Here is a 71,151-nt window from a genome sequence, read left to right as displayed (position 1 = left end):
TGAGTTACATATGAGGGTAGAAGTCAGTTACTAACAATTTGGGAGAGGCTAGAGAGACGGCACAGTGGTTAAGGCACTCGCTCCCTGTGGGAGTTTGAATGTATGGCTCCACAGACTCAGGTCTTATTAAAACTGAGTTTGCAACTTCAGCCCCTAGCTGGCGCATTTCTGCTACCAGGGGCATGTCACTGGGAATGGACCTGAATTCCAGCTCAAAGGTGTGCAGAGGAGACCTCTGAGTCCTGGCAGGGTCCTGCATGCTGTCAGTCCCTGCTTGCTGCTTTCTGGAGTTTGCAGGCTAGTGGTTCCTCTGTCTTCTTGGATTTATGAATGGGAGCCAGCTTCTTCTGCCATTGATGGAACTTCCCCTAGATTCTGAAGTCTTGAAATAAATCCCTCCCTCCTATAAAACTGTTTGCTTGGATGTTTTTCCAGCATCATGGAGCTGTCTACTACATTCCCCAAGCCTGATAAGGAGAGCTCAGGTCCCCAGCACCCACATAAAGCTGGGTGCAAGTAGCACATGCTTCCGTAATCCCAGTGTGCTGCCACAGTGGGATGCAAAGTCAGGAGAGGCCCTAAGCTCAACAGGCCAGCTGTCCTGGCCTTCCCCAGTGGCAAAGACGAGAGAGACCCTGTGTTTAACAAGATGGAAGGAGAGAACCAGCACCCCAACAGTGTTGTCTGACCTCCACATGCACACTGTGGCACGAATGCACTGCCCCCACACACATACATGCACATACATGCACACACCAAGAAATGCTGCAGGCTAAAATTAGGTGCCTTTTCCTTCATGAATAAATAGCATCACCTGGATTTAGTGAGTGAATTCAGTCAGGCATAGTTAGCATGCAACTAGCTGAAAGACTGAGGCAAGAGGATTGCTTGAGCCCAGAAGTTCAAGACCAACTGGACAGCTTTGCGAGATACTCTCCCCACCCCCCTCAAAAACAAAACAAACAACTGGGCATGTTGATACCCAGAACTTGGGAGGTAGAGGCAGGAGGATCTGGAGTTCAAGGCCATCCTCAGCCACATAGTGAGTTTAAGGCCTGGATTACATGAGGCTCTGTCTCTAAAAAACAAAACAAACAAACAAACAAAAAAAAACCCAACCAAACACAACCCAAATGTTCAGGACTATCAAATACAGCAGGGGTTGACAGCCTTTTTCTGTAAAGGACCAGGCAGACGGTATTTCAGGCTTGGTAGCACACATGGTCTCTGAAGCAACTCCTCAACTTCCCCACAGCTGTACAAACTCAGCCAGAGACAGCCTGCAAACAGATGACACGTGCTGCTTTCCAGGAAACTTTGTTTACAAAACAGCTGGACCCAACTTTGGCTTGCTGGCCATAGATTGCTAATTCTTGAACTACACACTCCATTTTCAGGCTTAAATGTTCGTTCCCATCCTTAAACACACTCAGTTTGGACTGCTCTAACAGAATGCCTATGGGCTTAACTGACAAGCATTCATGCATCGCAGTTCCTGCAGCTGAGAATCCAAGGCCAAGGTGCCAGATGCAGCGTACGGTAAGGGAAGAGTCGTCTCTTGGCCTGCCCACGGCCTTCCTGTTATGCCCTCACAGGGCAGAGAGCAGCAAGAGAAGGCAGGTCCCTGGTGTCCGGTCAAAACACTAACCCCGTGCACAGGGGCTCCACTCTCATGACCTAATAACTTCCAGAGGTCTCATCTCTCCATATCCTCACCCTGGAGGTAGGTCTCAACACGCAAATGGGGAAGGGAGCCCAGGCATTCAGTCCATAAGTCACACCACGGCTATATAAAGGAGATGTCCCTTAGAGGGTAATATGATAGTATAGTTACAATATTTACACAGAAATCAAGTTTATAGGTTAAACAGACAACTCCCTTGGGTTCTTCAGCTAGGCATGGGGCACATGCTTACAATCCTGGCATTTGTGAGGCTGAGGGAGGATTGTGAATTCAAGGCCAGCCTGGACTACATAGTAAGATCTCATTCCCAGACAAAAAAAAAAAAGAACTCAAACACCCGCCTTGGGCTGGGAGGCAGAGAATGGCTGTGCAGACAGACCTCCCTCTCATATTCCTTTAATCCCAACGGCCCCTCTCTCCTTGGTGCCCTTCGGTCCTCATCACTCCCTCTTTTAGCTCTGCAAGGTCCTGAGTGCAGCGGAGGTGTCTGTCATGCTGGTTTACTTTATAGTGGAAGAAACACAAGCTACACAGAACCATGAAGCACTGTGTGACAGAGAACACCCAAGATAATCAACTAGAAATGATCACTAGTTGGGAAACATAGAATGATATATATTTTCTTCTTTTACTACTCAGAGAGATTTTATGTCACTATCATTAATTCTCACTTAAAATGCAATGACCGGGCTGGAGAGATGGCTTAGCAGTTAAGCGCTTGCCTGTGAAGCCTAAGGACCCCGGTTCGAGGCTCGGTTCCCCAGGACCCACGTTAGCCAGATGCACAAGGGGGCGCACGCGTCTGGAGTTCGTTTGCAGAGGCTGGAAGCCCTGGCACGCCCATTCTCTCTCTCTCCCTCTATCTGTCTTTCTTTCTGTGTCTGTCACTCTCAAATAAATAAATAATTTTTTTTAAAGAAATGCAATGACCAATGTTTAAATTCATAATTTCTAAGAAAGTATTAAACTAAGCCTGTTATGAAGTTCACTCGTGCTGAAAGCTCCTAATGAGATTGCTCAGGAGGGCGGTCATGAGAGCAGCAGATGGGACCCCAGTATTCTTCATGGCTCCGTGTGTTTACAGAATCGAGGGCCACCCCCCAGCACAGAATTATGACAGGCTACGTGTACAGGGCAGGAACGGCTCTCATGGAAATGGCTCTTGCTAGTCTGCAGAGTCATCGCCAGGAATCTGAGGACTCTGCCTAAGAGGGCTGCCACTTTCTCAAACAGTTTCTGTCACCGAGGGAGAGAGGAGAAGGTGAGGGATCTTCCACAGGAAGTGAGTGCTCCAATCATCACCCCAGCCCTGGTCAGATGTGGTTTCAACACCTCCAGATCGCTCACCAGAGGCAGTGCATCCCTACAGTGTCTCCAGGGGAAACCACTGGGGAACCGCAGCCACCATGATCAGACTTAACACTTGGGATCCATCTTGTTTTCTCCACTTTATTCTCCACCTGTGCTGTAAGCGGGAGTTCATAGACCCAGGCAGGAAAAGAATCCCACAGCAGGAAAGGGTACCAAATGAGGCCATTGCCCTTTACTCGAACTTCTGGGCTGATAGGGCTGGAAGACCCACTGAGGCCGTAGCTAGCCCATACTGCCCCCCTCGGGGCCATGCAGCCTGGAGAATGGAGCACGGCTGACTTGCAGCCTCTGCTTGCTCCTTGGTCAGGTATTCTTGTCCAGTGAACACCCTATACCACCCCCCATGGAGGAACCAGCTCACCTGTATAGCAGTCTCAAAAATGAGGCATGCCCCGGTGCTGGGTAAACAGGAATCGCTGGGCTCTCTACCTATGATCTGGCCCCGACTATTAGCAGCAGCCACTTCAGCTCATAGCGCAGTGTGTCTTTTCTACCAGGTTTCTCATTTATTCGGGTGAAGTTAGCATAATGAAAACCAGGAGGAGCAGTCAGACTTGAGTTGGAGCCCTAGGTTGGCTACTGATTAGCATCAAGACCTTGGGCAAACTTTCTGCTCTCCAGAGCCTCCCTTTTGCCATGCAGACTGGGGGAAGGTACTACCCACCCATCAGGCTGTTGTGAAGCCCCTTTAATGAGCCAAGGTCTGAAAAGGGATGGCAGTCCAGGGAGCCTGTTAGGAAGTGTCAGGTGGGTAGAGCTTGGTGAAGGACAGTGGCATTTCCAAGTTCAAGTGGTCCTGCTAACCAGCGCGCTGTACAGAGCACACAGATGTTAATCAGTAATTTCTGTGAGCTAGTGGAGACTGACCTCACATAATGAGCTACAGATCCCAGTGCCCAGAGACTCTTAATATTTAACCTGAGCTTTAACTGAAGACCTGAGCTTATTCATCAGCCAGCTAATTGTAATGAGAAGTGGGAATTTTGCATCTTTTCAGCTCTCTAGGCCCATGGCGCTGCCTGTATGCAGAAGGGACTGTCCCACCAGGCAGTCTCCACCCTGAAGTACTTGATTTTGACTTGGAACATTTCGTGTTTGTTGCCAAGCTATAGCCAGTGGCATCGTCAGGTTCACATCTGTGACATTCATTACATATTAATGGCCAAATGTACGAAGGCTTATTCCCCCGCTACACTCCTTTTTTTTTTTTTTTTTTTTTTTTTTTTGCTTCTCCCTACCTAATTTCCTCAGGTGATCACTCCAGGAATGCCTGAAGTTTGGCTATTTCTGCAGGTTCTCCAAATCTCCTGCTCATGTGTGGGCCCTTGGTTCGGTGAGTCAGGGCAGGCTCCCCTTAGTGTAACAGGTCTGCCAGGAGAAGGGCCCTCAGCAAGGCAGCGACTGGGGAGGCCGTTCCAGACAGGCCTGCATCCGTCTTGTGCAGACAGCTGCTTCACTGCTCAGTCCACAGCAGAAGGGACAGCACGTCCTACTTCAAGGTCAAGCATAGGCACATGAACCCAGTAGCCTTGCTTTCTCCACCAATCCAAGCTTGCCCATCACCAAATGTGCCAACTGGTACAATGGAAGCATGTCTGTTTGGGGGAAAACCAATGGCTCTTGGATTGAACCAGAGGCCTGCTCCATGGAAGAGAGCCTAGTACTGAATACCTAGTCAAAAGCCTATAGTGGGGCTGGAGAGATGGCTTAGTGGTTAAGGTACTTGTCTTTGAATCCTAATAACTTAGGTTCGACTCCCAAGTACCCACGTAAGCCAGATACACAAGGTGGCGCATGTGTCTATAGTTCATTTGCAGTGGCTGTAGGCCCTGGCATGCCCATTCTCTTTACTTGCCCCCCACTCAAAAATAAGTAAATAATTTTTTTTGGTTTTGTCTTTGCAGATAGGATCTCACTCTAGCCAAGGCTGACCTGGAATTCCCTATGTAGTCTCAGGGTGGCCTTGAACTCACAGCGATCCTCCTACCTCTGCCTCCCCAGTGCCACCACGCCCAGCTACAAATAAATTTTTAAAAGCCAGCCAGGCATGGTGGCGCATGGCTTTATCCCAGCACTTGAGAAGCAAGGGTAGGAGGATCCCTGTGAGTTTGAGATCACCCTGAGAATACATAGTGAATTCCAGGTCAGCCTGACCTAGAAAAAGATCCTACCTGGAAAAATCAAAAACAAAAAGCCTATGGTATGGGAAGTCATAAGCCCTAGGGGAAAAACAACTACTTTCATCTGCCTAAATGCATATACTATGCCCATGGTAGGACCTCCCTCTAGCTCAGGTAAGCTGGTATTCACTATGCAGTCTCAGGCTGGCTTTGAATTCTCAGGTGATCCTCCTACCTCTGCCTCCCGAGTGCTGGGACTAAAAGCTCATGCCCAGCCATGGTCCATATGTTTATGCTACTCTCATCTGGGTGTGGCAGCACACACCTCTAATTATGATCATGGTATAGTGTTATATTGTCTATACTTACGGATGTTTCAATAAAAAGATTTTTGGGGGGCTGGTTTCAAGGTAGGGTCTCACTCTGGCTCAGGCTGACCTGGAACTCACTATGTAGTCTCAGGGTGGCTTCAAACTCACGGCAATCCTCCTACCTCTGCCTCCCAAGTGCTGGATTAAAGGCGTGCGCCACCACAACTGGCTAAAAAGTTTTTTTTAACAGCCTGTGGAGTTGGGCATGCTAGTGCACACCTTTAATCCTAGCACTTAAGAGGCAGAAGTAGAAGGATCACTGGAGTTTAAGGCCAGCCTGGGGCTACAGAATGAGTTCCAGGTCAACCTGGGCTAGAGTGAGACTCTGTATCAAAAAAGAGAAAGAAAGAAAGAGAGAGAGAGAGCGAAAGAAAGAAAGAAAGAAAGAAAGAAAGAAAGAAAGAAAGAAAGAAAGAAAGAAAGAAAGAAAGAAGAAAGAAAGAAAGAAAGAAAGAAAGAAAGAAAGAAAGAAAGAAAGAAAGAAAGAAAGAAAGAAAAAAGTTAGTGGTTAAGGTGCTTGCCTTCGAAGCATAAGGACTCAGGTTCAATTCCCCAAGACCCATGTAAGCCAGACGCACAAGGTGATTCATGTATCTGGAGTTCGTTTGCAGTGGCTAGAGACCCTGGAGCATCCATTCTCTCTCTCTCAAATAAATAACATAAAAAATAAAAGGAGAAAAAAAAAATAAAAGCTTGCTCATCAGCAAGCCCAGCTCATCCACCCGCCCTGCCCCACACCATGTCAAGCTCCCTCAGGGAACTATACCCCCGAGAGAAACCCAATAGGAGTCTCAAGTATACACTAGCTAGGTGACGCCACCTAAGCATGAGCGGGTGGGGTGAGGGTGACACCTTTGTCCCATCTGTTGCTCACTACTCTGGCCTCATCGCTCCAGCTCCCACCTCCACTGCAACCTTCAGTTCCACAGCTCCTGACATTCAGCAACACTCTACTATCAGTTCAAGTGCTATCGGGACTTCAGGACGTGACATCAGGATCATGTCACATTCCTTTTCAAACAACTTCTCCTTCACCCTCTTTTCTTTTGTCATTGCAGTTAAAAATATTTTTATTTATTTATTGACTTGAGAGAGAGAAAAGGAAAGAGGGAGGGAGGGAGGGAGGGAGGGAGGGAGGGAGGGAGGGAGGGAGGGAGGGACGAGGAGAGAGAGGGAGAGAGAGAGAGAGAGAGAGAGAGAGAGAGAGAGAGAGAGAGAAGGAGAGAGAGAGGGAGAGAACAGACACACCAGGGCCTTGTAGCCACTGCAAAGACACATGCACCACCATGTGCATCCGGCTTACATGGGTCCTGGGGAATCAAACCAGAGGCCTTAGACTTTGCAGGTAATACTTAAGTACTAAACCATCTCTCTACCCCCTGAATGTCATTTAAACTGGGTCTTAGGTAACAAAAGAAGTAAATGCTGCCCACACTCCCCCACACTTTTTTTTAAAATTATTTATTTATTTCTTTGAGAGCGACAGACACAGAGAGAAAGACAGATAGAGGGAGAGAGAGAGGATGGGCGCGCCAGGGCTTCCAGCCTCTGCAAGCGAACTCCAGACGCGTGCGCCCCCTTGTGCATCTGGCTAACGTGGGACCTGGGGAACCGAGCCTCGAACCGGGGTCCTTAGGCTTCACAGGCAAGTGCTTAACCGCTAAGCCATCTCTCCAGCCCCCCCCCACACTTTTTAAAAAAGATTTATTTTTATTTATTTGAGACAGAGAGAGAGAGAGAGAGGGGGAGAGGGAGAGAATGTTCATGCCAGGGCCTCTAACCACTGCAAACAAACCCCAGATGCATGCGTCACCATGTGCGTCCGGCTTACATGGGACCTGGAGAATCAAACCTGGGTCCTTAGGCTATGCAGGCAAGTGCCTTAACCACTAAGCCAACTCTCCAGCCCCTACCCACTTTTTTAAAAAGTTTTTTTTTGTTGTTGTTGTTGTTTTCCCCTAGGCAAGGTCTCTCCAGTCCAGGCTGACCTGGAACTCATTCTGTAGCTCCAGGCTGGCTGGCCTTGAACTCATGGTGATCCTCCTACCTCAGCCTCCTGAGTGCTGGAATTAAGGGCCATCATGCCAGGCCACAGACAATCCTGGCTTGAACAAGAAGTCCTGAGATGTCTAAGCAATGAGAATTGGCTGAGTCTTGGCAAGTGAACCTCATAGATTCCACTTTCCCTCTCGTTTAAATGGGATCCAAGCATCCTTGTTTGACTGCATATGGTCAGAATTTTCCACACTGTTATAGAATGGGCTCAATCAACCATACTGTAGCCCTGTCAATCAGAGAACTTAAGACACTTTCCTTCCTTCCTTCCTTCCTTCCTTCCTTCCTTCCTTCCTTCCTTCCTTCCTTCTTCCTTCCTTCCTTCTTTCCTTCCTTCCTTCCTTCCTCATTTCTTTTCTTTCCCTTTCTTTCTTCCCTTCCTTTCTTCCTTTCAGAAATATTTTATTTATTTGATGGGCTGAAGGATGGCTTAATGGTTAAGGCATTTGCCTGAAAAGCCAAAGGACCCAGGTTCGATTCCTTAGGACCCACGTTACCCAGATGCACAGAGCACAAGCATCTGGAGTTCATTTTCAATGGCTGGAAGCCCTGACGTGCCCATTCTCTCTCTCCCCATTTCTCTGTCAAATAAATAAATAAAAATAAAATATTTTTAAAGTTTTTAAAAAATATTTTATTTATTTGAGAGTTGAGAGAGAGATAAGAGGAGGAGAAGGGAGAGAATAGGTGTGCCAGGGCCTCTACCCATTATAAATGAACTCCAGACATACATGCCACCTTGTACATGTGGCTTACGTGGGTCCTGAGGAATCAAACTGGGATATTTAGGCTTCACAGGCAAGCACCTTAACTGCTAAGTCAAGACACCTACTTTCTTTTCTTCCTCCCTCCCTTCCTTTCTTTCTTTCTTCCTTCCTTCCTTTCTCTCTCTCTCTCCTTCCTTCTTCCCTCCCTCCTTCCTCCCTTCCTTCCTCTCTCTCTCTCTCCTTTCTTCCTCCCTCCCTCCTTTCTTTCCTTCTTTCTTTCGTCTTTCTCTGACACCTTACTTCTAAGTAAATATCACAAAGGGGTTCTGTGGCGCATTAGTTGTCCTTAATAAATGGTGTTGACGTCCCCTTTTATTTTTCCACCTTCTCAGTAATGCAAGCATGAAACCAAATACAAAGGCTTGGATACTTTAGAGAGAGACAATGGCAATTATATGGGATACTGTGGTTCAAATGTTATCAGTACTAGTTAATAGCCCTGGCCTTGTGCATGCTAGGCTTCTCAGGTGACTGCAGAGGCATTGAAAGAAACACAGCTTGTGCATGCCTCAGAGGCTGTCTCATTGTCAGCTGAATAGAAATACTTCCTTTGGATGGTGGTGGGGTTGAACTCAGGGCCTCTCATGTTCTTTACCCCTGAGTGTCATCTCAGCCCATAGATAGCATCTTGTTGCATGCCCATTCACAGCCAGCCCCTTGCCAGCATGTATGCTATGTAGTGACTGCAGTGTGCCATCAGTGGGGGAGGTTCTGGGCAGGGAGAATAGATCTGAGATTCTTCAAAAATGGACACTTAGGCCAGGCGTGGTGGTGCACACCTTTAATCCCAGGATTCAGGAGGCAGAGGTAGGAGGATTGCCGTGAGTTTGAGGCCACCCTAAAACTACAGAGTGAATTCCAGATCAGCCTGAACTACAGTGAGACCCTACCTCAAAAAAACATAAAAAAGAGGGGGGACACTTAGTTAGGTGTGGGGGCATGTGCCTTTAACCCCAGCACTTGGGAGGCAGAGGTAGGTGAATCACGGTGAGTTCAAGACCACCCTGAGACTACATAGTGAATTTCACATCAGCCTGGGTAGAGCAAATCCCTGCCTCAAAAATAAGGGTGGGGGGACACTTGAGTGAGGCTTTGAAAAGTGGGCCAGGATTGGCTGCCCATTTCGATGGGGGCTGGGCCACAGACTGTGACAGAGAAAGAACCATTTTCATCTCCAGATGCCAGGCTAGTCCTATTCTGCAGCCTGTCTTCTGCAGGAATGAGCATCAATAGGAGTTCTCGTCCAAAGCTGCTGACCCATCTTCAGTCTTCACACAGAGATCAGGGGGCTGTTAGCGATGGAGAGTGGACTATGAAGGCCCGCTGCAGTGCTTTCTGCTTACCTTTCAAAAAATAAGAACCTAAAGCCGGGCGTGGTGGCGCATGCCTTTAATCCCAGCACTCGGGAGGCAGAGGTAGGAGGATCGCTGTGAGTTCAAGGCCACCCTGAGACTCCATAGTGAATTCCAGGTCAGCCTGGGCTAGAGTAAGACTCTACCTCGAAAAACAAAAATAATAATAAGAAGAAGAAGAACCTAACCCCTAGTCCAGAATTTTCTTTTTCTTTTTCTTTTTTTTTTTTAATTTCTTTTTTAAAAATTTTTATTTATTTGCAAGCAGAGGAAGATAGAAGAGAGACAAACAGAGAGAATGGGCATGCAAGGGCCTCCAGCCACTGCAAACGAACTCCAGACGCATGCGCCCCTTGTGCATCTAGCTTATGTGAGTCCTGGGGACTAGAACCTGGGTCCTTTGGCTTTGCAGGCAAATACCTTAACCACTAAGCTATCTCTCCAGCCCCAGAATTTTCTTTCAATAAACAGATTGGGTGTGATAGCATGCCTGCAATCCTAGCACTTGGAAGGCTGAGGCAGGAGGATCATCTGTTCAAATCCAGTGTGGGCTATACAGCAAGACCTTTCTCTAAAACAAAGAAAAACAACCAACAAACAGAAAAAAGATGGACATGTACTCAGGAGGCAGAGGTAGGAGGATCGCTGTGAGTTCAAGGACACCCTGAGACTACATAGTAAATTCCAGATCAGCCTGGGCTAGAGCAAGACCCTACCTCAAAAACCCAAATGACAAGAAAAAAAGAGGGGTGGGTTAGGAGTATAGTTCAGTGGCAGACACTTGCCTGGCATGTACAAGACTCTGGGTTTGATTCCCATCTCTCTCTCCCCATCTCACCACCTTCTTCCAAGATTGCTCGACTTTGTCCCCCGCCCTCTTTGGGGCAAAGATTCTTGTTTATCTCTAGAGATGACTTGGGATGGCTTGCTTAGTTTATTTTTTATTTTGTTTATTTAAGAGAGAAAGAAGCAGACAGAACAGGCACGCCAGGGCTGCAAGCCACTGCGAACGAACTCCAGAACATGCGCCTCCACTTGCATCTGGCTTACATGGGTTCTGAGGAATCAAACCTGTGTCCTAGGGCTCCGCAGGCAAGCACTTTTTCCCTGGGAAGGCTTGCTTAGTATGGAATGCTTTCAATAAAATTTAGCCTGTTTTTTTTTTTAAACTATTTTTATTTTTATTTGAGAGAAAGGAGAGAGAGAGGGAGAGAAGAGACAAAGAAGATGGGTGCGCCAGGGCCTCCAGCCACTGCAAATGAGTGCCAGACACATGTGCCACTTTGTACATCTGGTTTACGTGGGTCCTAGGGAATCGAACCTGGGTCCTTTGGCTTTGCAGGCAAGCACCTTAACTGCTGAGCCATCTCTCCAGCCCCTGAGTTTTGTTTTTTTTTTTTTTTTTGAGGTGGGGGTCTCACTTTAGCCCAATCTGACCTGGAATTCACTATGTAGTCTCAGGGTGACCTCAAATTGATGGCGATCTTCCTACAACTGCCCGAGTTCTGGGATTAAAGGCATGCACCACCATGCCTGCCTCATTCTTTTTTTTTAAGTATTTTTTGTTCATTTTATATTTATTTATTTGAGAGCGACAGACACAGAGAGAAAGACAGATAGAGGGAGAGAGAGAGAGAGAGAATGGGCGCGCCAGGGCTTCCAGCCTCTGCAAACGAACTCCAGATGCGTGCGCCCCCTTGTGCATCTGGCTAACGTGGGACCTGGGGAACCGAGCCTCAAACCAGGGCCCTTAGGCTTCACAGGCAAGCGCTTAACTGCTAAGCCATCTCTCCAGCCCATACCTGCCTCATTCTTTTTGAGGCAGGGTCTCATACAGCCCAGGCTGGCCTCTCCAACTCCTTATATAATTAAAGGTGACCTTGAATTCCTGATTCTCCTGCCCTCACCTCCAGAGTACTGAGGTTACAGCCACCATGTCTGGCTCTATTAGGGTTTTTACACTCAGATCTACAAATGTGGCTAGCTTTAAGTTAACCAGATTCTCAGGTTGGGAAGAACATAAGCTTTGGCTAGACTCCCACTCAAACAGAGTTAACAAGACAAGTCTGGGGAAACTGGGCTAGAGTCAAAAGTGGCCAAAAAATAAAAATACATAAATAAAAATCAGCTGCTCTGGAAGGTTAACACAGGAGCTGGGGATTTATTTAAATTATGGGTCACATGACCAGACTGTACTTGGACAGGAGTGAAACATGTTTTCTCTTAAATGATTCAATTTAGTTGAATTTAGTTCAAGAAAAATTTCTTTCCCTCTGAATTGCTTTTTCCAGGCTTGAAGAGTTTCAAACTGAGATTTGTTTTCATAAAGAAAAACATCTGTGGACTTGGAACACCCAAGTGACATCAAATAATGTACTGGCTCCATCTCTTATATCTGCATGATTAAGAAGCCACATTATAAAGAAGAGGGGCCCGGTGTGGTGGTGCACACCTTTAATACCAGCACTCAGGAGGCAGAGGTAGAAGGATTGCCATGAGTTCAAGGCCACCCTGAGAATAGAATGAATTCCAAGTCAGCCTGTGCTAACCTAACTCGAAAAACAAAATATAAAAAAAAAGAAGAAGAGGAGGAGGAGGAAAAAGAAAAGAGGGAGCTGGAGAGATGGCTTAGTGGTTAAGGCGCTTGCCTACGAAGCCTAAGGACCCAGGTTCAACTCCCCAGAACACAAGTAAACCAGATGCACATGCTGCAGCATGTGTCTGGAGTTTATTTGCAGTGAATGCCCTGGCACAAACATTCTCTTTTTCTCTTTCCCTCAATCCCTCAATAAAGAAGTAAAAATAAAATTTTTAAATTTTTTAAAAAGAGGAAAGGGATTTGTAAACACTTCGTCACTTTCTCTTGATAATAAGCAAAACAACTGGACATAGGTTTGAGTCTCATGTTCATTCTACTTTCCTGGATATAAAGGTGGTTTTTTTTTTCTAATTTTATTTTATTTATTTTTATTTTGAGGCAGGGTTTCACTCTAGCCCAAACTGACCTGGAACTCATTCTGTAGTCCCAGGCTAGCCATCACATACCTTGTACCTCAGCCTTCCCAGGGTTGGAATTAAAAGTGTGGGTCACCATGCCTGCTGGGCATAAAGTTTTTTGTTTGTTTGTTTTTTGAGGTAGGGTCTTCCTCTAGCCCAAACTGACCTAGAATTCACTATGTAGTCTTAGGGTGGCCTTGAACTTTCAGTGATCCTCTTACCTCTGCCTCCTGAGTGCTGGGATTAAAGGTACGCACCACCACACCTGGCTTGGGCATAAAGTTTTTATTTTAATTTTTGTTTATTTTTATTTATTTATTTGAAAGCCACAGGCAGAGAGAGAGAGAAAGAGGGAGAGAGAGAGAGAGACAGAATAGACATGCCAGGGCCTCTAGCCACTGCAAATAAACTCCAGACACGTGGGCCCCCTTGTGCATCTGGCTAATGTGGGTCCTGGGGAATCTAGCCTGGAACAGGGGTCCTTTGGCTTCACAGGCAAGCGCCCAACTGCTAAATCGTCCCCCCAGCCCTAGTTTTTATTTATTTATTTATTTATTTTGAGGTGGGGGGGTCTCACTCTAGTGCAGTCTGGCCTGGAATTCACTATGTAGTCTCAGGGTGGCCTTGAACTCACAGCAATCCTCCTACCTCTGCCTCCCAAGTGCTGGGATTAAAGACATGTGCCACCACGTTTGGCTTGGGCATAAACTTTGTATTTATCTATTTATTTATTTAGAGTTAGGGTCTTAGTCTAGTACAAGGTGACCTGGATGTAGTCTGGGAGGGGGGGGCCCACAGGGATCTTCCTACCTCTGCCTCCAAAGTGCTGGGATTAAAGGCGTGAGCCACCAAGCCCAGCTTTGGCCATAAAGTTTCTAATGTCTTCTCTGAAAGTGATAGAAATAGAATTTCATCCCATGGTTGGGAAAGTTTAGCCAACATTTTACATTCACAGTGGTTGTACAGGCCAGACTGAAGGAGTGATATTGTCAAGTCAAGGTTCAAGAGCCCATCGCACCACTTTCAATGATCCTGCCTTGAAAGGGCTTGAAGGGAAGCAGGGAGATGGATGGGATCCAGTCTAAGAAAACAAGAACAACTCACAAGAATAAGGCAGGAACGCCTAGGCTGGAGCCTTTTCCAACTGTTAGATGGGGATGGTTCACTGAACAATAAAGCTTTGTTCAGTTTCAACCAGGGGCTAAAGGCTCAAATTAAGACCAGAACCCACTCTTCCCCCCACCCAAGGTTGCTGTTTTCTTTTTTTCCTTTATTTAAATTAATTTTGTTTCCCCAAAGCGATTACTGTTTAGGGGTTTTCTTCCATGAGGCTCTGAATTCACACTGGATCTCAGGATGGGGCAGGAGAGGGGCAAGGCTGGATTTTGATCCTCATTGCGTGTCCACCCTCCACACCGCTCTGAGATCTGTCTGTCTGGGGAGGGGGCCAGGGTGACAGCACTGAGTGTGAAACCTAGCGAAGTCATCCTGTTACTAAACCCGCAGAGGATTTTCTATTGCCCTGCTTCCTAGTCTAACCTTGGAGGGATCCGAGGCTCTGACAGGTGAATTAACAGGGCTCCCTTTTCTGAGCCCGGGGTTCCAGTCTAAATCTGGTCCTCTCCCGCCGCGTCTCGCCCAGACATTTCCCTGACCGGTCCCATGAAGGCACAAGCCGAGGTCTGAGCCTTAGCAGTTCTTCCAGCAACCAGAAGGTAAGAGCCTGCTCCTGGCAGCGACCCGGCCCCGACCCTGCGGTGCCCCGGCCTCCTCTGGCAAGCGGGCGGGCGACCCGGGCAGCCGTCGTCCACCCAGCATCCTCGCCCCTCCCACGCCGTGCCCTCTCCCCATCCCGGGTCCCACTTCGCATCCTCGCCCGGGGACGCGCCCTCCTGTAGTGCCCTCGCCTCTCTCCGATCTCACCTCTCCCTAGACCTAGACTACCCCCTCCCCACCCCGGACCTCCCCGTCCCCCAGCAGCGCCGCTAACCACTCACCCCAGACTTATCCTCCCCATCTGCCTCCCCCACTGGCCCCTACTCCGGATGCCCCCCACCAGCGGGACCCCCTCCCGGCGTGCGAGGTTCCCTCCAACTGCCCCCATCTTTCCCTCCCCGCACCCCTCCCCTCGGTACGACTCCTGTCCCACTCCTTGAGGCTCTCCCCACCTCCCCCACCTGCTCCCCGCGCTTGCACCCCCGAAGCGCCCCAGCTCTCCCTCTCCACCTCTCTTCCCCGCCGCCCCCATTCCGTGGCCCCCACTTCTGAGGTCCCCCGTCCTCCCTCCCCCCCCCCCTTTCCGCCGCGTTCCCGCCCCGCCCGGCCCCGCCCCGCCGCCCGCCTGCGCGCTCCGGACGGCGACCATGGGCAGCGGCAGCAGCCGGAGCGGCCGGGCGGCGAGGGGGCGGCGGCGGCGCAGCCCCGACAGCCTCCCGGAGCGGCCCGGAGCCGCAGCCGCAGCCGCAGCCCCGGAGGGGGAGCCAGCCGCCCGAGCCCCGGAGGCGGCGGCGACGCCGGAGAGCGCCCGCCGGGACGCCGGCCCCGCGGCGCCCGCCGACGGCCGCGAGGAGACTCTACGCCTGCTGGACCAGCTGCTGGCCGAGTCGGCGGCCTGGTGTCCCCGGGAGCCGGCCCCGCGCGCTCCGGCCCGGCCCGGCCCCGCGTCGGGCGCGGTGAGTTTGAGCCGCGGGCGCACCGACCTCCTCCGCGGCCCGGGAGACGCCCGCGGCCCCGGCGCGCCCCTCCGCAGGCTCACCTTGGATCTCTCCCGCTGAGGCTGCGTCTCCCCATCGAGACCCCCGGGCTCCGGCTCTCTCCCTCGCACCCCCGAGTGCTCTCCCGTCCGCCCTCGCCCCGGGTGCTGGCCCACTCTTTGCAGTTTCGGGGCGACCTGCGGAGGGAAGACACCTGTGCGGAAACTCGGCCTCTAGGGCGGTCTTCCAACTTCCCGGGCTGCCCTCCTAGCGCGGCGTCCTTGCGGCCAGGTGGGAGGGGGCGCTGAGTGGCGGGACCGCCTGCCAAAGTGGTTCAGACATCACCCTGCCGGGGTCGGGTGCATCCGGAGCTCTGCCGAGTGGGTCGGGCAGTTCCAGTATCTCAGGCTGTTTTTAAGATGATGTTGCATCTCTTTAGCTCCCTTTCAGAACACTTGTAACAACAGCCCTGCTGTTCTAGAAAAAAAAAAAAAAATGAAAACGAGGCTCGGCTTTGGCAAGTTTTTGCACCAGCCAAGCTGATGACCAGACGGGATCGCAGCAGCTCCCGGCTGTGGGCGGAGACTGCAGGAGGAGGCCCGAGCACGGCCTCGGTCTCGGCGCCGCCAAAGCCAGAGGCAAAGGGACCGTTTCCCTGGGCCGCTGCTAGGCCGGAGCATCCTGAAGTGGCTGGGAGGGGGAGAGGGGCCGGCTCAGCCCGCAGCCCGCCGGGCTCGCCCCGCCCCGCCCCGCCTCCGCGGCTGTCCTGCCAAGACTTTAGAAAGGGGTAAATGAGCTGTAGTGGGCAGAACTGAATTATATAACAGGCTTCCTCTCCGGCTGCTGTATCACTAAAACTAACCAAGCTCTTGAGAGGCTGGGGGAGATTTTGACATAGCAAGAAGCATTTTTGTTTTGTTTTGTTTTGTTTTGTGTTTTCGAGGTATTGTCTCACTGTAGCTCAGGCTGACCTGGAGTTCACTGTGTAATCTCCGGGTGGCCTCGAACTCTTGGCAATCCTCCCAAGAGTACCGGGTGTGCGCCACCACGCCCGGCTAGCAAGAAGCAATTTTTCAGTGTTCATTTTTCAAGTGATTGGGAAACTTCAGAAATGAAAATGAAAGGAAAACAGCAAGAATGGATTTTCTTCCATCTTGCACTCTTGAGGAGTATCATGGGGGTTGGAGAGAAGGCTCAGAGGTTAAGGAGCTTGCCTGGAAAGGGGAACGACCTGAATTTAATTCTCCCAATACCCATGTAAATCCAGATGCACGGTGACACGTGCTGCGCTTACAACCACTTTTTTTGTTGTTGTTTTTCGAGGTAGGATCTTGCTATAGTCTTGGCTGGCCTGAAATTCACTCTGTAGTTTCAGGGTGGCCTTGAACTCACAGAGATCCTCCTACCTCTGCCTCCCAAGTGCTGGGATTAAAGGTATGCACCACCACACCTGGCTACAACCACTTCTGATTAGAGTGTTTTAGAGACTGATTATGCATACTCTTGAGTTATCATTCTGCATATTATATTCCACTTGACATTATTCAAGATATAGTTGTAGGGCTGGAGAGATGGCTTAGTGGTTAAGGGGCATGCCTCCAAAGCCCAAGGAGCCTAGTTTGATTCTCCAGGTCCCTCATAGATGCACATGGGGGGAGGAGCACATGCATCGTTTGCAGTGGCTAGATGCCATGGCACTCCCATTCTCACACACTCTCTCTCTCCCTCTCTCTGTCTCAAATAAATAAATCTTTAAAAATATTTTTAAAAAGATATAGTTGTAGGTAATATTTTAATGAGCACTTGGGTCTCAGACATGTATTAAGTCCATCTTCACTCATTTGTGTGTGTGTGTGTGTGAACATACACTTGTCACAGTGTGCTTGTAGAGGCCACAGGATAACTTGAGGTGTCTGTGCTCCACCTTCTTTGAGACGGGGATTCTTGCCACTGCAAATGGACTTTCAGACTGCAGAGGAACATCAGACTAGCTGCCCACAAGCTCTGGATTCTCCCAGCTCCACTTCCCATTGTTTATCATAGGTGCTTTGGGTCAGAGATGCATATGCCACTTTGTATCCAGCTTTACGTGGGTACTACGGAATTGAACCCAGGCTGACAGGCTTTGCAAGCAAGTGCCTTTAACTGTAAATGCATCCCCCCTAGCCCAAACATCTGTTCTTTTGTTTTTGTTTTTGTTTTTTGAGGTAGTGCCTTGCTGTAGCACAGGCTCGCCTGGAATTCACTTTGTAGTCTCAGGCTGGCCTCAAATGCATAGCAATCCTCCTGCCTCTGCCTCCTGAGTGCCGGGATTAAAGGCATGTGCCACCAAGCTTGGCTCTTTTTTTTTTTTTTTTTTTTTTTTGAGGTATGGTCTCACTATAGCTCAGGGCTGATCTGGAAATCACTGTGTAGTCTCAGGGTGGCCTCGAACTCACGGCAATCTTCCTACCTCCGCCTCTCAAGTGCTGGGATTAAGGGTGTGTACCTCCATTCCCTGCCAAACTTGTATTCTTTAACTCACTAGACCACTCCCTCTCATGTCACTGTTCTGGACTACTTTTCAACCTCATGTCTAAGTAGATAGGGGTGCCCAAGGCAGAAATCCTTTTCCAAAACTGGTGGAACTTTGTTCTTTCAAGGTAGGATCTTACTCTAGCCCAGGATGACCCGGAATTCACTCTGTAGTCTCAGGGTAGACTCAAACTCATGGCAACCCTACCTCTGCCTCCTGAGTGCCTGACTTAGTGGAACTTTAAAATCAACAGTGCTTTCAGGAGGTACTTGAAACTTCAAAAGTATTTAGGGTAGGAAGGTTAAGTGAGAAAAACCCAAGGGTTAGAACTGGTGGTTTTTTAAAAAACCATTTAACCAAATTTTTATGTTTTGTTCCTCTTTTGTGCATGTGTGGTATGGTATGAGTGGACCATGTGCATGATGTATGCACATGTTGTGTGCAGGTGAACATGCCCCATGTGTAGACATGTGGAAGCCAGAGGAAGATAGTGGGTGCTTGTAATTTTTTAAAAATATTTTTATGGCCAGGCATGGTGGTGTACGCCTTTAATCCCAGCACCTAGAAGGCAGAGGTAGGGGATGATTGCTGTGTATCTGAGGCCACTCTGAGACTACATAGTGAATTCCAGGTCAGCCTGGACTACAGCAAGACCCTACCTCAAAAAACCTCCAGCTACATGCACCACTTTGTGCATCTGGCTTATGTGGGTACTGGAGAATTGAACCTTCTTTGTGAAGATTAGCAATCTTCACTTCCTTGTGAAACAATCTCTCCAGCCCTAGTTTGTAGTTTGTTTGTTTATTTGGTTTTGGTTTTTCGAGGTAGGGTCTCATGCTAGGCTGACCTGGAATTCACTTTGTAGTCTCAGGGTGGCCCCGAACTCATGGCAATTCTGTCTCCTGAGTGCTGGGATTAAAGGCGTGTGCCGCCATGCCTGGCCCTAGTTTGTAGTTTCTAAGGGTGCAATAGCACCTCTGTCAATCACTGAACTATTGCTTAATAAAATGAGCCATCTAACACCCAGTGATACGCATTAGCACCAGAGCAGTCTCTACAGAACCAGCAGCTTTCCAGCCATGGAAAAAGGGAGGAAAGTGCTTCGGAGCTGACAAGGGGCACACCGCTGATCCCAGCACTTGAGAGGTAGAGACAGGAGGATAAAAGTTCGAGACAAGGGGCTAGAAGATGGCTCAGCAGCTGAAGGTGCGTGCTTGCAAAGCCTGATATTCCCAGTTCAGTTCCTCAGCACCTACCTCAAGCCAGATGCACAAAGTGACACATGCATTCAGAGTTTGTTTGCAGTGGCAAAAGGCCCTAGCATGCCCATTCTCTCTCTCTCCCTGTAGTGGTTAAGGCGCTTGCCTGTAAAGCCTAAGAACCCATGTTTGGATCTCCAAGTCCCACGTAAGCCAGACACACAGTGATGCAAGCGCAAATGTCACACATGTGCACAAGGGGCACACACATCTGGAGTTCATTTGCAGTGGCTAAAGGCCATGGTGTACCCATTCTCTCTCTCTCTCTTTCTCAAATAAATAAAACAAACAATGGACTTCAGAAGGAGGGGTGACAGTCATTACTGCACACACAATGTCTCAGTCAGTGGGAGTACAGCTGGGGTCTGAAGGTCAAACTGACCTTGAGGGAAGTCCTCCATGATTGTCTGTTTCTGGAGGTCTGGGGAATGGCACAAAAAGGACAGGCCAGAGTCAGGCATGGTGGCGCACGCCTTTAATCCCAGTATTTAGGAGGCAGAGGTAGGATTGCCATGAGTTCAAGGCCACCCTGGGACTACAGAGTGAATTCCAGGTCAGCCTGAGCTAGAGTGAGACCCTACCTCTGAAAAAAAGAAAGAAAGAAAAAGGACAGGCCAATGCACTTGATGATAATAAGCGACTGCACTCCCTGAGTGTGTGGCGATCTGTTTTCTTCCAACTGCTTGCCTTTGACTTCTCACACTCCCTTGCTTGCATTCTCTGGTTGGGAAACTGTTCCCTGAGGGTTAGGCCTTGTTGGCAGTCTCACAATGTACTGTACGTGTTTGTGTGAGAGGGGTCTCAGAGCCTTTTTGGGATCAAACCTTTGTTACCTGAGCAATGCAAAATGGCTCCAGCACTCACAATACACCTGTACCTCTCAGCTTTCTGCTGTCCAGGAAGCCACAAGTAGAATTTAGCCAGAGACCACTGATGGTGATGAGGAAGCAGTGCCCTCTGCTGGTGGGGAGCGAAGCCTGACTGGCAAAATCCTAAAACTGCAAACTGGAGGATTAGTTGCCAGGAGGTCCTTGTGGAGGTTTGATTCAGGTGTCCCCCATAGCCTTAGGTGTTCTGAATGCTAGGTCCCCAGATGATGGAGGTTTGGGAATTAAGGCCTCCTGGAGGCAGTTGTTGGGGGCAGGATTAGGGGTATTATAGCTCATGTCCCCATGCCAGCGTCTGGCACACTCTTCCGTTCCTATTGTCCACCTGATGTTGGCCAGGAGGTGATGTCCACCCTCTACCATGTCATCGTTTTCCCTTGCCATTGTGGAGCTTCTCCTCAAGTCTATAAACTAAAATAAACCTCCCCCCCCACCACCACCACACACACAAGCTGCTTGGTCAGGTGGTTTCTGCCAGCAATGTGAACCTGACTGCAACACTCCCTTAGATCCTTTTTTCTACTGTTTGTGTTCAATTTTCAATCATAAAAGAGTAAGACCCAGGTGTGGCGGAGCACACCTATAATCCCAGCACTTGGGACACTGAGGTAGGAGGACCAGCATGAGTTCAAGGCCAGCCTGGACTACATAGTTCCAGTTTGGGCCAGAGTGAGACCCTGCTTCAATGACACAAACCCAAACTAACAAAAAACATAGTAAAAGGCTAAGGAACCAACCCAAGAAACCAACCCAGAAAAGACAACACATGGGCTGGAGAGATGGCTTACTTGTGAAGGAGTTTGCTTGTGAAGCCTAAGGACCCAGGTTTGATTTCCCAGAACCTATATAGGCCAGATGCACATGGTGGCACATGCACCTGGAGTTTGTTTGCCCATTCTCCCTCCCTCCCTCCCTCCCTCCCTCCCTCCCTCCCTCTCTCTCTCTCTCTCTCTCTCTCTCTCTCTCTCTCTCATTCTATCTCTTCCAATATCTCATAACTAAATAAATTTAAAAATAAATTTTAAAAAGACAACTCATGCAGAAGAAGGTGAAGTGCTTCTATTTGGGGGAACAAGAGGGGTGTATGCAGCAACATTGTGCCAGGTGAGAGAAGCCAGTTGGCAAGGAGGCCACGCTGGTGATTTCATTTCTCTGGACTCCTAGAAAGTGCACACCAGTCCATATGGCAAAGTGACTAGGGAAGGAGGAGCTGCTGCAAGGGGGTTTCTGGTTTGAGGGCCTGAGCTCGGTTAGCTTCTTGTTTGTGCCTGTGGTTTAGGGGTGTGAATGTATGTACACACGTGTATATTCAAAACCTACCAAATTGTGTTTAACCATCTGCAGTTTGTCCAATGTCAATTGTATATGTAATCAATATGTGCACAACATGTATGCACAGCTGCTACAATTAAGAGGCAAGGGGAGAACTCTCCAGAGAGGAAGCAATATATAATAGGTTTGGGTAATAAAATAGGCAGTGGATATTCTTTAAAAAACATGCTACTACTGGCCGGGCATGGTGGTGCACACCCTTAGTCCCAGCACTTGGGAGGCAGAGGTAGGAGGATAGGCGTGAGTTCAAGGCCACCCTAAGACTCCATAGTGAATTCCGGGTCAGCCTGGGCTAGAGTGAGACCCTACCTCAAAAAAAAAAAAATGCTACTACTACTGCTATTGCACGTGAGCGTGCACACACACACACACCTGCACACATCTTGTAAGAGAGGAGGCCTTAAGAAATCATATTCAACTACTGTTTTCTGCTCTTGTTCAGCTCTGCTTTGGTTTTTCCAAAGCCTCCCTGAGATCACGAGGGGTGACATGAATTCTTTCACCCGCAACACACGCACTCACAAGCACACAGCCTGAGCTGAGCCCAGCTCCCTGGGTCCAGATGTGTGTGAATAGAGGGCAGGCAGCCAGTGGCTGGGACCGGCACCTGTGTACTGGACGGATCCACCACCAGGGGCTGCTGTGTCCTTGCCTTTTCTTCAAGCTCTTTGGCTTGAGCCAGCTGCGTGTTCCAAGAGGGAGCTAATGTATTTCCCACCTGAGAAAGTCAAGTTCAAGGTTTAAACAAATTGGCCGGAGAAAGTGCTATGCATCAAACCACAGGTACAGAGAGGGAAATGGGTAAAAATTGATCAGATGTAACAAACCAAGGCCCACAGGGAAGTTACAACGGTGTGGCTCTCCTGCATTCAGTCCTAGGCGAGCAGTCTACATGCGCAGTGGGGTTCCATCATGGTGGCTGCCTGGAGGGCTGCAGCGACTTCCGGTGAGCAGCTGGCAGATGCCTCTGTGGCACAGAGGAGAGAGACAGGCAGGATGAAACAGTGATACAGGTGCCAGACTCGGAGTCTCCATCACCTGCTGGTCACAGAAACTGCAACAAACCTTACAGTGCTGACGACAGGAGAAGCAACCATGCATGTGACAGCAAGCGCTGGCTCCAACACAAGCCAACCAGGGAAAACAGGTGTCCAAATAGAAGACTTCAGACAAAGAAAAGGCTGCAGGATAGCTGGCTTGAACTGTCCCTGCAAGCTGCAGGGAAGCCCATTAAAGTCAGTGTGAGAAGGAAGCATCATATATCCCCAAAGGATCTCAAGGAGATTTGCGCAGCCCCCACCTGTAGCAGCATTACCGTCACCCCATACGTGTGAGCAGAACAGCCTGGTGTCCATCAGTGGGTGGGTGGAGAGGAAAATGTGGCTCTTCATGTGATAGGATGTCACTTAGTCTTCAGAAAGAAAGAAATTCTGCTACAACACAGACGAACCTATGTCAGTTACTGAAAGACAACTGCTATATGATTCTGTGCCTTTGCTCACTCAGAGCAGCCAAATTCATAGACAGAAAGTAGCATGGCTACCAGGGGACCATAGGGAGTTGCTGTTTAATAGGGGGGACACACTTTCAGGTTAGCGAGATGCAGAGTTCCAGGACTGGATGGTGGGGATGGTTTCAGAACAGCATGAAAGAACTCAATGCCACTGAAGGGCACACTTTCAATGTAGTTAAGGGGCTGGAGAGCTGGTCAGCAGTTAAGGCTTGCTTGCAGTGCCTGATAGCCTGGGTTCAATTCCCTATTATACATGAAAAGCCAGATGCACAAAGTAGCACGTGTGTCTGGAGGGTTCATGTGCAGGGCAGGAGGCCCTAGTGTGCCCATTATCTATCATCTACCTACCTATCTATCATCTATCTATCTATCTATCTATCTATCTATCTATCTATCATCTATCTATCATCTATCTATCTCTGTATCTGTCTCTATTTCTCCCTTTATCTCTCTGTCTCTTAAATATTTATTTATTTAGGTTTTTCAAGGTAAGGTCTCACTCTAGCTCAGGCTGACTTGGAACTCATTATATAGCCTCAGGGTGGCCTCAAATTCAGTGATCCTCCTACCTCTGCCTCAGACGTGCATCACCATGCCCAGATTAATTTTTTTTTAAAAAAATATATTTTAGGGCTGGAAAGATGGCTCAGCAGTTAAGCACTTGTCTGTGAAGCCTAAGGACCCCTGTTCGAGGCTCGATTCCCCAGGACCCACATTAGCCAGATGCACAAGGGGGGCTCACGCATCTGGAGTTCGTGTGCAGTGGCTGGAGGCCCTGGCGTGCCTGTTCTCTCTCTCTCTCTGCCTCTTTCTCTGTCTGTCACTTTCAAATAAATGAATAAACATAAAACAAAAAAATTTAAAAATATTTTATTTATTTATTTGACAGAGAAAGAGGGAGAAAGAGAGACAGAATAGGTGCATCAGGGCCTCCAGCCACTGCAAACGAACTCCAGACACTTGCACCCCCTTGTGCATCTGGCTAACATGGATCCTAGGGAATCAAACCTGGGTCCTTTGGCTTTGCAGGCAAACTCCTTAAAATTTTTTTTAAGAAAGTAGTTGAGGCAGCAAATTTTAGATAGTGTGTATTTTACTGCAAGCACCGTGGTTTGTTTTGGGGTGTGTTTTTGATGCCTTTTCTTCTCATCCTTCTCAAGGTGTCCCCACAAGAGCAGAGGGCTGAAGGCCATAAGGAAGCCAGCCATGCCTCTGAGTAAGTACAGTATGGGTGGGCACACATCTACCAGGGACTCTAGTTCTTCAGTGACTCCTGAGACTCCTTTGAGCATGCAGAGCTGTGCCCTCAAAGGGGGGCAGGGGAAGTTGCAGAGGCCTTGTCTTCTGCCTCAGCTCAGAGCTTCCTCATACCCATGGTCATGACCTGGATCATCCTGGGCCATGTCTGAGCCTGCAAGTTCATTCCAATACATTCGGATGTCTTGCTGTGCCCACCAGCTTCATCTGTGATGACCATCCTTTCACCATAATGACAGGATAACCTAATAGGTGACAGTCACCACTTGTAGCTTCAGAACAGTCATCAGGAAAATGCTCCTAAAACTCCAGAAAATAGTGGCTGAACCTGGTCTCTTTTCTTCCTTTAAAATTCCTCAGGGGTCTGAGGATACAGCTCAGTGGTTGAGTACTTGCCTAACATACAAGAAGCCATGGTTCTCTCCACAGTTCCACAAAGGGGAGCTGAGACCAGGGAATCACCATGGTTTACAAAAAAAAACAGAGCAGCCAGTATCAGTAAGAGATTCCAGCTCAAACAATGGATAGATGAAGCCGGGCGTGGTGGCACACTTCTTTAATCCCAGCACTGGGAAGGCAGAGGTAGGAGGATCACTGTGAATTTGAAGCCAGCCTGGGACTACATAGTGAATTCTGGGTCAGCCTGGGCTAGAGGGAGACTCTACTTGAAAATAAAACAAAACAAATTAAATAAGAATGAGTAAGCAGCAGATGGGGCTGAAGAGATGGCTCAGTAGTTAAAGATGCTTTCTTGTAAAGCCTGGTGGCCCAGGTTCAATTCTCTAATACCCACATAAAGCCAGGTGCACCAAGTGGCACATATGTCTGGAGTTCAAGTGGCAAGAGGCCTTGGTATGCCCATTCTCTCTCTCTCTCTCTCAAATAAATAAAAGTATTTTTAAAAAGACTAAGCAGCAGGTTAGGAACTCTGCATACCTTAATGTGATAATGCATGCTGTTTAAAACATGCTCATGCCTTTAATCCTAGCACTTGGGAGGCAGAGGTAGGAGGATCGCTGTGAATTCGAGGCCTGAGACTACATAGTAAATTCCAGGTCAGGCTGGGCTAGAGTGAGACCTGACCTCGAAACAAAACAACACAACAACAACAACAACAAAAAAAAAAACCCTCTCATGTACAAGGTGCTCAATAAATATGATACCCAGCTTTGCCATGGGTGCATGCCATTTCTGGCATGGTAGTGTCCCTACCCTGGAATATCTGGAGTCTTCCTTCCTATGAAACTTATGCTATGCTCCTCAAGGACCTATGCTCAGGACTCTCACACCCTGAGTCTTGGGAGAAGCAGACAGATCTCTGAATACTTCTCTCTGAGCATCAGAGGGACTTCAGAGATGTCTAGCCTGTCACCTTGAACCAACAGGCAGGGAACCAGGCAGTAATCAGGAAGTAGCTTGCCCCTGCTCTCTGGCTGGTTGGTGGTATTGCCACTGCACGTTCTTCCTCTTGCACAGCAGTCTCTGTCTGGCAGGTGGAAGGTTGCCATCTCGCCATCCATACCTGGCTGTGGGCAGCCTTTGGCCTGTGTCGCTCGGACCCTGTTGGTAGTTGCAGTCTGGAGGCCTCTCCTTCAAGGGCCCTATCCTTAGAGTCGTAGCTTCAGCCCAGCCAGGCCTCCGCAGCCTGCGCTGAGCATCCAGGACTCCATCCTGCAAGGATGCCGGAGGTGGTCATATGCCAAGCCCACACGAGGCAACAACTGTGGGCAGCCAGAACCACTCAGGTGTCTAAATAAAGTCCAGGGATCCTGGAAGGGCAAACATACAGATGGGGTCCCGGCCAGTGAAGCTGCTCTGAGCTCTTGCAGCAGGAAGAGGAGCTTTTCTCAGGGACCAGATCTCAGCTATGCTGTCTGATGGGTCATGAAAGTGGCTGTCTGCTCTTGGCAATAGCTTCCATGACATCCAGAAGGTACTGGTGTGGGAGGTGAGCTGGCACATGGACATGGTGCTTCTAGCTCCCAATGAGCAAAGGCTGACAGTGCCAAGATCCCATGTCAATCTATCCATGCATCTACAAAAAAATTATTTATTTATTTATTTGAGAGAGACAGAGAAAAAGAAGCAGAGAGTGACTGTGGGCACACCAGGCCCTCCTGCCACTGCAAATCAACTCCAGATACATGCTCCACTTTGTGCATCTGGCTTTATGTGGATATGGGAGAATCAAACCAGGTTTGTCAGGCTTTGCAAGCAAGCCTGTTTAACTACTGAACAATCTTTCCAGCCTCATCCATCTTTCTTTTTTTTTTTTTAATACCTTAGAATGAAAAGGGCAAAAATAGATGCTGAGAGATGCAGGTGATTCACCAAAGATGGCAACTCTAAGTGGCAGTGTTTGGGTTTGAACTCAGAGTCCTCCTTCACTGTACCGTAGGTCTTCATGGATAATTTGGGGAGATGAAGGCAGAGAATAGGCCAGGTGGTCATGCCTATGTATGTTGGGTGGGAAGAAAATTCAGGTGCTCCCAGAACAGAGGCTTTCAGTTTGTGATTAGAAGGGACCCATTAGAGACCATCATAGGTACCAGTAGAGAGACGAGTTTGAAGGGAACATCTGCCTGTGTCTGTGTTTCTCTCCCACAGAGCCCCAGGCAACAGCCACAAGAAGCCCGAGGGGCAGTCAGCCATCTCCTATGACTACTCCGAAGAGGAACTGATGGCAAGCATCGAGCGGGAGTACTGCCACTGAGCTGGCCAGGTAGTCCTGGTCACTGCTGAGTTAGCAACAATCCTAGTCACCACTGACAAGGCCTCTCAGGTCCCTGGGCTGACAACCTGGCGTACCCCCTTTCCTGGCATGGGCCAGTTGGAACGGAACCATCTCTAACATGTAGCTATGCTTAGATCCTTCAAAACTGACCTTTTTTGATTCACAGTCAAACGTCCTAATGTTGCTGGTGCCTGCTGGCCAGGTGGTCAATTATACTGGCCCGGGCTGGAGGGCAGGAGGTGCTGGGCCACAGATGTGAAAGCCCTCCTTTCATTCTGAGGAAGGGGAACATGGCTGTGGGGTTCCCCTGAAGCCTCAGATGCTTCTCTTTTCCGCTCACTCACTTTCCATGTGGGGAAGGGCAAGCCCCTCTTAACGTCTGTGCTCTGGGCCTCAGTTGTTTTCTCTTGGGAATGAAACCCAGCGATTCTTTGAAGCCCTCCTGACCCTGACAGTGTGGAAGTCTCCAATGTTCCAAGTGCACTGATTTTTCCTCTCTGCTGAACTCTGTCTTTGCTGAGAGGGGGTGCCCACGTCCTGCCCAGAAGGATCTTCATGCTTGCTCTCTGTGGTTGTCCCTCGGGCTGGCCATCTAGCTGATGCCATGAGGCCTGTAACTCTCTTGCTACCTGGGTGGAAGGTAGGCTGTCACAGTGATGAGACCAAAAGACCCTCTAATGTTCCCAGTGGACAGATGAGAAAGTGGACTTGCCAAGGAACAGTTTGGGTGCCCTCCAGCCAGAAGGTGGTACTCGAGCGAGCAAGGCAGCAGCTAAGTCTTACCAGTGGAGGAGGAGGAGACAGACAAGGGGGATGTCGGTGTAAAAGGGTCTAGGGACCTGTGTGTGGTGGTATATACCTGCAACACCAGTGCTCAGGAGGCCACAGCAAGAGTCTCGTTGCGAGTTTGAGGCCACAGCCACATAGTGAGTTCAAGACCAGTGTAGGCCACACAGTGAGCCATAGTTTCAAAAATGGGGAGTCAGCATCAGGAATGGGACAAGACAGGGGTTGAGGGAACAACAGCAGCTTTTGCTAAGGCCAGAACAGGCCTCAACTAATCCCAGATTTCCCACTGACTCGGCGAGCCGATGTCCTCCATCTTCTGAGAAGCAGTGCATGCCTGCACACCTCCGACCAGCCGGAGCCCGAGCATCTCAGGAGCTCAGGAAGAAGCGGCCACTGGTGTCCCGTGCCCACATCCCCTTACCATCACCAACAACCAGATGACTCCGTAAACTTTTACGACTTGACAGGAATGCCTTGGGTCAGCTGTTCGGAGCCTGGAAAATTGTACTGGAATCAGAGTTCAGAGCCATTAGATGCCATGCCTCCTGAGAGTTGGTACAAAACCTCCCAAAGCTGGGAACTGTTATTTCTCACTGAGGCCCAGGCCACTCCTTCTGATAGAAATATGAAAGCCTTTTTTAGTTTAACAATACAAAAAATACAAATGCTTAGTTTAAAAAAGTTAAGACTCATTTTTATTTATTTACTTTAAAAAATATTTTTATTTATTTATTTGAGAGAGGGAGGCAGAATGGGTGCACCAGGGCCTCCAGCCACTGCAAGTGAACTCCAGACACGTGTATCACTTTGTGCATCTGACTTACGAACTGATATCTTTTGGCTTTGCAGGCAAGCATCTTAACCACTAAACCATCTCTCCAGCCTTAGACTCATTCTTTCCCTTTCTTTCTTTCTTTTTTTTTCTTTCTTTCTTTTTTTTTTTTTTTTTTTTTACCACCAGATGGGCCAGGCTTTGAACTTAATGATATGAACATTTACACTTTTACATCCTTTTGTTAAAATACAGGGCATGTGCACCTGCTTTCTAAGGGAAAATGACACCTCTATATTTTCCTGTGGAAAACTTGTAAGACCCTTAATGCTATCAAATGCTAAGACAAAAAAGAAAAAAAAATACCCCGAGCAGTTAGTCGCGGTGAGGCCCCTTCTCAAGGCTAAGAAGCCGTTCTAGTTGCTCATAGGTCTCCTGTAATCCCCTGAGCTCATGAAGAGTCCCAAGGATTGGCCAAAAAGTACATGGAGCTGGCTGCTCTGGGAAATGCAGGTTCTGCAGGGACTAAAAGCAGCAGGGACAAGTGTCACTATAACCCAACTAGGAGCTCTTCCCAGTTTGCTGGGTGCCAAGTACCCACATATGCCCTGTGTGCCTAGCCTCCTTGTGGCTGGTTTTCCCCATTGCTTCCCAACCACCCACATATCCAGCTAGGAGATCCGCCCACAGACAGGGTAGGAATGTGGCTACACTAGAGGCAGGAAGAAACAATGTCATTGTCAATTCCAAGACATGTTCCCCTTGAGAAAAGTGTAAGTAACAACATAAGGACTCCTGGTTCTGCAGCAGGAGAGGTTCCCAGAAATGATCCAAGGGGAGAACTGAGTAAATCTATTCCCTCCAAGGTCAGAAATAGTGGGTGGGTTTTCTGTATGGCAGAGCAGAGCCTCAAGGGACCCTGTGCTCTTATGCCCACTGGGTCCTAGTCAGCCTGGCAGGGACCTACTCCACCAGTTAGGACTGGCCTAGGCTGCCAGCACTCCTTTAGCTAGGAAGAAAGCGCCATAAATAAAATGCTTGCTTAACAATTATGAGTGTGATGTCCACAACCCATATGAAAAAGCTGGGAAGCCAGGCAGGGTGGCACACACCTTTAATCCCAGCACTCAGGAGGCAGAGGTAGGAGGATCACCATGAGTTTGAGGCCACCCTGAGACTACATAGTGAATTCCAGGTCAGCCTGGCTACAGTGAAATCCTACCTCAAAAAATTTGAAAAAAAAATTTTTTTTTAAGCTGGCATTAGGCTAGAGAGATGGCTTAGCAGTTAAGGTGCTTGCCTCCAAAGTCAAAGGACTCAGGTTCCATTTCCCAGGACCCACATAAGCCAGACCCCCAAGGTGGCACATGCATCTGGAGCTCATTTACAACTGGCTGGAGGCCATGGTGCACGCATTCTCTCTCTCGCTGCCTCTTTCTGTCTCTCAAATAAATAAAGAAAAATAAAATATTCAAAAACAAAATAAAATTTTAAAAGCTGGCTATTGTAGCATACACTTTGAATCCCATTGTAGGGGAGATGGAGACAGGAGGATCTCATGGGCTTGCTGGTCAGCTAGTGTAGCCTACTTGGTGAGTTCCAAGTCATTGAGAGACCCCGTCTCAAAACAAGATGAATGATACCTGAGAAATGACACCCAAGGTTGTCCTCTGGTCAACACACACACACACATACACCTCACAAGTACACTCATAAAGACTTTCTCCATTGATGTTCCCAAGTACGTGTCCAAGTCCTAAAGCCACCTTCTTTTTCTGGAATGCTGCCCAAGCCCCTGTCAGGAAGTTCCACCCTTGGTAGACACTGGAATTCTTGGATGAATGGATGTCACTATCCTCTTGACAGAAACGTCCTCATTATCAGGTTCCACCCTGGAAACAAGGAGGCCATCAGCCTAGCCAAGCAGCCACCTGTGAGGTACTAACCCTGGGGGTGTTTTTCCTTCTGCTTTGTCAAGAACCAGGCAAGGAAGGTGTCCTTGGGTGCCACCAAAGGCATATGTCACATTTTAGGCTCTGAAGGTTAGTTGCCTCCTTTCGAAGGAGGCTCTGGAATCAGACCTCTTGTGAGTGATGGTCTAAACCTCAGGGGCAACTCGGTCCCTAAGAGGCAAGAGGGAGCTTTTCTTGCTGTTATAAAGAAACCCTTTAATTACTGCAGTTGGAAAGAAAGGGCTGCCTTCTTTCTGGATTTTGGATCTCTGGGAAAGACAATACTTTAGTCCAACAGAGGTGGTTGGCTTGTGAACTACACCCCCATCTTTCCAGTGTTTCAGGATGGAGCCCCACAGGAGACTTGAAGGGCTAGGCCCTAAAACTGAGCCTCCAGAAACTGAAGCAAGACCGTGGTGGCCTGTGATACTGAGGAAGGGGAAGGTTTGACTTTCCAGGGCCCGGAGCCTCCATCAAGGACACGGGCCTGTTTTAGCTCTCAATAGTAGCACCGTGTGGCGTGAGAAGCATCATAACCTCAGCCCTGCCCCTAGGGCGGGGAAGTTGGAAAGCCCAGCTTGAGCTAGCAAAGCCCCCAGAGGCTAGGCTAATTTGTGGGAAAGAGTGATCCAGAAGAGAGAGGCCTCAACTTCACCCCATTTGGCAAGATAGCATTTGAGTGCAAAGTCTGGCTGGATGTCAAAAGGTGGGGCGGCAGGGCACACAAGGGATCTCTTGTTGCCCCTTAGAGGGGGTGAGCTGGTCTGTGTCCATGGAGATGGAAATGCTGCAAGAGGTAGGTTTGGTCTACAAAGAGACACGTAGGCATGGAACACCAAGATTACAGATGAGGGCTATGGTGGCACACCACATCCATGGTTAGCAGGGACCCCAGTGTCTTATGATGTCCCCTTGGTAACTATTTTGAAGTTTCCTCAGAGGAGTTACATGGATGCACCGGTCACCTGAGTAGAAGCCATGATCAACGGTGCTACCTAAGATTCAGCTGCCAAAACCAGGGTCTCAGGGTACAAACCCTCCTGAGGTACTTTGGTAGGAACATCTCAGAAAAACTCCCCAAGCACCTGTTATAATAGCTTTGTCACACACGGGTCCAGGGTGGGCCCAGCCAAATGTCCCTTGTACCCTGGACACCTCCACTTTCTCCAAGAGTTCTTACTCTCAAGAGCACAGTCTCAGCCACTTAAGGTCAATCCTGAGGAGTTGATGAAAATGATGACTCCAAGGCCAGGGATGTAGATCAGTGGTAGAGCACTGGCCGACCATGCCAGAGGCTGGGGGTTCGAGTCCCAGTACTGCAACAACAATGAAAGAATGACTTTGTTGTACAGCTGATTTCTTTCTTCTTTTCTTTTCTTTTCCTCTCCTCTCCTCTATCTCTCTCTTTTTTTTTTTTTCCTTTTCTTTTCTCCTCAAGGTAGGGTCTTGCTCTAGCACAGGCTGACTTGGAATTCATTATGAACTATCAGGCAGGCCTCAAACTCATTTATCCTCCTACCTCTACCTCCCAAGTGCTGTTATTAAAGGTGTGTGCCACCACACCTGGTTTAGCATATTTCTTCTAATGGAAACATTCCCTCCTGGAGGGATTAGGGAGTCAAGAGGTCAATAAGTCTGGGAGAACTGAAACTTAAAAGTCCACATGACCACTCCAGGAGGTAATAGGAGCAGTAAACAACTGTGGAGGGGCAGCCTCTGACCATGTACAGCAAATTCCTCTGAATTAAAATATTCCCTCCCCTTGCCTTCAAAGCTAAAGGACCCAGGTTCAACTCCCCAGGACTCATGTAAGCCAGATGCACAAGGTGGCACGTGCATCTGGAGTTCATTTGCACTGAAGGCCCTGGAGTGCCCATTCTCTCTCTCTCACTATCTCAAATAAATAAAAAGTATATTAAAAAAATATTCCCTCCTTGAGGGAGGAGGGAAGGGGGTCCAAAAGTCTGGGGAAAATGTTGCAAGACCCCTCCTCTTCTCTAAGGTTAGATAAAGATAAACAAGTGCTTGGGAGGAGATTCGCCCCCTAGCTGAGCTTCAGGTTGTGCAATGTGCTGGAGAGATGAGATGCACCTTCCTGAGTCCTCACCCATGCTGGGCTGGGCTTTGCAGAGCTGCCGCTGCCTTTGAGTGTCATCCATCACTCCTGGAGGCAACCCCTCACCCTGCTCTGTAAGTAACCCCAGTAAACTCATTAGTTCACCAAACTGGTATAGGTGCAATCATACATAGGTCTGGCATTGGTGCCCTATCTGGGGTGAATAGATGTGTGTTCACACCTCCCCAGGGAAAAAGCTTCCCATGACAATACTCTACTTCAGATGGTGACGGACACACACCCAGGTGCACACAACTGGCCTTCAGTTTTGAGGCATCCCCTCTCCCAGCCTATGTTCCCTGCTGATTACTCAAAGGTCCCCTCTGCTGGTCACCAAGATTCCTTCTCTCCTCAACACTGTGGCCTGTGGACTGGACCCTCAACACTATGTCACTCTGGGCTCTGCTGGGATCCACTTAGGTTCCCTGAGAACTCCTTCTGGAAGTTCTCACAACCTGAGAACTACTTCAGCAAGTTGTTGTAACCGCCCCCCACCCCCTGCACCATTCCTCAGAGATCACTGTCTGGTTACCAACTTCTAGTGTTTTTGAAAACTTGTTTGATACATTTTGTTTTGTTCATTTATTTTCAAGGAGAGAGAGAGAGAATGGTTGCTCCAGGGCCTTTAGCCACTGCAAAGAACCGCAGATGCACACACCACCTTCAGCATCTGGCTTTAAGTAGGCACTGGGGAACTGAAACCTGGTTGTTAGGCTTTGCAGACAAGCACCTTAGCCACTGAGCCATCTCTCCAGCCCCTTGTTTGGTACATTTTGTTTAGGTTTCCTCCTGTCTTCATGTGGGTGTGGGGGAACTCCAATGTCCATTACTCCATGTTTGGCAGAAGTGGAAGTCACGTCACCACTACTATTCAATGTGCAAACTGTACAGTTAAGCTACAGGAGGCCCTGAGTAGAATTCTTTGCTGCCGTAGTGCTTCCTTTAATCCTCTGGAATGGAATATACTAGACCCCAAATTGGAGCTCATTCTGGCATATCTGGGTCCCCAGATAGCTATCCTTGGAGTAACCCGCATCCTTCTTTTTTTTAATTAATAAATTTTTTTAAACAACTTCCATGATTGTAAGCAATATCCCATGGCAATGCCCTCCCTCCCTCCAATTTCCCCTTGTAAACTCCATTCTCCATCATATCCCTTCCCCTTCTCAATCAGTCTCTCTTTTATTTTGATGACATGAGCTTTTTCCTCCTATTATGATGACCTTATGTAGGTAGTGTCAGACACTGTGAGGTCATGGATATCCAAGCCATTTTGTGTCTGGAGGAGCATGTTGTAAGGAGTCCTACGCTTCCTTTGGCTTTTACATTCTTTCCACCACCTCTTCTGCAATAGACCCTGAGCCTTGGAAGGTGTGACAGAGATATTGCAGTGCTGAGCACTCCTGTCACTTCTTTCTAGCACCATGATGCCTTCTGAGCCATCCCAAGGTCACTGACATCTGAAAAGAGAAGATTCTTTACCAAAACAGAGAGTACCATTAACATATGGGTATGAACATTAAGAGAAGTGCTTACTGGGCAGTTTAATAAGCATAGTATATACATTAGCCAGACAGCAGCGATGTTATATCCCTAGGGCTCATGACTACCCCTGTTTTAAGTTTTCAGGATTAGGGATGTATTCCCTCCTATGGTGGTTTGAAAAGAATAGACGGCCCCCAATATGTTCAGTTGTTTGTAGTTTGCATCTGCAGCCACCTGGCTGAAGGCAGTATCACTGGGTGGATCTTAAGGTGTGGTGGTGGGTTTCAGATTTAAATCTAAAGATATGCAAAGTGTGCCTAGCTGGAGTTCCTGAAGTGTGCTGTATGGCTTTTGGCTTTTTAGGTTTGTGCTTCTCTCTCTGTGTTTAGGCCCGTGAAGGCAGGCCAGCTTCTTCTGCCATTATGGAAACTTCCCCTGATCTGTAAGCTTCAATAAATATCCCTTCCTTCATAACTGTGTCTGGTCTGGAAGTTTATCTCAGTGAACCTGAAGCTGTCTGATACACCTCCCATGGAGCAGGCCTCCAGTCCAATTAGAGGGCAGTTGGTTTCCACCGTAACAGGCAAGCCAATATTGTACCCATTGGCTCATTTGGCCTGGCTGGCCAAATATAAGGCTTGCAGTGTCAACTGTTGACTATCTTCACTGGTGATTTCTCTTTCTGCCATTGAACTGCATGCAGAATGGCTTCTTCCAGCTTTCTGTCAGCTGGTCAACATGGAGGAGGTTACCAGCTCAGTTCCAGCAGGATTTCTCAGGGTCTTACAAAGTATGTAGAGTCTTCAGCAATAGAGTCTTACCATCTATTCCTGGTGGGAAGCCAAGGGTCTTGGCAATGACCTGTAATGTTTTGGGGGCATCAGGTACCTCCCTGTCCAACAACTCACTGGAAGGTATCCCATCCCTGGCACTAAAAATTTTCCAGCAATAATCTACAGCTCCTGAGTGTTCCATCATCCAAAAAAGTAGGTTTCCATATGATTTATTTATATCCTCTTAGATTTTGATTAGCCCTCCGTCCACCTTTCCTTTACTCAATCTCTTCCCCTGACCTCACTTGGGCCTTTCACCCCCATTAATCTATTCTTCTACTTACATACATACAATACCATCCTATTAAGTACCCCCTTCCCTTCCTTTCTCTTCCCTTTATATCTATTTTCTAGCTTACTGGTCTTTGCTACTGAGTTTTCTTCCTACTCACACAGAAGTCCAGTCATCTGTAGCTAGTATCCACATATGAGAGAGAAAATACAATATTTGGCTTTCTGGCCTGGGTTACCTCACTTAGTATAATCCTTTCCAAATCCATCAATTTCCTGCAAATTTCATAACTTCATTTTTCTTTACTGCTGAGTAGAACTCCATTGTATAAATGTGCCATATCCTCATTATCCACTCATCAGTTGAGGGATATCTAGGCTGGTTCTATTTCTCAGCTATTGTGAATTGAGTGGCAATAAACATGGTTGAGCAAGTATCTCTAAGGTAATGAGACAAGTCCTTAGGATATATGCTTAGAAGTATTATAGCTGGGTCATATGGTAGATCTATTTTTAGCTGTCTTAGGAACCTCCACACTGATTTCCACAATGGCTGGACCAGATTGCATTCCCACCAACAGTGTAGAAGGGTTCCTCTTTTTTCACATCCTCGCCAGCATTTATGGTCATTTGTTTTCATGATGGTGGCCAATCTGACAGGACTGAGATGGAATCTCCATGTAGTTTTAATCTGCATTTTCCTGATGACTAGGGATGTCAAACATTTTTTAGATGCTTATATGTCATCATATTTCTTCTTTTGAGAACTATTTAGTTCCATAGCTCATTTTTTAATTGCCTTGTTTGATTTCTTATTATTTAATATTTTGAGTTCTTTGTATATCGTAGATATTTATCCTCTATCAGATGTATAGCTAGCAAAGACTTTTCCCAATTCTGTAGGTTGCCTCTTTGCTTTATTCACAGTGTCCTTTGCCATACAAAATCTTTGTAATTTCATGAGGTTCCAGTGGTTATTCTGTGGTTTTATTGCCTGAGCAATTGAGGTAATATTAAGGAAGTCTCTGTCAAGACCAATTGAAGGGTTTCCCCTACTTTTTCCTCTAGAAGTTTCAGAGTTTCAGGTCTGATGTTAAGGCTTTAATCCATTTGGACTTCATTCTTGTGCATAGAGAGAGAAGGATCTATTTTTATCCTTCTACAGTTACATATCCAGTTTTCCCAGCACCATTTGCTAAAGAGGCTGTCTTTTCTCCAGTGAATATTTTTGGCATTTTTTTTTTATTGAATATCAGGTGTCTGTAGCTACCCAGACTTACATCTAGGACCTCTACTCTGTTACATTGATCTACAAGTCTGCTTTTGTGCCAGTACCACGCTATTTTTGTTACTATGGCTCTGTGGTATAGAATAAAATCAGGTATACACAAGCCTTATCCATCCTTTGTAGAAAGGTGAGTTTCTTGGAGGCAACAAATTGAAGGATCCTGCTTTTTAAACCAGTCTGCAAACCTATGTATTTGGTTGGGGCATTGAGGCCATTGATATTAAGAGATATTATTGAAAGGTGTGCATTTATATTTATTTTTGCCATTTTTTTTGTAGTTCTTCGGTTTTACCTTTGCTCTCTTGTGTTAATTAGTATTTGAGTATTGTTTTTTTTTTTTTCCAGGTTCCTTATATGTGTGCTTTTCTTTCTCTTCAGCATGGAGGATTCTTTCAAGTATTTTCTGTAGAGCTGGTTTTGTCTTCAAATACTCCTTTAGCTTGCTTTTGTCCTGGAATGTCCTTATTTCTCTGTCTATTTGAATGGATAGCTCTGCAGGATAAAGTAACCTTGGTTGACAGTTGTTATCTTCCAGAACTTGGAATACAACACTCTAAGCCCTTCTGGCTTTTAAAGTTTGTGTTGAGTAATCTGCTGTGATCCTGGTGGGCTTGCTTTTGTAGGTAACTTTATTTTTCTCTCCAACTGCTTTCAATATATTTTCTTTGATTTGCATGTTTGGTAGTTTAATTATAATATGGCAAGAAGAGGTTCTTTCCAGGTTTTGTCTGGTTGGTGTTCTAAAGGATTCCTTTAACTGCATTGGCACCTCTTTCCCAAATTGGGGGAAGTTTTCTTCTATGATTTTGTTGAAAACGCCTACTATACTTTTGGAGTGAAATTCTTCTCCTTCTACTATACCCTGAATTTTTATGTTTGATCTTTTCGTAGTGTCCCAAATATCTTGAAATTCCCATTCATACTTTCATATTAGTTTGTCTTTCTCTTTGTTGGACTGTATTAGATCTGCCACCTGTCTTCTAGTTTAGATATTCTGTTCTCTCCTTCATCCATTCTACTGATGAGATTTTCTGCAGAGTATTTTATTTCGTTAACTGTGTTCTTCATTGCTAGTAATTCTGACTGGTTTCTCTTTATTATTTTTATTTCCTTATTTACAACTAGTATGAACCTCTTTATTTCATTAAATTGGTGTTCTGTGTCATCTTTGATTCCTTTGATTTCATTTTCATTCTTTTGATTTCCTCTTTGACTTCTTTGAGCATATTTATAATCATTCTTTTGAAATCTTTCTCAGGCATTTCCTCTAACTTGTTCTCACTGGAGGTCATTTCTGATGCATTAATACTTTTTGGTGGATTTATATTGGCTTAATTTTGGTGTTTCTTGTGTTATAATGTATATATTTTTGTATCTTGAATTAATTTAATGCTTGGATTTTCTAGTTAGTTGCAGTATTATTAGATGTATCAATCAATCTGATGGTATATCTCTTCAAGGTAGGAGCTTAAGGTGCTAGGTGTGGCTGTTAAGACTCTCAGAGTATCTATAAAAGTGACCCTATATGTTGGATTTTCCTACTATGAGAGTATTCAAGTAGGCTGAGTGGAACAAAATACAGGCAGATCCTAAAATTTAACTAAACAATCTATGATTTCAATGAAAAACAGCACAGAGTATTTATGCAAGAGTAGGTATTATGATAACCAGATCCTCTAACAAAGTCATTGTCCCTTAGGATATTTGGTCCCCCGTACCCTTAATCCTGTCAACTAGGAGGTTAAGATTTCTGGTCTGTTGAGGCTTCCAAGTCAGCTTGTGACCAAGTGAGACCCTTCTCTAATGAACAACAGAAGAGGAAACAAATCCACTATCAATGAAGAAGCAACAAATAACAAGTCCAAAATAAAGCTTATTTAAGAATGACAAATCCGACCATTCATCAGATTTAACATATAATTTATCCTGATATGGAAGGTGCAATTAGCACTTCCAATTCAAGCCTGTATACCAGGTTTATTTGCAGGTACTGACCTGGTGTAATCCCAGTTACCTTTTGGGATGATTTTAGTCTTAGTTATGCTGCTTGGGTCCCTCTTTGTTGTGCTGTGGGTTCAAGTAGGCTGGCTGGGTCGCTGGATCGCTGCTGTGGTCACTAGTGCTGGGCGTTGTGAGCTCCCTTCCCCAGTCTCCGGTGCTTGCTGGTTCTTGCATTGGCAGTGGAGTGGGGGGAGGCTGTGGACGGTGGCTCTAGTTCTCCCACTGATCCTCGTGATCTGCTCCTCTGTTGTTCACTGTGGTCCTCCCTTCATGTTTCTTGAGTTTGTGAAGAGCTCCAGTGAGTGGAAAATCCCTTGACCTGGCTTTTCCTGTGGCTCAAGCTGAGCCTTGTAGCTGTGGCCCCGTGGACCTGGTGCCGCTGTTGCTGGAGGCGCTTCTGCCTGCCTATGTGGGGTCTAGATGCACTGGGTCTCTCCTACTTCTCTGCTGCCATTGGTAATTTCTTATACACCTCACTTTTTACTAGAAGAATGTATTTTGCTGGGTTTTTTTTTTTTTTCTTTTGACATTTTCTCCCCTAGGCTGCTTTGGCGTGGTTCCTATGCTGCCATCTTAACTGGAAGTCTCCTATGTCTTTCTTAGTAGAACACAATTAAGGCTTGGTGTCTGGGCACCCAGATAGCTATCCTTGGAGTAACCCATGTCCTTCTTAGTAGAGCACAATTAAGGCTTGGCCAGCTTCCCATCCATGTAACAAATATCTGAATGAGCAACTTACAGAGAAAAAAGATTTCCTTTTCCTTACAGTATGGGCGGTTTCAGTCTGGGCTTAGTTAGCCTCATTCCTTTTAGTTCTGTGGTAAGGGAACACATCATGACGGGAGCTCATGGTGGCGGAGCAAAACTGTTTACCACTTTGAGGTAGCCAACAGGAACAAGAGGGGCTGTGTTCTATCTTCCCTTCACAACACACTCCAGTGACTGGAAGACATCCCTCTATGCTCAACCCCTTAAGGTTTTCACCAACCTCTCAAAAGCTCCAAACTGGGAACTAAGCCTTTAGCATGTGGGCCTTTGAGTCTATCCTATAAAAGCTTTTTTTAAAAATATTTTATTTATATATTTGAGGAAAAGTGGTGGGGAAGGGGTGGGCATGCTAGGACCTCTATCCACTGCAAATGAACTCCAGACACATGTGCCACCTAGTGCATATGGCTTACATGGGTACTGGGGACTTGAACCGGGGTCCTTAAGCTTTGCAGGCATGTGCCTTAGCTGCTGAGACATCTCTCCAGCCCTAAAATGTTTTCTTCTATCTATAAAAATGTCAAATGAGGGGCATGATGCCTGTGGTCTCTCTGTAGTCCCAGGCATCATGGAGCTAAAGTCTAGTTGGTGGGGCAGCTTTCTCAGCAGCCCACAGTAGGATGGCATTGGCCCTCATTCCACACCAAAGCCCTGCCTGCTAAAGCCCTGCCAATGGCCCAGTGGAGGAGGGGCCAGCCAGCCCCATGGAAGCCAGTAACTACTGCCTGCCTGGCTGCCACCCATCCATTCCTGTGGCAGGTACACCTCAGGCTGCCTGTGCCAATGTCTCGCTTCTCACATCCAGCCAACATGGCCTTGGCAGCTCCAAATCCCACTCCTTCTGCCATCCTTTATTCTGTCCTGGACTGTTCTTCTACCTGATTCCCAGCCTTAACCACACCCTCACCCTCCAGCAACTGACCAAAGCATGATTTCCATTCACACACCCATAACAAACCCTGCTGGATGTACTACATGAACACCCAGAGTGCTGGACCATAGAAATACAGGTGAGTTGGGCTGAAGAGATGGCTTAGTAGTTAAGGTGCTTGCCTGGGAAGCTTAATGACCCAGATTTGATTCCCCAGAACCCACATAAACCAGATGTACCTGTCTGGAGTTCATTTGCAGAGACCCTGGCATGCCCATTCTCTCTCTCTCTCTTTCTCTCCCTCTGTAATAAATACATAAATAAAAATGAAAAGATTAGAGATACAGGCCAGTCACAGGATGCTACCCTCTGTTCTGGTGAACTCTATCTATGGAGGTACCCAGAGGGCTCTGATTTCATGTGATGGACCAGTGTACAGCTTTGAGTGGTGGCAGGTGCTAGATAAGAGAACCAAGAAAAGAGGAGGGAGGTTTGAGGCAGCATAGAGCAGCATCCCTCCTACCCACCCACCCCCCCAACCAGGATTCGGTAGCATGCCATAGGGACTCTGCATAGCTCACTGATCTTGTGTGTGTGTGTGTGTGTGTGTGTGTATGTGTGTGCTTATTTATTTGAGAGCAACAGACAAAGAGGCAGAGAGAGAGAATGGGTGTGCCAGGGCCTCCAGCCACTGCAAATGAACTCCAGATGCATCCATCACCTTGTGCATCTGGCTTACGTGGGTCCTGGGGAATCAAGCCTTGAACCAGGGTCCTTAGGCTTCACAGGCGAGCGCTTAACCACTAAGCCATCTCTCCAGCCTGCTCACTGATCTTTTGAGAGGAAGCTGAAAGTTACTTCAGAATGTTTATCAAGTGTTTTCCTGTCTGTATCACCTACACCATTGTGAGCTCTTTGAGTCAGGAATTAGGGTAATTTCTTTCTGGGTTTCTGACCCAGCATAACAGTTCATTAAATGCTTGTTGGATAGGTAGGAGATATGGGTGTTATCAAATGGATGAATGGATGTTTGGATGAAAGAGTATGGGTGGTAAGACCCTATTGCTGAAGACTCCACATACTTGGGCTGCAAGGCCACTGAGATATCCTGCTGGAACTGAGCTGATGACCTCCTCCATGTACACCAGCTGACAGAAAGCTGGAAGAAGCCATCCTACATGTAGTTCAATGGGAGAAAGAGATACCACTAGTGAAGATACTCAACAGTGAACACTGCAAGCCTTATAATTGGCCAGCCAGCCCAAATGAGCCAACAGGTGCAATAGTGGCATGTCTGTCATGGTGGAAACCAACTGCCCTCCAATTGGACTGCAGGCCCACTTCATGGGGGGAAACACATTCCTGATACTGAAAATTTAAAACAGAGGTAGTCATGAGCCCTAGGGGTGTAACATCTGCTGATGTCTGGAAAAATGTATATACTATGCTTCGCAAACTGCCTAATAAGCACTTCTCTTAATATTTATAACCTTATATTAATGCTACTCTCACTTTGGGTAGAGAATCTTCTCTTTTCAGACGGCAGTGACTTTGGGATGACTCAGAAGGTATCATAGTGCTGGAAAGAAGTGACTGGAGTACTGAGTAACATCTCGATCACACCTTCCAAGGCTCAGGGTTTAATGTGGAAGAGATGGCGGGAAGAATGTAAGAGCCAAAGGAAGGGTAGGACTCCTTACAACGTGCTCCCTCCAGACATAAAATGGCCTGGATATCCATGACCTCACAGTGCCTGACACTACCTACAGAAGACCATCATAAGAGGAGGAAAAGACCATGACATCAAAATAAAAGAGAGACGGATTGAGATGGGGAGGGGATATGATGGAGAATGTAGTTTCAAAGGGAAAAGTTGGGGGAGGGAGGGCATTACCATGGGATACTTTTTATAATCATGGAAAATGTTAATAAAAATTGAGAAAAAAAGAAAAAAAAGAAAGAGGTTGGATGGGTGCGTACAGTAGGTGGGGGGATGGATGGACAAATGGGTGAATGGACAGGTGGGAAGGCAGGTAGCTGAGAGGATACATGGTATAACATCATCTCTGACACAGAGGACCTTGCATTTTAGCAGATACATTAGATTTGCAATAAGCTAAGATCAATAGAATATGACAGCATATTCTTGCTAGTCTTGTAGAAGTTCAGAGGCGGGGGCCCTGGGACAGCTCTGCAAAGGCTTCTATACTGGAGCCCAGCAGCAAGCACTGAGGAGGCCACCTGGCATTTAGCTGCCAAATCTTTATGCTTGTACATCTCCTTCTTCCTGCCCTTGGTTCCTGGTGTCTTGCTGCTTCTGTATGTCTTTGCTATTGGCCATCTTGTCCCCGGAGTTCAGCAGGATCCAGGTGGCACTGAGGAGCCATCTCAGGGCAACCTGGAGCACAGGCTCAGGTGGCTTCTTAGGAAGAGGGCTGAGAGGACTTGAGAGTGAACTTCCATGACAGAGAGGGGACTGAGTATGTCTGCCGTCTCTGTGACAAAGAGTCCCCATAAAGTCCCAGTTACCAACAGGGGGCCCAACCTGTGATATTGCTAGTTCATTAAAAACATGCCTGGCATGTGATGGCACAGCCTTTAATCTCAGTACTCAGGAGGCAGAGGTAAGAGGATCACCATGAATTCAAGGCCAGCCTGGGAACTACAGAGTGAGTTCCAGGTCAGCCTGGGCTAGAGAGAGACCTTACATTGAAAAAATAACAAAAAATTCCTAAACAAAAAGGCAGGTTAAAAGCAAAGGAACAAGATGCCCTGACCAGAAAGTAAAGAACTTTGGTAGCAACAGAGGAGGGAACAGCAGATGAAAGTCACAAAGCTGAGAATCAGAACGGGGAGGGTGGCTGTCTACAGACACAAGATGTGGACTTGGCTCCAGGAGAATGGCTGAAGGCAAAGACTGTTATTACTTCTCAACTCCCACCAAGTCTGCATGCAAACACCACCTGGCCTGGCATGGGTACCAAATCCTACCTGAACTAACCCTCCGGGGTAGCAGCTATAGACATTGGGCTCTTTCCATGGGAGGTGCACACAGCTACACCACTCCTGTGGGGACACAGCACCCATAGCACCCCTGGGAGGTCCAGCCACAGGACTGCTTCCACTGTTCGCAGGCTGAATTGAATTGGCAGAGGAGCTGGGAGAGGAGCTTATCCCTGTACAGATGTCCTGAGGCCCAGGCTCAGATTTCAGTGCAAGGACTCAACACAACTTTCAAACTTGCATAAGGCTCCCACCCCAGCCCAGGAACTGCTGCAGGCCAATGCAAGTTGGGATGGGGAAGGGAGTTTTTGCCTTCAGGTGCCTCTATTCATGAGCACTTATTGATCAAACTTGGTGGATTACACCGAGTTCGTTCATTATTTATTTGAGAGCGACAGACACAGAGAGAAAGACAGAGGGAGAGAGAGAGAATGGGCACGTCAGGGCTTCCAGCCTCTTCAAACAAACTCCAGATGCGTGCACCCCCTTGTGCATCTGGCTAACGTGGGACCTGGGGAACCGAGCCTCGAACAGGGGTCCTTAGGCTTCACAGGCAAGCGCTTAACCGCTAAGCCATCTCTCCAGCCCAACACTGAATTCTTTTATGCTGGCTCTTCGTCTCCTGGGGCGTAAGCATTATTGGCCCATATCTACAGAGCAAGCTTGTGATTGACCTGGTTCCATTGGCAAGTCTTTCCTGGGCCTCACAGCCAACTATAGACACTAGAATTTGAGAAAGTGCTGAAGGAAATGAAGCCAGCTGGAAGAGCAGGTAAGGGGGAAGACACTGGGTCTGAGGGGTGGGACACTGTTGCTGGTGGGCAACACCCAGGAGGATCCCCCTAGCGGAGCCCTGAGTTGCTGGTACTGGGACAAGTGGGAGCCACTTGCCATGGCTGAGGCCCCGCAGCCCCCTGGTTGCTGGGAACATTGGCTGCAGGAGACGCCTAACTCATGTGCTAGCTGTTACAGGCTTCGTGGTCATTTTCTCTTCCCTTACTTCCTGCGGTATTGCTTCTGGGAGTCTCATCCAATGTCCGGGTTCATCTAGGGGTGCCTTTCCAGGGAACCTGGCTAATACATGCCACCATCTGTGGCCACCAAGCAGTGGTCAGCTGGGAAGAGCGAGGCAGGATTCTGGTAGTTCCTGCGGCAGTGCTGCGGGCAGCCACAAGGGCAGGAGGGAGGCAGGACTGAAGCAGGCGGTGGGCAGGTAGGTCTTGAAGGCCCTCATGGAAACTGCTTTTCTTTTCACTTTTTGGTTTTTCCAGGTAGGATCTTGCTGTAGACTAGGCTGACCTGGAATTCACTATGGAGTCTCAGGGTGGCCTCCAACTCACAACAATCCTCTCTCTGCCTCCTGAGTGCTAGGATTAAAGGCATGTGCCACCACGCCCAGATCAAAATTATTATTTTTTTTTCCCAAGGCAGGCTCTCTAGCCCAGGCTCTCCTGGAACTCACTATGTAGTCTCAGGGACGACTTGAACTTATGGCGATACTCCTACCTCTGCCTCCCAAGTGCTAGGATGAAAGGTGTGCACCACTATGCCCAGCAAAACTTTTTTCTTTTTTGAGGCAGGGTCTCACTCTAGGCCACGCTGATCTGGAATTCACTTTATAGTCTCAGGCTAACTTCGAACTCACACCAATCCTCCTACCTCTGCCTCCCAAGTACTGGGATGAAAGGTGTGTGCCACCACCACACCTGGCTGGGAATGTTTTAAGAAACTGTTGTTTCCAACTTTCCTGAGTCTACAGACAGCTTAGGACCATTCTGGGGATGTCCTCACTCACTCCTTGGCCTGAGCAGTGGGAGCTGCAGACCAGTCCTCAGGGGCTGGCTGGGCATACCAGTGTTCTGTTGGGAAGTGCTAGATAGACACAGATGGCACTTGCATGCCTTCTGACCAGTGTGCCACCTCAGGGAAAGTATAGAAACAGACTTCAGAAGAGTTCAAGTTAGGCCAATACCTGGTGAGTCTTACAGACTTATCCAAAGACTCACCGGGTATACAAAATCAATGGACACTTTAACACAATACACAAGTTCAGTTTGCAAATCAAGAAAGTTTTATATGATTCAAAGGAAAAAGTTACATTACACATATTCATTTAAATAAGTCAGCATCTGTTACATAAAACTTAATTGTCAAACACTTAAAATTTTATTATTGAAACTTCAGAAAAAAAGGCTCAAGCAGAACTGCTCAGGCAATAAAGTGCATGGGGGAGCCTGCCTCACTGTGCAGCGCCCAACACCCCGAGTTGACAATGGAGGCCCCCATTGGGGAACTGCCACCACTGACAGCTCTGGTTCTCTGGAGGGTCTTTTTCAGATGGGAGCTGTTTTCCAACTTACAATCTTTCCAAGAAATGGTGGGGGATATACAGAAGAGATCTCTAAATCTAATCAGGAAATGGAGTAACATCATTTCAACACACCTGCTCTTTTGGAGCACCAGTGGTCAGGGACTACTCAGAAGCCTCCCGTTACCCACAGAACTTTGCATGGCATAATTAAGGAGAAGCGCGCATGCGGACTTTGATGGGACACACAGCGGGCTGGGGTGGTGGGAAGAGCAAGAGCTATGTACACTAGGGTTCTCCTGTGACTCTTATGTTTTGGTAACAGGAATATTAAACTGCGGAACTGCCCAAGACTGTAAAAGTTTACTAAAAATACAGATACATGTCAAAAAGCAGGTGACACTGAAGGGCAGCTTAACAGGAATCAAGTAACATACAATGAATGACAGGTAAGGGTTGTATCGGACTAAGAAGACCTCAACACAACAACTTTTATCTAATTTTTCAGTATTTCAATCTTGCAAACATTTTTGTATGCTAAGTGCCAATATTTAAAAGGCAAATATAAAAGCTAACACACAGCACAAAAATAGTTCCAAGTGCTCAGAACTGTGCAAGATTCCTTGTTCTTAAATTTAGTGTTGCTGGAACTTTCAACATTTAACCAAAGCAGTTTCTGTGGCCATGGGGGTGTAAGATGCTAGTTTCCTACACATGCAGGGTATCTGCTCACAAGGTTTAAAAGGCAGTGCCCACTGTCTATCTTCTAGACCTCAAACTCCATCTCAGGTAATTTTTGATCAAAATCATTTCCTTCAAACAAAATGAGTTAAAGGGCCCCTAGGTGGTATTCCAGCGCCATTTAGCAAAACACACTTCCTCACAGTTCATCTGTAAGAAAGGCATCTGAGCCTCAGCTGACAGTATGCACTTGTACATCACTTGAGATGAGCTGCATGTTGCTGGAAAGTTCTTCCAACCACTATGGATATTTCCTTTTCTCACAGTCACTGAACCTACCACATAGTTAAGGTCCTATCAAAAGAAGTCAACTGACAACCCACAAAGCAGCTGGGCTGGGTACAAGCAGGATGTAGACTCTGGCGCTGGGCAGAGAATGGCCAGAAGACAGCACTGTACATACACACACAGACCGGCCGGAGCCCCTGATCCCCTACAGCTGGCTAGTAGCCCATGTACTCACAGAGGGCAACCTACACATGTGCCCAGTTCTACCGAACCTCAATTTTAATTCTGTGGACTACAGGGCTGATTGCCTGAAATTTTCCTTGAAAATTCTATGAAGAAACTGACTACAAAATTTATGTTTCCCTCATAAGCCTGCATTCAATCAATTTTGACTCCAAAAAAAGAACTGATAACCACCTTGTGATTTTTTTCTGAATAATATACCAAGCTTACTAAAAGCAGGGTCGTCCCAAAACTTTGCTATAAAACATGGAAAGAAGGGTGTAAAAGCATCTACCTAGAAAACAGTGATTTGAGCATAATATAAATATTTTTCATAAAAAAGTATAAAATTAGTACCCTGTCTCATTTCTGCAAAACATGAATAGAAAGGTTGTTAAAAAAAAATCCAGACTTTGTAAACTTTATTGCCCGAATGTTTGTTTGAATGCTGGTGATTTCAATAATCATATCTTCCATTTCCTTACAAAAAAACAAAATCAAAACACTTCTGAAAATACAAAAGATACTGAACAGGGTCCCAACCAGAAAAGTAAAGTTACCATGCTTCCATCAGAACCAGTTTCCAAGCCTTACCCAGCCCTGAGCCCCTGGAATGCACAGTCCCATTCCTGAAAGGGGCTCTAAGAATCCTCCGGTAACACCAGTAACCTCTCAGGCAGAGGCTAGCAATGGCTCAGGGGTGCTCCCTGGGATCTCTCCAGGGGAGATTCTGTTCAGCTTGCCCACCTCTGCCTGCCAGCCTGGGATCTTCTTGGTGGCCATGTGACGTCGGGCATGCTTTGTGAGATGGTCACTCCGCATAAAGCGCCGATCACACACCGGACACGCGAACTTCTTCTCCCCAGTGTGAGTTCTGCGGTGGCGAGACAATTCATCTGAGCGTGCAAACTTCTTATCACAGCCATCCCAGCTGCAAGTAAAAGGCTTCTCCCCTAGTAGGTAAAAACAAAATAGAACAAAATAAATTAAAGCAAATGTACATGCTTGCCACTTAAAAAAAAAAAATCCTTACTTAGACACACGTGGCATGTGTGTGGATGGGTGTTCCAGGGTCTTTTCTTGCTGCAAATGAACACCAGACGTATGTGCCACTTTCTGGGTCTGGCTCTGCATGGGTGGCTGGTGAATTGAACCTGGGCCAGAGGGCTTTGCAAGCAAGTACCTGTAACTGCTGAGCCATCTTGCTCAGCCCTATGCTCATCACTTTTAATGAGTAACATTTAAATCTCAAGAAGATAGTAATATATACTATCATTCTGGTTCTGGGTGATTAAGAAGTCAGTAAACTCTGCATGTATTTCTTACCACCATACCTAAAATGTTATGTGTCAAGGCCTAAAGATGTCAAACAAACCAATTTCTTTAAAAAAAAAAAAAAAAAGGGAGGGGAGGGACTTCTGATTAAGATGGCTGTGTAGGAACCATACCAAAGCAGGTTAGGGGAGAAAAAGAAAAAAAAAGTGAAAGTATGTAAGAAATCATCAACCACAGCAGAGGAGAGGTCCAGAGCGTCTAGAGACCACAGAAGCAGGCAGAAGCAGTGGCAGCACCGGGTCCGCACAGCTGTGGTTGCCAGGCTCTGCCTGAGCCACAGGAAAAGCCAAAAGAGGGAATATTCCACTCATACCAGCTTCCTTGCAAACTCGAGAAGCATAAAGAGGAGGACAGCAGAGACCAGCAGAGTGGCTAGAGAGGAAGAGGATCGCAGGGCCCAGTGGTACAACTTTAGCCAACATCCACAGGCCCCTCCTCCCCCCAGCCAGCGACCACCAGAGACCTGGAGAAGGGAACTCACCTACCCTGCTCACAGCACCAGGGATCAGAGCAGCAACCCACCGACCCAGTCAGCCTACCTGAGCCCACAGCATAGCAAAGAGGGACCCAAGCAGGCACATAGCATGGCTGAGACCAAAGCCATCCCAAACGGTAACTGAGATCACACCAGGTCAGTACCCGCCAAAAAAGCCTAGTATATGGGCCTGAACTGGAAGTGCTAATTGCACCTTCCGTGTCAGGGAGAATTATGTGTTAAATGTGATGGATGGTTGGATTTGCCATTCTTAAATAGCTGTATTTTGGGCTTGTCATTTGTTGCTTTGTGATTTATAGTGCCTTTGTCCCCTTTTCTGTTGCTCATTGGGGCAGGGTCTCACTTGGTCACAAGCTGATCTGGAAACCCTATACAGACCAGAAATCTCAGCCTCCCAGTTGACAGGATTAAGGGTGTGGGGCAACACACATCCTTAGGGACTTGGATTTTGTTACAGAATCTGTTTAATACCTACTCTTGCATAAATACTTTGTGATGGGTTTCACTGAATGTGTATATTGTTCAGTTAAATTTTAGAATTTGCATGTATCTTGTTCCACCCAGCCTACTTGAATACTAACATAGCAGGCAAACCCAACACCTAGGGTCACTCTTGTGGTTACTGTGTCTTTGAATAGCCACACCTAGCAACTTTAGCTCCTACCCTGAAGATGTATAACATCATATTGATTGATACAACTAATAACACTGCAAAGATGATTAGAAAACCCAAGCATCAAATTAATCCAAGATGCAAAAATATGTACATTATAAAACAAGAAACACAAAAACTCAAGACAATATAACTCCACCAAAACTTACAAATCCATCAGAAATGACCTCCAGTGAGACTGATTTAGTGGAAATGCCTAAGAAAGATTTCAAAGGAATGATTATAACTATACACAAAGAAATCAAAGGCGTGGTGGCGCACACCTTTAATCCCAGCACTCAGAAGGCAGAGGTAGGAAGATTGCTGTGAGTTCAAGGCCACCCTGAGACTACATACTACATAGTGAATAGTGAATTCCAGGTCAGCCTGAGCTAGAGTGAGACCCTACCTCCAAAAACAAAAACAAACAAAAAAATCAAAGAGGAAATCAGAGGAATCAAAGACGACACAGGAAAACAATTTAATAAAGTCAGGAGGTCAATATAAGACATGAAAAAGGAAATAGAAATAATAAAGAAATCCTAGCAATGAAAAACACATTAATGGGCTGGGGAAATGGCTTAGCAGTTAATGCGTTTGCCTGCAAAGCCTAAGGACCCTGGTTCAATTCCCAAGTACCCACATAAGTCAGCTGCACAAGGGGCATATATGTCTGGTGTTTGTTTGCAGTGGCTGGAAGCCCTGGAATGCCCATTCTCTCCTTCTCTCTGCCTCTTCCTCTCTCTCAAATAAATAAAATTAAAGAAAAAAAAAGAAAAACACATTAAGTCAAATTTTAAGTCTGTAAAAAGTCTCACCAATTGAATGGAGAGAACAGAATATCTAAACTAAAAGACCAGGTGGCAGATCTAATACAGTCCAACAAAAAGACAAGCTAATAGGAAGTCATGAATGGGAATTTCAAGATATTCAGGACACTATGAAAAGATCAAATGTTAAGAATTCAGGAAAGGGCTGGAGAGATGGCTTAGCAGTTAAGACACTTGCCTACGAAGCTGAAGAACCTAGGTTTGATTCCCCAGGACCCATGTAAGCCAAATGAACAAGGTGGCGCATATATCTGGAGTTTGTATGCAGTGGCTGGAAGCCCTGGCAAGCCCATTTGGACCCTCTCTCTCTTTCTAATAATTAAATAAATAAAGTTCTGTATATTAAAAAAAAAGAATTCAGGGAATAGTAAAAGAAGAATTTCACTCCACAGGCATAGTATTTCAACAAAATCAAGGAAGAAAACTTACCCCAAATTGGGAAAGAGATGCCAATGCAGATACAGAAAGTCTTTAGAACACCAAACAGACAAAACCTGGAAAGAACCTCTTCTTGCCATATAATTAAACTACCAAACAAAAGAAAACATATTGAAAGCAGATAGGAAAAACAAGTCACTAAAAAAGGCAAGTCTATCAGGATAACAACAGATTACTCAACACAAAAGCCAGAAGGACTGGGAATGATGTATTCCACGTTCTGAAACACAACAACTGTCAACCAAGAATATTTTACCCAGCAAAGCTATCCATCCAAGCTGATGGAGAAGTAAGGACATTCCACGACAAAAACAGGCTAAAGGAACATATGACAACCAAGCCAGTTCTACAGAAAATGCTTGAAGGGATCCTTCATGCTGAAGAGAAAGGAAAGCACACATATGAGGAAGCAGGGAAAAATGAATCATACTCAAAAAACACTTAATACAGGAGAGTAAAGGGAAAAAAGGAAGCACTACAAAACAAGAATGGCAAGTACAAATACTTACCTTTCAATAATAACTCTAAGTTATTAATGGCCTCAATGCCCTAACCAAAATACACAGGCTTGCAGACTGGATTAAAAGGCAGAATCCTTCTATTTGTTGCCTCCAAGAAACTCATCTCTCTATAAAAGACAGACACTATCTTAGGGTGAAAGGATGGAAAACAGTATTCCAAGCAAAGGGGCCAAGAAAACAAGCAGGTGTTGCTATCCTAATATTTGATACGATAGACTTCAAACCAACATAAGTGAGGAAAGATAAAGAAGCTCGTTTTTTATTGATTAAAGGGAAAACTCAATAGGAAGATATTACAATTCTATAAAAATATTCACCTAACATAGGTGCTCCCAATTTCATCAAACACACACTATTAGACTTAAGGTCACAGTTAACACCAAGCACAATTGTAGTGGGTGACTTCAATACCCCATTTTCATCTATTGACAGATCATCCTGGAAAAAAACAAGACAAAATAAAAAAACAGAGACATCTTGATTAAGTGATTTCATAGAACAAGTGGACCTAACAGATATCTACAGAACACTCCATCCAAATGCTACAGAACATACATTTGTCTCAGCAGCACATGGAACATTCTCTAAAACAGACCATACGTTAGAACACAAAACAAATATTAACAAACACAAGAAAGTTGAAATAATTCCTTGTACTCTATCTGATCACAGTAGAATTAAACTACATATCGGCAACAAGAAAAACTACAGAGCATACACAAAATCATGGATACTAAACAGTACACTACTGAATGATGAATGGATCATTGAAGAAATCAAAAAAGAAATAAAAATATTCATAGAATCAAATGATAATGAGAACACAACATACCAAAAATTTTGGGACACAATGAAGGCAAACCTAAGAGAAAAATATATACCTTCAATGCCTATATTAAGAAATTAGGAGCCAGGTGTGGTGGCACATGCCTTTAATCCCAGCACTTGGGAAGCAGAGTTAGGAGGATTGCCATGAGTTTGAGGCCTCCATGAGACAACATAGTGAATTTCAGGTCAGCCTGAGCTAAAGTGAGACACTACCTTGAAAAACTAAAAAATAAACTAAAATAAATTAGAAAGGCCACAAGTAAACAACATAAAGCTTCACCTTAAGGCCTTGGAAAAAGAACAATGCAAACCAAAAATCAGTAGATGGGAAGAAATAAAGACTAGGGCAGAAATTAATGATTAGAAACAAACAAAGAAAAAAAATTACAAAGAATCAATGAAACAAAGAGTTGCTTCTTTGAAAGGGTAAACAAGATTGATAAACCTTTGGCAAATCTGACCAAAAGAGGAGACACACAAATTAATAAAATTAGAGTTGAAAAAGGTACCATTACAACAGATATCAAAGAAATTCAGAAAATTATAAGGACATACTTTAAGAACATATACTCTAAGTTAGAAAATGTGAAAGAAACTAATTATTTCTTAGATTTATATGACCTACCAAAATTAAATTAAGAGGAGATAAACCATTTAAATAGACCTATAACAAGTACAGAGATCCAGGCAGTTATAAAAAATCTTCCAACTAAAAAGAGTCAAGGCCCAGATGGATTCACTGGTGATTCTATACATAAAGGACCCTAAAGACTTTACCCCTAAACTGCTAAGAGCTGATAAACACTTTTAACAACATAGCAGGATACAAAATAAACACACAGAAATCAGTAGTTTTCCTATATCCTAGCAACAAGCATGCAGAGGATGAAATCAGGGAATCTCTCCCATTCACAATTGCCTCAAAAGTCAATAAATAAATAAAGTACCTTGGAATAAACCTAACCAAGGAAGTGAAGGATCTCTACAATGAGAACTTTAAAACACTCAAGCAAAAAATTTCAGAAGACACTAGGAAATGGAAAGACATCCCATGTTCTTGGATTGAAAGAATCAGTATTGTGAAAATGTCAATCTTACCAAAAGCAATCTATATGTTTGATGCAATCCCCATTAAAATACCAATGGCATTCTTCACAGAAATAGAAAAAAAAAAAAAAAATCCCCAAATTCATTTGGAAGCACAAAAAACCCAAATAGCCAAAACAATTTTGGGCAACAAACTAAGGCTGGTGGTATCACCATACCCGATTTTAAGCTATATTACAAAGCCATAGTAATAAAAACAGCATGGTACTGGCACAAAGACAGACACATACATTAGTGGAACAGAATAGAGGACCCAGATGTTAATCCAGGCAGCTACAGCCAACTAATTTTCAACAAAAATGCCAAAATATTCATTGGAGAAAAGACAGCCTCTTCAACAAGTGGTGCTGGGAAAACTGAATATCTAGATGTAGAAGGATGAAAATAGATTCTTGTCTTTCTCCATGCATAAGAATCAAATCCAAATGGATCAGGGACCTTAATATCAGACCTGAAACACTGAAACCACTAGAGGAAAAAGTAGGGGAAACCCTTCACCATATTTGGCATAGGCAATGACTTTCTGAATATAACCCAAGTTGTTCAGGAAATAAAAGTATTAACCAACCACTGAAATCTCATGAAATTACAAAGCTTTTGTACAGCAAAGGACACTATGAATAGAGCCAAGAGACAACCTACACAATGGGAGAAAATCTTTGCCAGCTGTACATCTGACAGGGGATTAATATCCAGAATATACAAAGAACTTAAAAAATAAAACAATAAGAAATCAAGCAACCCAATTAAAAACTGGGTATGAAAATAAATAGAGTTCTCAAAAGAAGAAATACAGATGGCATATAAACATCTAAAACAGTGTTCTACATCCTTAGCCATCAGGGCTAATTAAAACTACTTGGAAAATTAAAACTACTTAGAGATTCCATCTCACTCCTGTCAGAATGGCTATCATCAAGAAAACAAATGACAATAAATATTGGTGAGAATGCGGAAAAAGGGAACCCTTCTACACTGTTGGTGGGAATGCAGTCTGGTACAGCCATTGTGGAAGTTCTTGAGACAGCAATAGATTTACCCTATGACCCAGCTATAGCACTCCTAGGCATATATCCTAATGATTCTTTTCACTACCTTAGAGATACTTGCACAACTATGTCTATTGCTGCTCTATTCACAAGAGCTAGGAAATGGAAGTAGCCTAGATGTCCCTCAACATATAAGTGGATAATAAAGATGTGGTACATTTACACAATGAAGTTCTATTCAGCAGTACAGAAAAATGAAATTATAAAATTTACAAGGAAGCTGGGCATAGTGGCACACGCCTTTAATACCAGCACTTGGGTGGCAGAGGTAGGAGGCCCACCATGAGTTCAAGGCCACCGAGACTACATAGAGAATTCTAGGTCAGCCTGAGCTAACGTGAGACCCTACCTCGAAAAACAAACAAACAAACAAAAAATTTGCAGGGAAATGGATGAATGTGTAAAGTATTACACTAAGTAACGTAACCCAGGCCCAGAAAGCCAAATGTTGCATGTTCTCTCTCATATGTGGATCCTAGCTACAAATGGTTAAGACTTGTCTGTGAGCTAGAAACAAAAATTGGTGGCTGAGGCCACTAAGCTAGAAAAAGGCTACAAGGGAGGGAGGAGAGTGAAGGACAGGGATGGTATTGTATATATGTAAGTAGAACAACAGATTACAGGCAGTGGAATGGCCTAAGTGAGGCCAGGGGAAGAGATTGAGTAAAAGAAGGGAGGGGGGACGTCAATCAAAATTCTGAGTAAGACATATAAAAACCTACTTTTTCAGATAATGGCACATCCAGAAGACATACACTGTTCCTAGAAAATTTTCAGTGCCAAGGCTGGGATACCTACCAGTGAGCTGTTGGTCAGGGAGGTCCCTGTTGCCTCTAAAACATTACAGGCTATTGCCAAGGACCTTGGTTTCCCACCTGAAACAGATGATAAGACCCTATTGCTGAAGACGCCACATGCCTGGGAGGCAAGGTCACTGAGAAATCAAGCTGGTGCTGAGCTGAAAACCTCCTCCATGTAGACCAGCCAACTGAAAGCTGGAAAAAGTTGCACTGCATGCAGCCCTATGAGAGACAGAAGTCATCAGCATTGGAACAGTGGACACTGGAAGCCTCAAGTTTCGCCAAACAGGCCAAATGATCAACTAGGTGCAATATTGGCATGTCTGTTACGAGGGAAACCAACTGCTCTCTAATTAGACTGGAGGCCCACTCTATGGGGGGAGGGAATACATGCCTGGTACTGAAAACCTAATCAAAAGCCTATGGTAGGGGAGGTCATGAGCCTTAGGGGTATAAAGCCTGCTCTTGTCTGGCTAAACACACATATTATTCTCAAACTGCCCTGAAAGCACTGCACTTAATGATCATATTCATATATTAATGCTACTCTCACTTGGTTAGAGAAGCTTCTCTTTTCAAATGGCGGTGACCACTGGGATGACCCAAAAGGCACCATAGTGCTGAGAAGATGTGATGGAGGAATGTTCAGCACTAAAATTTCTCTATCTCACCTTCCAAGGTTCAGGGTCCATTGCAGAAGAGGTGGCAGAAAGAATGTAAGAGCCAAAGAAAGGGGAGGAGTGCTTACAATGCAATTGACCAGACAGAAATTGGCCTTGATGGTCATGGCCTCGCAGTGCCTAGCACTATCTTCACAAGATCCTCGTAACAGGAGGAAAAGACGATGACATCAAAATAAGAGAGAGACTAATGGAGAGAGGGAGGGTATATGTCAGAGAGTGGAGCTGTGAAAGAGGAAAGCAGAGGAGAGGAGGGAATTATCATGCTTTATTGTCTCTAAGTATAGAAGTTGTCAAAAAAAATTTATACATTAAGCCGGGCATGATGGAACATGCCTTTAATCCCAGCACTCGGGAGGCAGAGGCAGGAGGATCACCATGAGTTCAAGGCCACTCTGAGACTACATAGTGAATTCCAGGTCAGCCTGGAGTGAGACCCTAGCTCAAAAAAACAAAATTGGGCTGCAGTGATGGCTTGCAGTTAAGGTGTTTACCTACAAAGCCAAAGGACCCAGGTTCCATCCCCCAGGAGCTGTATAAGTCAGATGCACAAAGTTATGCAGGCATCTAGAGTTCATTTGTAGTGGCTGGAGGCCCTGGCGTGCCCATTCTCTCTGCCTCTTTTTCTCTCTCAAATAAATAACTAAAATTTTAAATTAAAAAACTGAAATACACACACGCACGTATGTGTTTGTCATTCATTCAAAGTTTCATTCAAAGTACCCTGCAGTCACAGAGGTGACCAAGGGAGCCTTCGTGCAGGCAGATATTGCAACCTTCCTCAACAGAGCCCCTGGGCCTTTCCAGCCAGCACAGCAAGTGTGCCTTCTCTGTAGCCTAAAGCCCTTCTCTACCTAGCTGTGGCAATCACATACTACATATGGTTTGCTAGGCAGTTATGTACTGTTATAGGACCTGGTGTTTTTCCATAGTAGTTTTCCTATAGTAGGCAACAAATTAATGTTCTGTAACAATGGATGTTGAACACACACCAACTCTGATGATTCTCAGAGCTGAACAAGAAAATTCAGCACCATAATGAGCATTTGCCAGCAGCAAGGCTTCAAACTCCATGGATTAAAAAAAAAAACAAAAAAAACAAAAAACCTCATGTAAGGGCTGGAGTGATGGCTCAGCAGTCAAGGCACTTGCCTACAAAGCCTAATGGCCTGGGTTCTTTTACTCAGTATCCATATTAAGCCTGATGCACAAAGTGATGCTAGTGAACCTAGAGTTCCTTTGCAGTGGCTGGAGGCCTGGGTACACCCATTCATATTCTCACTCATTTGTTCTCTCTACTTGCAAGTAATTTTTTTTTCCTTCAAGGTAAAGTCTCACTTTAGCCCAGACTAGTCTGGAATTCACTATGGAATTTCAGGGTAATCTCTTACCTCTGCCTCCCAAGTGCTGGATTAAAGGTGTATGCCACCACACTTGGCTCAATAAAATTTTTTTTAAAAAACCTCATGCTAAACACAAGGTTGCTACTATGGTTGGGATATGACCCCAAAGTTTGCATGCTGGAAACTTAATCCCAAAGTCACATACTAATGTATTTGGTTTGAGGGCCATTGCACCTTACAGATTAATAGATTATCCCAGGAGTGGCTTTGCTATGAAAGGAAGCACTCTGGCATGTTGACCACTGCACCACGTGATGCCCTCTGCCACATTCAGATGTAGCAGGGAGGCCCTGCCAAATGCTGGGCAATGCCAGTGCCATGTTCAGACTTCCCAGCTCCAGAACTGTGAGCTCAATGAACTTCTGTTCTGATGGGTTACCCTGTCTCAGGTACTCAGAAAACAGATGCAGACAGCTGTCCTCTGTGTTCATTTCCCCACCACTGTTGGCAGCATACCAATGTTAAGTACATAATCTTCTAAAACATTCTAGAATCTGAAGTTTGTCTGTAAAGCCCTCCTCAAGCCATACCAAATGTGAATGCACACCTTGCTGTCTTGTGAAGAAAGGAACACCATAAAAACTGTCCCCAACCACAACCACAGAACACCCTAGCCTTCCCCTCACAGCAGCACTGGTCCTCTCGCTCATGCTGCTGACAGGCTCAACCACTGCACGACCCTAAGGACGTTTCCTGCCTCCCTCCCTCCTCTGATGCTCCTCCCGCTTCCTTCCTCCATCGTGAGAGGCTCAGGGCCTGTTCCCAATCCACTGGTCTGGTGTTCCCATCACCCTCCCAGTCACTCAGCACTTACCCGTATGGGTTCGAAGATGAGCCTTGAGGTGGGAACTTTTGAAGTAGGTCTTCCGGCAGCCTGGGAAATTGCAAACGTAGTTTCTCCTTCTGGAGAAGTCTACCTGAGGAGCACAGTTTTGACTGGAGGCAATGAACACTGGAGCAGGGGCAAGGGGCAACAACTTGGTATTTCCGATAGCCATGACGCCAGATGGGCAGGGGACAGGCTGGGGGAAGGAGGCCTGTGGCAGGACCAGCATCACGGTTCCCTGAGGCACAGATGGGCCCATGAGCACAGGCTGAGGCATGGGAGCAGCCTGGTTAGGTAAGATGGGCTTGACAGTCCCTGTAGGTACCTGGGGAGGGGACTTCAAAAAAGCTGAGAACATGCCACTCTGTCCAGTCACAGGGACCATTTGGCAAAGGACAGGGGGACTGAAGACAGGGACAGAAATCAGAGGGGTGGTCTTCCTCAGCAAGTCATTTTCAGAATTCTTTGGTAAGGAGGTCTGAACAGAAGTGGGCCATCTTGCCTGCTGGTCCTTGTTGGTAGGAACCAGGCTACTAGACTTGTGCAAGCAAGGCTGACAGGAAACCGAGTTAGAGATGAGTACACGGTCTGTGAGGCATGTGTCCTGCAAAGCTTCCAAACGTCCCAGAAACTGTGCTTCTCCTCTTCCTTTGGACAGCGGCTGCTCTGGAGTCTGGATGGTAGGAAAGCAGGCAGGAGCAGGCCTCTCCCCGGTGTGACGGATCACACTTGTCACCACAGCTCTACAGGGGGGTCCAGTGGCTGGCTCCAGTGGCTTTGGCTTAAAACCTGGCAAACCCTTTTCTGCCCTACTGCTCAGCTCTCTGGCTGACACAGAGGATGAGGAGAGGGCCACGGTCATGTGTCCTTTGGAATTAGTTACCTGGGAAGGAACAGATGTTCCTGTTGACGGCTCCACGAGCTCAGGGCTCTGAGGAGGAGTTATGCACTTAAAAAAAAAAAAAAGAAGAAAGAAAAGTACCATGTGAAAGGTGTCTTTGACTATTTTAATTAATTTATTTGAGAAAGGAGAAATATGGACATACCAGGGCCTCTTGCCACTGCAAATGACTCCAGATGTATGCACTACTTTGTGCAACTGGCTGTGTGTGGGCACTGGGGACCCAAACCTGGGCCAGCAGGCTTTGCAACCAAGAACCTTGAACTGCTAAGCTATCTATCTCCCAGCCCTTTAGTAATTTATTTTTTTTAAAGGAACTTATTTGATCACATTATCTCTAATACCTTTTAAAAGACATATCTAATGGAGACTGGTTGGTTGCTCAACACCCCAGTGAGTCTCAAGGTTGCCCAAGGAGCTCTGCTGTCCCTGTTTTTCCCCTATTAGGTTGCCCCTTCCAAACCATGTATGTGCCCCGGTGGAAGGGGGGGGGGCAGTGTCCACTCTAGGCTTTGCACAGCTATTGAAATAAGCAATTCAAACACTGGGACTCTGATAAGAAAAAGTAGTATTGTAAATGAGAAGTTTTCAAGGAGTTCAGATTCTTAAAAAAAAAAAAAAAAACAAAAAACTAGGGGTCTGGGAAAATGCCTCAGCAGTTAAAGGCATCTGCTCGCAAAGCTTGCTCTCCTGGGTTCAATTCCCAAGCAACCCATGTAGACAAGCGTTTAGTATTTGTTTGCAGTGGTAAGAGGCCCTAGAGTACCCATACATACATATACAAATAAATACTAATAAAAAAGATTTTAACAACTCTACAGGTTGGAGAGATGGCTCAGCAGTTAAGGCATTTGCTTGAAAAGCCTAAAGACCAGAGTTCAATTCCCCAGTACCCATGTAACATCAAATACAAGTTGATGCATGCATCTGGAGTTTGTTTGCAGTGGCTAGGGGTCCTGACATGCTCATCTCTACCTTCCTTCTCTCTCTCAAATAAATGAATGAAATATTAAAACAAAAAACAACATCTGAACAGTGACTCTTGCTAAAACCAAGCCAAGTACAGACCACCTCATAGCAGAGCCTGAGGACCCGAGGGGCTTGAGGAGCCATGCCCACCTTTCCTCCAGTCTCCACCACTGCCCATATGTCCCTTCCAACTCCTCTTCAAGTCTTGTCTTTTGTACTATTCTTCAGTCGTAAGTTCCCAGTTCAGGACAGTTACATCTCAATTTTCACTACTGTTTGCAACCTGCAACTAACTCTCAGCTTCTCTAACCTGAGAAGAAACTTCTCTAAGCAAGTTCACAGTTAGAACTAAAAATAACAGTGACTTATTGCATTCAGATTATGCAAGTTGGCTGTCACAGGAAAAAGAAGTTTCTACCCAACTACGGCTGTCTGATGTCAAAAGCCGTGCTTTCTTCAGCTGCTCCCCTCATACCCTGATCCCAGACTGAGTCACTGAGAAAATATAAGGCCTCCACCTTGAGACTTCTGGGGAAATGAATATATTTTACCTTCTTGCAACTATTTGTAGGATTCCCCCAAAAGATCCTATTAACATTTGGTTACTGAGCTATGCTCATTAATGAAAAGCGAAGTACTTTCCAGAGGAGAGTTTTCATCCCTTTGGACCCAACACAAGGGGAGGGCAGACAACTTCCTTGCCAGAATCACCATCAATCTCCCTAGAAGTTCAACACACTTATTTTTTTTTTTTTCTTTTTTCTTTTCGAGGTAGGGTCTCACTCTGGTCCAGGCTGACCTGGAATTAACTATGTAGTCTCAGGGTGGCCTCGAACTCTCGATGATCCTCCCACCTCTGCCTCCCAAGTGCTGGGATTAAAGGCAAGCGCCGCCACGCCCAGCTCAACACACTTATTGAAGCTGCTGCAGGCAGTTCACAGAAACGCTCCTCTCCTTCACTTTCTCTTACCAGAGTTGAGAAAGAATGGAAGTCCTTTGGTAGCTCAAGTGCAGCTGTGTCCATAAGCACAGTGGTGGTGATGTCCCCAGAATCAGAGACAGGTGTGAGGGGTCTTATCTTCAGCAGGTCACCTTTCTGGGACCTCCGACCCCAGGAACTCATGCAAACAAGAGCCTCAACAGCTTCCATGTCCGTCTGCTCTAGGGTGCTGCACGTAGACCTTTCACTGTCATGCCGTTTCCGCTCCAATATTGACTCACAGATGTCCATGATGTCAATCTAAAGGCAATACAGCACAGTGACTTCTCAGTTCACGACAAAAACATGGAGGGTGACCCTGACATGTAGACATGTACATCAAAGGGTCTGTACCGCTGAAATAACATGTGCAGCACTTCAAATAGCTGCAGTACAAGGGCCCATGACAACATTCTTTAAAAATTGTTTTATTTATTTATTTACTTAAGAGAGAGACAGAGAGAAAATGGGCGAGCCAGGACCTTCAGCCGCTGCAAATGAACTCCAGATGCATGTCTGTCACCTTGTGCATCTGGCTTATGTGGGCCCTGGGGAATGGAACCTGGGTCCTTTGGCTCTGCAGGCAAGCGTCTTAACAGCACAGCCATCTCTGCAGCCCATGATATCTTCCTTATATAGCTTTACTTTCAAAGCCAGCACTGTGAAGACTCGACTTGGTCAGGAAGCAGTTTCCACTAAAAACCTTGACTCTTTTTTTTTTTTTTTTTAGTTGTTCTTTTGAGGTAGGGTCTCACTCTGGCCCAGGCTGACCTGGAATTCACTATGTAGTTCAGGATGGCCTTGAACTAACTGCAATCCGCCTACCTCTGCCTCCCATAGTGCTGGGATTAAAGGCCTGCGCCACCATGCCTGGCAATACCTTGACTCTTACAAAGGTTACTGGGCTGGGATATAGCTCAACTGTAGAATGCCTCAAGGCCCTAGGGGTAATAGACCCTAATGAACAGTGAACACAATAGGTTACTAGCCTCATGTTTTTTGTTGGTTAGTAAGACTACTTCAGAGGTGTAAACTAGTAGGAAGGCCTTGCCGGTAGGAAGGTATTACATAAAGAGAAGAATGGACAATGAAGCTTCATAGCTGGTGTGTGAGATCCTCTGATGGGGGGGGGGTGCTAAGTAGAGACCTTAAGGAGCATTATTACCCCAAGCTTCATTTCCCAGTGGCTGAACTCACTACACCCATGCAGGTAGAGCCCATGGTGACTTGACACTGCCTGTTTGTTCAGGAGGTTCAAGACATTGTCACCTGTTACAGCGGGAAATCAGGAAAAGGGTGAAAAAAGGAGCACGTAATTTGATCTAGTGTAACCCAGGAGAGCTATGTTCTCCACATCATCTTTTCAACCAGGAGTGAGGTGGGAGGGAACTGGACAGAGATTGATTCCTTCTCAAGGAAAAGTTGGAATCCATATACACTCAATTTGTCTAAGCATCAAAACACACTTCTAATCCCAGCATCAGTGGAGGCGGAAGTGGAGGATTGCTTTGAGTTGGACAACAGCCTGAGACTACAAGAGTGAGACCTAGGCGGGAACACACCCCACAAAAAGTATCCTATCTGCCCAGGTCAAGAGGCTACCTTCCTAGCCATCCAGCCCTGCTTCCCAATGGAAGATGCAGGAACCATATTCGGTCTTATCCCAGGACAACTGCCCCCAACCCCGCCCGCCTTACCGCGCTTCTAACCAAGCACCCGCGTGCTGCCACGCCGCCCGACGTTCCCGCCAAGGGCCTTCGGGCTTGCTCCGCCCACACCCCGCCCCCGCATTCTCACCAGGCCCCACCCACACCCCGCCCCCACGCTCCCGCCTGGCGCCTTTGCACCTCCCCTGTTTGACTCTACACTCCCCCCACCCCAAGATCTCCCCCTTCCACCCCGCCCTGCGGGTCACGTTCCCGCCCTCCGCCCCGGTGACGTCATGGCTGGAAATAGCCCCGCGTCGGGCGGGGCGGCGGTGGACCTTGAGACAAAGCTGAAGGCACCAGAGAGTGGCACCGGCACACGCCCCCTCCTCTCCCCTTCCCTCCGCGCCCCAGCCCAGGCCGGTACCACAGCGCGGCCCCCGCCCGCCCAGCCCCACCGCCGACCCGAGCCCCACGGGTGCAGCGACGGTGCAGCCTCGCTCACCGTCCCGCATCGCTCCGGTTCCCACCCGCAGCAGCCCCGTCACTCACCGCGCACGCGTCGCCCGGGCCCGCGGTGCCTGGCGCGTGCATGGTGCGGGAGGATTGCAGGTAACAAAGGTGCCACGGGGATGGGAGCGGCGTGAGCTCGGCGCGCCGCACAGGCCGCACGTGCACGGCGGCTGCAGCGGACCTCCGCCCGCCCGCCCGCCCGCCCGCCGGCCCGCGAGCGAGGCTCTGCCCCGGCGCGGCCCTCGCGGCGCGGGAGAGGAGGGGGCGGGGCGGGGCGGGGCGGGGCGGAGGGAGCGGCTGGGGGCGGGGCGCGCGGGCAAACCAAAATACACTGCGCCCTGCCGGGGGGCGGGGCTGCTGCCGACAGCCAATCCGCGGCCGGCCCGTCTCCAACCGGCCAATGGGCGCCGCGGGGGGCCGCGTGATCGGAGCCTGGCTCCGGCGTGATCCGGCGGGGCGGGGAGGCGGCACGTGTTTTGGTCGGGGCTGGGGGCGGGTCTGGGGCTTGGAAAGTAGGGGAAAGGTCCCGGCGGCGGCTGGGCGGCGATCTACAGCGGGGAAATCCCGTCCTGGCTTCTGGGTTAGGGACACCGGCTGCGCGAAGGCTCTATGGAATGGACTCGTCTGACAGAGGGGATCCACAGGGAGGGGCCGACTCCGTTTTAAGCTGCCTTAGGTTCTTAGAAACGCCTCCCTGCCCAGGAGGAGGCTTGAAAGCTTCTATGTGACGAGCCGCGGTCCTGGACTCATTCGTGCAGAGCGCCAGATCCGGGACTTCTGGGCCTGGTCTTCCACCGACCCCTGACCGGACAGCTAGTTGTAGTGGTCAGTGTGTCAGCTGTTAAAGGGGTCAAGGGAGGCCAGCACCGTAACCATCAGAAACGTGCTGGGTGAACACAGCCCATCCTTCCCAGTCGCCATGGAAACGCTGACCCCTCCGGAAGTCCTCAGGCCTTGTGTGAGAGCTGACCCATTGCCTAAACACCCCCCCTCCCCAGTCTCTGGGTGCGGTCATCCACTGACACAGCGCAAAGTTCTTGGAAAGCAGGACTTAGGTTGTGTTTGTCTCCCAAGCCTTCTCCCACCCTACGCTCGTCCACTGAGCCTCCATTTGCAGGTCCCTGAAAACTGGAGGTGCAGGAAAACTCACAGCACACACGACGGGCCTGGCACCATCACCTAGCCTCATTGGTGAGCTCGTTGAGGTGGCCCAAGAGCTCTTGGCAGCCCTAGCTCCTCATAGACAGGGAGATTTAAATAGGTAAGAGAGGAAGAGGCAGTGTTCAAAGATGAAGTCACTTCAGTGAGGAGTGGACAGTCCCTGAGAAAGGATGCAGTGATCTTCACAGGAGTTAGTCTTTTTGGCTTTTCCAAGTAAGGTCTCACTCTAGCCCAGGCTGAGCTGGAATTCACTATGTAGTCTCCGGGTGGCCTCGAACTCACTGCGATCCTCCTACCTCTGCCTCCCAAGTGCTGGGATTAAAGGCATGTGCCACCACACCCGGCTTAAACATTTTTTTTTTAAAGAGAGTATTTTTGCCAGGCATGGTGGCGTACGTCTTTAATGCCAGGGAGGCGGAGGTAGGAGGATCATTGTGAGTTCGAGGCCACCCTGAGACTCCATAGTGAATTCCAGGTCAGCCTGTGCTAGAGTGAGACCCTACCTCAAAATAAACCAAAGAAAAAAAAGTTTATTTGAGAGAGAGATAAAGAGCCACTGCAAAGGAACTTCAGATGCATGCATCTGGTTTTACATGGGTTCTGGGGAACCAAACTTGGCACAAGTGCTGGGATTACAGGCATGCGCCACCACACCTAGCTCCAGTAAAATATTCTGTTTTAAAAAATTTTTTGGTTTGTTTTTACTTATTTATTTGAGAGCGACAGACAGAGAACGAGGCAGAGAGAGAGAGAGAATGGACGCGCCAGGGCTTCCAGCCACTGCAGACGAATTCCAGATGCATACGCCCCCTTGTGCATCTGGCTAACATGGGTCCTGGGGAATTGAGCCTCCAACTGGGGTCCTTAGGCTTCACAGGCAAGCGCTTAACGGCTAAGCCATCTCTCCAGCCCTCCAGTAAAATATTCTTAACCCAATACCGGTCTCTTTGCCTCTATGGATTCCCCCACTCCTGACAGTAAGACCACATGCAATAGACTGAGTTGACCTGGATCCAAGTCACACTGTGGAAACATGACCTTGGCCAACTCTTGTCTGCCCGCACCATTCCTGCAGGACAGGGAGTAGGGCTGCTTTCCTGGAACCCAGAGGGCCTCTCCAGACTCTCTGCTATCTGGACAGCAAGGATACCTGGGAACTTAGGACTTGACCTGACTGGGGACTTTGCAGGCCCAGGTCTTCCCAAATCTAGCCAGTTCTCCAGATAGCCAAGCCAGCTGTGGTTGCTGCCAAATCTCTGAATGTGCTCATGCTTAGAGGGATTTAATGTGTTTGTAAGCTGAATACTGTTGTTAGTCTACTCAGGAACATTACTGGGCCCCGTGCAGTCACTGCAGCCCCTAAGAAAGAAAGAGATCGAGCAGGCAGACTGGACATAGCCACAGGTAATGTCTCTATAGGGAGCAGGATCCTTAGGCCATAATGCCCCACTCTCGAGTGCCCTTGCAGAGTCTGTGTGTGTGCACACATGCCTCTACATAAAGGCTAGCATGCCGCATGCCTTCTCAGTCTGGCCTGCTGACTTTGCAGAGTTCATTATGTGTAGGTCCATAAAGTTTACCTCTGTTTTTTGCAATGGTTAAAAATAAGATTCCATTATATGGATGTGTTGCAAATTATATATAAATAAATAAATAAATAAATATATATATATATATATATATATATAATTTTTTGTTACTTTTCTTTATTTATTTGAGAGCCACAGACAGAGAGAGGAAGAGGCAGATCGAGAGGAAGAAAATGGGTGCACCAGGGCCTCCAGCCAATGCAAACAAATTCCAGATGCATGCGCCCCCTTGTGCATCTGGCTAACGTGGGTCCTGGGGAATTGAGCCTCAAACTGGGATCCTTAGGCTTCACAGGCAAACGCTTAACTGCTAAGCCATCTCTCCAGCCCTAAGTTTTTGTTTTTTAGATAGGGTCTCACTATAGCCCAGGCTGACCTGGAACTCACTCTGTAGTCCCAGGCTGGCCTCAAACTCATAGTGATCCTCCAACCTCTGCCCCTCTAGTGTTGGGATTAAAGGTGTGTGCTACCACACCCAGTTTTTTTCTGTTTCTTTCCCTTTCTTACACTCCTCCTTCCTTACCCTTCCCTTCCCTTCCCTCCCCTCCCCCTCCTCCCCTTCCCTTCCCTCCCCTCCCCCTCCTCCCCTCTCTTCCCCTCCCCCTCCTCCCCTCTCTTCCCTTCCCTTCCCTTCCCTTCCCTCCCCTCCCCTCCCCTCCCCTCCCCTCCCCTCCCCTCCCCTCTCCCTTTCCACAGAATCTGATTATATAACCGAAGATGGCAAGCCTGTGGATCCTTCTACCTCTGAGAGCTACTCTGAGAGCTAGAATTACAGATGTGCGTGTCCATACCACACTACTTGAATTTTGTTGTTGTTGTTGTTTTTGTTTTTCAAGGTAGGGTCTCACTCTGGCCCAGGCTGACCTGGAATTCACTATGTAGTCTCAGGGTGGCCTCCAACTCACAGCGATCCTCCTACCTCTGCCTCCTGAGTGCTGGGATTAAAGGCCTGCACCACTGTGCCCAGCTTCTTGAATTTTTAAAACTTAATTTTATTTATTTCTGAGGAGAGAGATATGGGTACCCCAGAACACATTCCAGACTCATACACGATTTTATGCAACTAGCTTTATATGGAGACTGGGGAATTTGAACCTGGGCTGTCAGGCTTTGCAAGCAAGTGACGTTAACTGCTGAGCCATCTCTCCAGCTAACTGAGGAAGAAAGCCCATAACATTTCTTTGTACTTCTTTGATGAACTTTTACTGATTTTATTTTTCTGTTATTAAAGAGCCATGGAGCTGGGGAGAGAGCTCAGAGGGTAAGAGCTCTGCACAAGCATGAGCCCAAAGAGCCCGAGACAGCCCCAGAGCATCTGAGTGTAATACCCAGCACCTTGGGAACGTCTGGGCATTCGCAAGCATGCCTGTAGCCTGTGGGGAGCAGAGAGAGAAGAATCACTAGGGCTCACGGAAACAGTAGCTCTGGCTTCAGAGAAGAGACAAGGAAACATGGATGAGCAATGGAGGGAGGCACCTGACAGTCTCTGATCTCCACACCTGTGCCAAAAAAAGGGCCAGGGGCTCAGGAGATGGCTCAGTAGATAACGTGCCTGCAGTGCAACTCTGAGTGCCTGAGTTCAGATCCCCAGACACCATGCAGAAGCCAGCATGTATGCACCTGTGTTTACTAACACCCGCCCCTTACCAAATAAATATAATTTTTAAAAAAATTTTATTATTTATTTATTTATTTGAGAGTGACAGAGAGAGAAAGAGGCAGATAGAGAGCGAGAGAGAGAATGGGCGTGCCAGGGCTTCCAGCCACTGCAAACGCACTCCAGACGCGTGTGCCCTCTTGTGCATCTGGCTAATGTGGGTCCTGGGGAATTGAGCCTCTTAACTGGGGTCCTTAGGCTTCACTGGCAAGTGCTTAACCACTATGCCATCTCTCCAGCCCATAAATATAATTTTTAAAGCCACTTTGGTTTTCTGTGATCTTTGGAGGGAGTTTTAATTGATAGTGTAGAAACTTGAGAGTGTCTATATGTTGCAGAGGAGTCTGGAGAGGAAAAAAAATGCAAGAGTGAGGGGCTGGGCTAGAGAGATAGCTCAGCAGTTAGATGTGCTTGCTTGCCCAATACCCACATATAGTCAGATGCACAAAGTATCACATGCATGTATCTGGAGTTTATTTGAAGCAAGACATACTTACACTGTTTTGTTTTCCTTCTCTCTACTTGCAAATAAATAAAAATATTTAAGAAAAAAGAGTAAGTGGGCTAGAGAGATTGTTTAGTGGTTAAGGAACTTTCCTGTGAAGCCTAAGGACCCATGTTTGAATTCTCTCCAGATCCCACATAAGCCAGACACACAAAGGTGAGGCAAGCTCAAGGTCACACATGCCCACTAGGTGGCACAAGCGTCTGGAGTTCGATTGCAGTGGCTGAGGCCCTGTACCAATTTTCTCTCTCTTTCTCTCTGTCAAATAAAATAAATAAATAAAATTTTTTAGAAAGATGGGCTGGAGAGATGGCTTAGTGGTTAAGCACTTGCCTGTGAAGCCTAAGGACCCCGGTTCAAGGCTCAGTTCCCCAGGTCCCACGTTAGCCAGATGCACAAGGGGGCGCACGCGTCTGGAGTTCGTTTGCAGAGGCTGGAAGCCCTGGTGCGCCCATTCTCTCTCTCTCCCTCTATCTGCCTTTTTCCCTGTGTCTGTCACTCTCAAATAAATAAATAAAAAATGAACAAAAAATTAAAAAAAAAAATTTTAGAAAGAGTAAGGGCCTGTAGGTGGGAATGAGGGTGAGGAAGGGGGACACTGGGAGCACTGGCCAGGGAGCCAGTCCTGAACAGGAGAGAGGACCTGCTTAATGGGTCTGGGGATGGAGTTGATAAAGAAGAAAAGATGGCATCTAGTCAGCTCGCCCTTGCTGGGATGAACCTCCAGACCAGACACAGTTATGGGACGAAAGGAATTTACCTGAAGCTTACAGGTCCAGAGGAAGTTCCCTAATGGCAGAATAAGCTGGCCCCCTTTCACAGGTCCACACACAGAGAAATACCACCACCAGCACCACAAGCAAGCACACTCCAGGAACCCAGGAAGAGCTTAAGCACTTTTCATATCTTAGTTTGCAATTCCAGATCTGCCCCCAAACACACCTTAGGGCTGGACCCCAGGATCCAGTGATACTTCCTCCAGCCAGGTAGCGGGTAATCCCAGAAGCTTTAATAAAACTCCTGAATCTGTCGGGGGATATCTATTCCAACAGCCACAGGTGGCTAGAGATGTAGAACAGAGAAGAGAAGGTCAATGGGCTTGAGTATACCACCATCTTAGTGGCCTGCAAGGACCAGCCATCTGCCCAGGACAGGGGCCCTGATGAGGTTAAGACTGAGAGACATGAAAAAGGTTGGAAGCCAACTTTTGAAAAGCTGTCCCCACATTGAGAACCCAGGGAGGATGTTCCAATGACCAAGGACAGCAAATTAGGTTCTTGTGTTAGAGTGCTAGGTCCCCAGGGGGCAGGCCTCTTCCCACTCGTTGAATCTGTTTTCTCACTGGCAAAGTGAGTTTAGCTCTGATTTCTTTTTTTTTTTAATTATTTATTTATTTATTTGAGAGCGACAGACACAGAGAGAAAGACAGATAGAGGGAGAGAGAGAGAATGGGCGCGCCAGGGCTTCCAGCCTCTGCAAACGAACTCCAGACACGTGCGCCCCCTTGTGCATCTGGTTAACGTGGGACCTGGGGAACCGAGCCTCGAACCGGGGTCCTTAGGCTTCACAAGCAAGCGCTTAACCGCTAAGCCATCTCTCCAGCCCTCTGATTTCTAATTGTGGCTGAACTATGATCAACCATTAGTTTTGTTGGTTTTCCAAACAAGCACTCTTAACCACTGAGCCATCTTCCCAGTCCCAGTTTTCATGATTTTGTTGAAAATGAATCAAAACCAAAGTCAAAAACTAGACTTTTAAAATTCCATGCTATGGAATTTTTCATTTGTTCAGACTATGCTATGGTTTGACCGGGCCCCTCAAAGATACACATGTTGGAAATTTGATCTCCTCTGTGGTGGCGTTAGGAGGTGGGATCTTTAAGAAGTGGTTAAGCCAAGAGGGCACTAGCCTCATGAATGGGTTCTTGCTGTGGGTTCCTTACACAGTGATAAATATGATCCCATTTTGCTCTCTCTGTTGCCTTCTCTTTGCCCTTCTGTCATGGGACAGGACAGCGAGAAGGCCATTGCTAGATGCTGTCCCCTCCCTCTTAGGCTTCCAGGACCACAAGCCAACAAATCCATTATGGAAATTGAGTGTTTTCCTGTTTTTTTGAGGTAGGGTCTCACTCTAGGCCAGGCTGACCTGGAATTCACTATGTAGCCTCAGGGTGGCCTCAAATTCACAGCAGTTCTTTTACCTCTGCCTCCCAAGTGCTGGGATTAAATGCGTGCTGAAATTGACAAATTTAACATAATTGTGAAATTAATATACATCACCCATCTTGTGTCATTGTATTATAGTTGGACAAAATGGACTAAGACATAAAATCTGAATTGTGGATTATCATTTATTCTGAGATTATATCTTTATTTTTTTGTTTTTTTGAGGTAGGGTCTAGCTATAGCCCATACTGACCTGGAATTCACTATGTAGTCTCAGGCTGGCCTTGAACTCACAACGATCCTCCTACTTCTGCTTCCCAAGTGCTGGGATTAAAGGCGTGCGCCACCACTCCAGCTTTCATTTTCTCCCCTAACGAAATGCCGTGTGTTTTGGCAAGATGGTGATCATGTATGTCATATTGTTGTATGGCATTTTTCTTCTGGGCATAACATGAAGCCATCTTGAGGTAAAGAATGTTATGGTTGGGCTGGAGAGATGGTTTAGTGGTTAAGCGCTTGCCTGCGAAGCCTAAGGACCCCGGATCGAGGCTTGATTCCCCAGGACCCACGTTAGCCAGATGCACATGGGGGCACATGTGTCTGGAGTTCGTTTGCAGTGGCTGGAGGCCCTTGGCATGCCCATTCATTCTCTCTCTCTCTCTGCCTCTTTCTCTCTGTCTGTCACTCAATAAATAAATAAAATTGAACAAAAAAAATTTAAAAAAAGAAGGATATGGCAACTTCGGAGCAGAACAACACTATGATAAAATATCTATAGTAATGGTAATGGAGCTACTGACAACTTCCTAGTGGACAGAGGAAGGGAGGGTCAGGAGACCCTCACGAGAAGTTATAGCAGTTTTCCCCACCTGCCCCCCCCACACCAGCTGCAAGTGAGCTTGGGGAAAAGCTAGATTATATAAAAAGTAGATTAACTAGAAGTGGCCTCCATGATACAGCTTCCTTGAGGTCGCCATCCAGGACGGAGTGGCATTTTGTAGTGGTGCCTTTGAGTGACCCACGCTCCTGTACGTAACCCCTCACCTGTGCCATTTAAGCAATCCCAGTAAACTCGCTGGTTCGCCAAAGCTGGTCTTGGTGTCGTCGTCCTTTGACCTGTCCTCTGTGGCCTATGTGGGGTGAAGATGTGTGTTGGCATCTCCCCAGGGGAAACGCTTCCAGCAACATATATGACACCCCGACTTGTGAAAGAAAACATTATTCACTCTTTGGAAGCTTCTTCTAGAGATCAGAGAAACTGGATCTGGAGCTCTTAGATGTACCCAGAGACCCCTCCAGAAGAGATACTCAGTAGTTCTAGCAGGGGCTGGTCTCCTTTCCACAATGAATGTGGAGGAGCTGATTTCAAAGTCAACCCTGGGGTTGCCAACTACTGAGGAAGGAAGACTCCTGGGACAGACATCTTCTTCCTCCTGACCCCCATCCCCCTAGTCACCCAGTTGCCCCCATCCAGACCAGCCAGCAGAATCCTCCTCAGATTTGGAGTATTTTAGCCTTTGGCTAGAGCCCAGCAGTGGAGCCAATAAGGGACAATGCAGTTCCTGGCCACTGTCCTCCTTGCCCCA

At 46.9% G+C, this 71,151-nt stretch overlaps 2 protein-coding genes across 2 annotated transcripts; one reads left to right on the top strand and one right to left on the bottom strand.

The window, feature by feature from the left end:
* The first annotated feature begins 15,080 nt into the window (after nucleotides 1-15,080).
* On the top strand, nucleotides 15,081-28,419 carry Cys1 (cystin 1). The gene is made up of 4 exons (XM_045149513.1): nucleotides 15,081-15,389; nucleotides 24,077-24,132; nucleotides 26,781-26,895; nucleotides 27,992-28,419. Exons 1-3 carry the CDS (start codon nucleotides 15,081-15,083, stop codon nucleotides 26,884-26,886), a joined length of 471 nt encoding a protein of 156 aa, XP_045005448.1. The 3' UTR covers nucleotides 26,887-26,895; nucleotides 27,992-28,419.
* Nucleotides 28,420-45,064: 16,645 nt separating this feature from the next.
* Nucleotides 45,065-62,624, bottom strand: Klf11 (Kruppel like factor 11). The gene is made up of 4 exons (XM_045149364.1): nucleotides 62,528-62,624; nucleotides 60,321-60,590; nucleotides 57,469-58,429; nucleotides 45,065-47,468 (listed from the first exon to the last, which is right to left on the bottom strand). Exons 1-4 carry the CDS (start codon nucleotides 62,567-62,569, stop codon nucleotides 47,188-47,190), a joined length of 1,554 nt encoding a protein of 517 aa, XP_045005299.1. The 5' UTR covers nucleotides 62,570-62,624; the 3' UTR covers nucleotides 45,065-47,187.
* Between the last annotated feature and the right edge of the window lie 8,527 nt (nucleotides 62,625-71,151).

This window comes from Jaculus jaculus, chromosome 5 (assembly GCF_020740685.1).
Source record: "Jaculus jaculus isolate mJacJac1 chromosome 5, mJacJac1.mat.Y.cur, whole genome shotgun sequence".
Taxonomy (NCBI): domain Eukaryota; kingdom Metazoa; phylum Chordata; class Mammalia; order Rodentia; family Dipodidae; genus Jaculus; species Jaculus jaculus.
The sequence above is the reverse complement of the archived record's forward strand: the minus strand, read 5'-3'. Positions and strand labels throughout refer to the sequence as shown.

Bases quoted from the DNA above. Each gene is read 5' to 3' on its own strand.
- Cys1 (XM_045149513.1), top strand. From the start codon at position 15,081: ATGGGCAGCGGCAGCAGCCGGAGCGGCCGGGCGGCGAGGGGGCGGCGG. The intron at 15,390-24,076 runs GTGAGTTTGAGC...ATCCTTCTCAAG, and splicing joins CCGGCCCCGCGTCGGGCGCG to GTGTCCCCACAAGAGCAGAG. The intron at 24,133-26,780 runs GTAAGTACAGTA...TCTCTCCCACAG, and splicing joins GAAGCCAGCCATGCCTCTGA to AGCCCCAGGCAACAGCCACA.
- Klf11 (XM_045149364.1), bottom strand. From the start codon at position 62,569: ATGCACGCGCCAGGCACCGCGGGCCCGGGCGACGCGTGCGCG. The intron at 60,591-62,527 runs GTGAGTGACGGG...TATTGCCTTTAG, and splicing joins GCCCGGGCGACGCGTGCGCG to ATTGACATCATGGACATCTG. The intron at 47,469-57,468 runs GTAAGTGCTGAG...TTTACCTACTAG, and splicing joins TCATCTTCGAACCCATACGG to GGGAGAAGCCTTTTACTTGC.